This window comes from Ruditapes philippinarum, unplaced genomic scaffold (genome assembly GCF_026571515.1).
Source record: "Ruditapes philippinarum isolate M1 unplaced genomic scaffold, ASM2657151v2 ctg3_1_1_1_1, whole genome shotgun sequence".
Taxonomy (NCBI): domain Eukaryota; kingdom Metazoa; phylum Mollusca; class Bivalvia; order Venerida; family Veneridae; genus Ruditapes; species Ruditapes philippinarum.
This window is the reverse complement of record NW_026858508.1, coordinates 1-51046: the sequence shown is the minus strand read 5'-3', so window position 1 is coordinate 51046 and position 51046 is coordinate 1. Positions and strand designations below refer to the sequence as shown.

General features: G+C 33.1%; 3 protein-coding genes and 2 long non-coding RNA genes across 6 annotated transcripts; 1 reads left to right on the top strand and 4 right to left on the bottom strand.

The window, feature by feature from the left end:
* Positions 1 to 1484: 1484 nt before the first annotated feature.
* Positions 1485 to 3641, bottom strand: LOC132753426 (uncharacterized). Its single transcript, XR_009628952.1, has 3 exons — positions 3515 to 3641; positions 2668 to 2912; positions 1485 to 1788 (listed from the first exon to the last, which is right to left on the bottom strand). It is a non-coding gene; the product is annotated as an uncharacterized LOC132753426 (long non-coding RNA).
* A 20524-nt stretch (positions 3642 to 24165) lies between these two features.
* LOC132753424 (uncharacterized) lies at positions 24166 to 26148 on the top strand. The gene is made up of 3 exons (XM_060743889.1): positions 24166 to 24241; positions 24429 to 24754; positions 25312 to 26148. Exons 1-3 carry the CDS (start codon positions 24166 to 24168, stop codon positions 26146 to 26148), a joined length of 1239 nt encoding a protein of 412 aa, XP_060599872.1.
* A 1573-nt stretch (positions 26149 to 27721) lies between these two features.
* LOC132753425 (hemicentin-1-like) lies at positions 27722 to 35080 on the bottom strand. 2 transcript variants are annotated; one of them, XM_060743890.1, is made up of 8 exons: positions 34807 to 35080; positions 33947 to 34023; positions 32074 to 32290; positions 31342 to 31445; positions 30583 to 30799; positions 29888 to 29931; positions 28801 to 28841; positions 27722 to 28390 (listed from the first exon to the last, which is right to left on the bottom strand). In XM_060743890.1, the coding sequence occupies exons 1-8, from the start codon at positions 34862 to 34864 to the stop codon at positions 28225 to 28227; spliced, it is 924 nt and encodes a 307-aa protein (XP_060599873.1). In that variant the 5' UTR covers positions 34865 to 35080; the 3' UTR covers positions 27722 to 28224. The 2 variants fall into 2 exon arrangements, with proteins under 2 accessions (XP_060599873.1, XP_060599874.1); XM_060743891.1 differs by having other exon boundaries at positions 31342 to 31439.
* Positions 35081 to 37074: 1994 nt separating this feature from the next.
* Positions 37075 to 39898, bottom strand: LOC132753439 (uncharacterized). Its single transcript, XR_009628953.1, has 3 exons — positions 39860 to 39898; positions 38761 to 38946; positions 37075 to 38416 (listed from the first exon to the last, which is right to left on the bottom strand). It is a non-coding gene; the product is annotated as an uncharacterized LOC132753439 (long non-coding RNA).
* Positions 39899 to 40802: 904 nt separating this feature from the next.
* Positions 40803 to 45811, bottom strand: LOC132753438 (uncharacterized; the record flags this gene model as incomplete). Its single annotated transcript, XM_060743914.1, has 5 exons — positions 40803 to 40935; positions 41519 to 41741; positions 42164 to 42246; positions 44589 to 44618; positions 45514 to 45811. Coding segments are annotated over 5 exons (756 nt in total), but the record flags the coding sequence as incomplete, so codon positions are not given.
* Between the last annotated feature and the right edge of the window lie 5235 nt (positions 45812 to 51046).

Below are 51046 nucleotides of genomic sequence, written 5' to 3'. Positions count from 1 at the left end.
ATGGGAAGAGACAAACTTGCATCATTTTCTGAAATGTCTATCAAAAAAAGTGCCACTTTTCGCAAGTATATACGAACCATTCAATTCGGGTCACTGGTGTATCTATCCTTGGGCAGGGATTTTCTATGCCGCAAATCATGGCAGTGTCCGGACAACAGATCAACATCGTCCCTAGCTTTATACCAAAGGGTATCAGATCCAGGGAAACAACAAATGGGAAATGCTATTTCCAACAAAAATCATAGGCCAGGAGAATCTACCAATGCTGCCAAGTACCAGCCATACATTACGGCACACTGCCATCTTGTAGTAGTTCATTAAATCCAGAACAGAATGTATGTAGCCTGGTTGCCATTCAAACGCAACTTACAATCAAATTCAGGTCAGTGCAAATAATCTAGATAAAATTTGTACACAGAATTATGAATACATATACTACATCTAAATATGAAAAAAACCATTCTTTAAAGAAATTGACTTTATCTAATTAGAAACATAATAACAAACCTTTTCCTAAAAATTTTTTTAAAAGAAATTAAAATAGATTTGTTTAGAATTTAGAAATCAATTTTGTGAAGAAGAGTAAAAATAGCAAATGATTTTTATAAAAAAAATGTATATATTCATAGGTTAACTTTTCTATAAATATTATAAAATATATTCTATTACCAAATTTCAGTGTCTGTATTGGATTCAGATAATGGGAGGAATGCATTGTATGCAATGGATTGATTTCAATCCTGAAGATTTCTTCTCAGATTTTTTGATTCACTGCCAGATGTGTTTGCACCAGCCCGAAATTCAAATGATAACAAACCAAAGAGGTCAAGGAATTTTCAACAACTGCCAATAATTATGTCAGGAGTCACAATAAATTTTCAATTTTGTACAAAAATAAACTGACAAACAACTGATGTTAAAAAATAGTTGACAGACACTTAAAATTTCAATATTATTTCATGTTAACAGCAGTTTGTTTTAATATTTACAGTTGTCCTTGTTGACCTATTAATGTTTTCAAGTTTATGTAAACTTTATATGTAAGTTGATTACACAAACCATACTGTAGCTAAAACATAATTTGGAGGGGGGGGGGGGGTGGGGCTTTTTTGTAAAATAAGTGTTACCATTATTTAATATGTTTGGTTTTCACATTTTTGTATTCTTCACCTGTTTATGAGTTTATATTTATAAAGTTATAGCGCAAGTTGACAGGTTTGATCATCATCTGAGTGACTCACTAAGATATAAAACTTCTCCATAAATTCAGAAGATTGAGTCTGTTTCTTTTTCCAGTATCCTGAGCAAACTCATTTGTTAAGGTAACTTGACCAAAACAAAATGGCTGCTGTGTAAAAAAAATTGTTATTCACTTTTTTCTTCCTGGTTTCTTTGAGATAAAAAACTCAACTTTTTTAACCTATTAAATGTAACAAGTACATTGTACAGCATTTGTAAGGAAAAAATAAAATAATAAAAATATAAATGTTTTGAAGTTTTACCTTGTACAAGAAGTGTCTTTTTTATGCCAATTTCCTGAAGTTGTCAATCCAAAAATTAAGATTTAAAAACACTGGTTTTTATCTATAACATCTTCCTTAGATGCTCCACCAAAAAAATATTGTTCAAAGTTGTTTAAAGTATGTAAAAAGTTCACTGTTTTGAAGTCACTGTTTTAAAAATTTCAGTACACTATTACATAATCAGCTGTCAAAATAAAGTAGTCCATGATAAAAGTATGGTGGGTAAATATGAACATCATACTGTTATAATCTGTTATCTGGTTTGCTGAAAATGATAAAGTGAAATTAATAGGGTTTCCTTTTATCAATTCAATATCAATGATTTACTGACAATAGATGATATAAAATTGTATATTATTCAATACATCTTTAATGTTTAGACTATTAAATATGCACTTTTATAAATCATAATGAAAAGTTATAATATGTAATATAAATTTAAGACTGAATAATGTAAAAGAAATGAATAATGTAGTTTATTGTCTGTAACTTTTCATATTATCTATTATTAGAGGGGAGCGGTGGCTTAGTGGTTAAGCCTTAACTTAAGGTGTCTGGCTCTCAACACAGAGATAATGGGTTCGAGCCCTACTCGGTCACAACCATGTTTTTTCATATGACACCAGTATAATGAAATCAACTTATGTTATTATTTAATCTCTTATTTATGTATTGTATTTTATAAATTGTTTTGTACATTATTGAGGCTCATAGGGAACACTGGGCTTGCCCAACTGTTTTGCCTCATTAAATAAAGTCGTTACTTACTTACTTCCAGTACTGGGTGGTTCAAGGAAGCAAACTCGAAAGTGATTAACATAAGTTGCAAGAACTTATTTCGCAATCAAGCTGAAATAAATATGTTTAAACCAACTTGTCATAACTGAAATTATGATATATGTATATGTTTTTACTATAATAGTATTTATTTGACCTAACAATTTTCAACTACAGGCATGAAATAAAACTTTATACACTTTAAATACCGTTAGCAATAGAATAGTCGGACAGGAAATTCAATTTGATTCCTATGTGTTACAAGTTAACTCGTAGAAAGTTATTTGTTTGTCACAGATTATTTTAGGTTTGTATAAAGTGAACAATGTCAAGCAATATCAAGCATGAAATTTTCCAAAGAATATACCTCATAAATCATCAAATCGCAAATTCCCCTCCTCATAATCTTTATACAGTTCTTCTACATCATAAATGTCATTTTCATTTTTATACTGCACTTGGTACACAGCATTTTTATTTCCATCTTTCCCTCTGGAAACACCAATAACAATTCCTGAGTACCACTCTTCTTGACCAACATCAGTTTCCCATTTATGAAGTATTCTTCTACCAACAAATTTCATACAAGTTGAACGCCTTGATCTGCTATATCTGTTAAATTATTGACAGTAAATATAAAAAGTTTAAAAAAAAAATGTTATTTTGATTTACATTTATGCATTGCTACAATGATTTCACAATGGTACATGAACAATATTTATCTTTATTACATACTTATAAACGAGATATTGAGAAATAATGATAGAATAAAATGCGCATTTTCATTTTCCGTATGATAATTTATATCTCACATATTTTCAGTATTTTCACTGGTGTCTTGCCCGACTAATTTTTTGGAAATTCTGCAATTACAATTATTTTCTTGCATAGCAGACTGGCGTTTCCTTGAGTTTAACCTATCCCGGAAATTTCATCTGGCATGGGGGGTGCCATATGAGTCGCGTGCCAAACAACGTCATTTAAGGGCACTTTAAATTGAAAATTATATAAAAAAATATATAATAAAACAAAAATTCATGTCTTTCCTACAAATACAGAACATATTTTCATCTTGTGGTATGAAAAATATCATATTTCACTTGTGTGTACCGTCACTCATGAAATATTTATTATCATACCACTGGATGAAAATAAATCCTATATTTAGAGAAGAAACTGTAATATCTTCTATAAATTATTTATAAATTTAATACCTTTGAGGTGATACAGGTTGATTTTCTTTTGTTTTTGTAGGACTTTTAACATTTGTTACAGATGAAGAACTTGACTTCTTGACCCCTTTTTTGTCATATAAAGCGTCTGTAGATGTTGATGGCTTAGCCCGGGTGTAGATTTTCCGAGGTTTATGAAAAAAACCATGGAAACTGCTTCAAAAACCTTGGAAATAAACCAGTTTTACAAGGTTTTTTCTTAATTCCGAGGTTTTTTTTAAAACCTTGGAAACTTTATCCAAGGTTTTTGTATAAAAATCCTTGGAAATAAAGAAAACCTTGGAAACTATCTCGGAATTAAACACTCTGCCAACAATCAGCTCGGAAAAAGCTTGGAAATAAGAACTTTGTCATTTTTTTGCTCGGAAAAGAACTTAGAAAATTTACGTAAAATTTGTTGGAAACACTTTGCCAATATTTAGCTTGGAAATGACCTCGGATAATTGAACTTAACTAAATTTCATATCGGAAAATGTTAAGACATAATCATGATTTAACTTATAATGGGCATCAAAAGCAATAATCAACAGTTAAAGCAAACTAAGATAACAACCCAACTGTAGATTGCCAATGGATATTTCTTAATCCATGGTCAGAGAAAACAATTGTCCAACAGCATGGAAAGGAGAGATTTGGTCCAGGGAATCAATTTTTAGTAATTCCTTTTCAATAAATTTGTACTTTAATCTTCTGAAGCCATTTTTGTGGGAGGAATCAATTAAAAAAATTTAAGTGTGAAAACATGGAAAAGTTAAATAAAATGTAAATTCCTTGTTGCCATAAAATACCTTTTATTAATGGCTATAAAGGTATTGTAACTAATCATAATAAGATAAAGATTATTCAAAATAACTGATGATCAGAAAGACTTGAAAATTTTATTTTTTTTATTATATCATATTTTTTTTTATATTATTTATAATTATTGTTACTAGATATCTTCTCCATTTTTTAAGAATAGATAAAAGAGCAAAACTTATAATTATACAAAAAGAAACAATCAGTGTTTATGTCTATTAGTTTCTAAATGCATCAGTATTTTTCCTGCAGTTTCTTTCTATATATAGACTTAACTTATGGTTTCTTGACAGCCTGTAAGCAACACTGAAATAAGAATGCTATTAATCTTTAATATATGTTTTTATGCCATATAAAATAGTATATTCTACTAAGCAAGTCTGTGACATACATTCAGATTACAATTTACTCTGCCATTAATTATGTGTACAATAAACATAAATAGTTATTAATTGTCCTTTTAATATATAATTATGTACAATTAATGTGTAAAATATGTAGGCTTGATACTTTCTTATAATTAAGATAAATAAATACTGCATCCACTAAGTTTTCACACACAGAATATAACACACTGATCAGATAAAACTAATGGCACCCCAGGTGGTTCCCTCTTATAATCTATGAATGATCAATCTTCTCATTGAGCATTCTGGGATAGACCAGATTGTTCCATGTGATTATTCAGGGGGAGTCTGGGTTTTTATACAATCCAAACCAGTCTAAATTGACACTGCAACTGTGATTCTCTTATAATTTTCAAGTTTTACTTTTATTTATCATTTGATATATTTGTACCTTCAATAAAATTAATGTAAAAATAAAATGATGATGGCTTTGATATTTTGGGATCACCCCTGTTTCACATTATGATTGCCCCTTCAGTTATACTGTTGAAAAATTTGAATCTCAGACATTAATGGGTCAAGTGGTTATAGTTGGAAGTAGTGCAAACCTGGATTTATTTTAAGCAATTTTGGACATATTTGTTTTAAATGTTACGGAGCATATTTTGGAATTTTCAAAGAAAACATTTATCTAAGTGTGACAAGATTCAGGAAATGTTTGGTTGTTGTAATTGAACCTAAAGATCAATGACCTGGGACAGGAAGATAAACAAAAGAAACATGATAGTAAAAAGGTTCAGGTAAATAATTTTAGATACATTTATGCATAAAATCTGTTGTTGTTTTTTTTTTCAAATAAGTATTAAATACAAACTATTTTTAGATCTATATTTTTTAACCTAAATGTAAGCTAGTTTAAATACAATTGTTAGAGGATATTTTAAGAGTATTAATGTTATTTTTGTCTATGATTGTATTGAACAAGATGAGTGCATGAAACTATGATGACATTATTTATAAACTCAAATTCATCTTTCATCTATTATTTGAATCTACAAATTTTTAATTACAGAGTCAGCTTGAAGCAAGTTTGCAAGACTGTTCCAAACTACAAGAAGATGCAATCCAGCTTTGCTGTGTTTTTAAATATCATAGTATATCATTTGGCATCCAGGCATCGATTAAGCCAACTGTAGACCAGGAAAGGCTGCAGGGAATATACTACAGTATGTTTTGTTTTAAAACTAGGTTTTGAAAGTTTCAATTTGAAATTTGAATGAATGAAGGTTTCTGGAACTGATTTTTTTATTTGATACTTTTGTTGGAAATGCTGTTAATGTTACATGATGACTCTCCAGCTTTATTGATACAGATGTCACTTTGAGCAGACAGATACAATAAGTGTAGGCAATGGGAATCACCTTATGAAAAGCGTTATTTTTTGCAATATTTTTAGAGTGCTTTAGGTTGTAACATCCAGTATGACACTATCTAAAATAATAGTAACAGACATCGTTTCTTTTTCTAAACATCGCAGAATTGTCACACTGCTTACCAAAAGTTTTCTTGAAATCCTGACACTAAGTACTGATGAAGAAAAATAAGAAATCAACATGAAAAAATTAAATTCACTATTTCAAAACAGTAGACCAATATTTAAAAGTAACTACAGAAAAGGTCATTTGAAATATTAAAGCCTTCATTTTAATCAATGGTCTTGAACAACTTGTAATTCAAGTAGTTTTGGATCACTCAAAAGATGTATTTCTTTTCACAAAAGTGCTGATTTTTTAAAACAATATATATCAACAGTGAACTGATATTTTTGTCTATGGAAACGTTTAAGGAATGCATCATTTTTTTTATTGATTAATAAAAAGAAATTAAATGATGTAATTCTGATTGCCTACACATACTGAACTGTCCTGAGTATAACCACAGGTGTTCCTTAATCCTGGGCTGGATAGCTCCCTCAGAGGGAAGAAGCCCATCCTGGCTTCAGGAGTCAAAAATACAATGTTGTAAGGCAAGTAGTTTGAAGTCTTTGATCCTGACCACATGGAGAGGGAAGCGCCCAATGGAGAGGGAAGCGCCCAGTGGTGATTTTATATAATTGTTTTTTCTAACTTCTTTCAATGGCTGTACTTTATTAAATGTTTACTTTATTTATTTCAGGAATTGTATCCTGGAGCATTTTCCACATGTGACCCTGTGATGGTGAGGGAAAAACTAAGGGACATTTAAAAATCATGAAGAGTGAACAGGAATTCAAAAGATAGATATTTGAATACATTAAAATTTAACCGGATACCAAAATATTATAACTGAACATTGAGTGTAATATTTACCATTAAAGACTTCTAACTTAACTTTTCATTTGTAGTGCATTACTATTTACTTCACACTGACATTAAATGTTTCAGTGAGTCATGTGATCATTTTTTGCTCTGTATTATTACAAAGAAGTTTCTTAATTCCTTAAAAGGACAATATCATTGCTCTTTTCAGAATATTTCATTGGATGTTATGTTTTCTGATTTTCCATGGATATTCTAGAAATTTCCAAGGTTTTTGCTCAAATAAACCTTGGAAAATTCTCTTATGCCCTTAAGTAAGAATCCTCGAAAATATAACAGTATTCCAGTTGTGAGAAAACTTTCCGAGGTTTTCATTTAAAAACCTTGGAAAACAAACCACGGAAACACTTTAAAAATCCTTGGAAATCGTTCCAATACTCCGAGGTCACTCATTTTCCAAGGTTTTCTAAACAAAATCCTCGGAAATTATTTTACGAGGTTTTTATTCTGAAATCCTTGGAAATCGTTCCAATACTCCGAGGTCATACTTTTAACGAGGTTTTTTAAAAAAAAAACTCGGAAATTTTTTACAAGGTTTTTCACCCTCTCCCTATTTTTCCAAGGTTTTTTTAATAGCAAAGTTTTGCATTTTCTTGTTCCAATACTCCGAGGTTTTTTTCCAAGGATTTTGAGCCAAAAACCTTGGAAAATCTACACCCGGGAGGTCTGTTGTTTGGAGCTGACGATGATGATGATGATGGCCTAGTATTGCTGTCTGATGGTGAATACTGTAAAAGTAGATAAGAGTAATGATTGATATACTCAAATATGAAATGAATTTATAACAAGAGCAAGTAGATTGCAAATATTTTCTTATTTAGAATGTACAATAAGGATTATTGGCATGATCAAATTTAAAAAAAAAACTTCAGTGGCAAAATGGCAGATTAAACATTTAAATAAAACTTAAATCTGTGTGCCTTGAACAATGAATTCCAATACAAATTAAAAAGGTATTTGGCAGTGTGAATTTCAAACAGGCAAATTATATATGAAGGTAATGAACAAATTTCACATTCACTGTTAAATTAAACTACTATGAGACACATATAACTTAAATTTATACATGTTTCAACTTCTTATAAATAAAAGAAATAATTAACAATAAAATAATAGAAATGCATACCATAAAATTGACAAATGACATAAATAAATTATATTATAATTATGTGAATAAACATTATTTGATTGGGGTCACAATGCGATATAATGGCAGTTGTAAGAAAATACATACAGAAAAAAAGAAGAAGAAATATACAATTATTTTTTTTTTAAATAATGAAATAAATTAATGAATATGTTACACACCCATGGGATTGATGGTTTTCTTATACCAGAAACACTTCTATATCTTGGTACAGCTATTTCTGGAAGTACATGAGTCCAATAAAATGCTTTCAACTTTGGAACCATTTTATTTATCCACAAATCTTGATCTCTGTAAATTCTTTCAATATAAATATCATAAGGGTTGGAACGCCTTATGATAAGGTCACACCAATCTTTTCTCAAAATATTTAATTGTCCTTGTATTTGGTAGAAGAATTTATGGTTAATTTTGAGAGCAAGAGTTCCAGATCTTATTCCTAAACAGAATTTTTTTTCTTTTTTGGCAGCATCTTTAATCATTAAATCTTTGGTTTGCAGGATATTCTTTATTTCAATCAATCCTGTGGAACCATATGTTTCTTTTACAATTCCATCACTAGAAGATGCCAAAAATGGATAGTCTTCACTAATTATTAAACCTGGTACCGTTATGTGACATTTATGTGATGGTGATTGGTCCTTATTTTTCAAATTGATGTATTCCTTTCTGGTATTTTCTTCCTCCATTAACCCTTTTAAGTTTACGTGTGTATGAATTGCCTCCAAAATTGGAATATAGAAGTCTTTTGGTTAGCATTTCAATGTTGTTATTGACATTTCTGCTCATAACTTCTCCAAATACAGAACTTGTCAAACGCTTTTTCCTTTCACTTTTCCATTTCTCATTATTGGACTGACCTCTTGTCTCCAATTCTATTATGTCTATTTCATTTTCTGTTACTTTTACATTGTCAATGAAGTATTCTTCACACAATTTTTCAAGTTCTTCTGAAGGCAAATCTTGAGTATCCAAAAGAACGTTTTTTCCATAAGATTGTTTTGCTTTTTTGCTTTTATTTTGTTTAGAAAAATTCATTTTTCTTTTATAGCGATTTAATTTAGTTTCAGGTTTTCGTTGCCTTTTTACAGTTCTAACATAATGTTTTGCTCTTTGTCTGTAGGTTTCCATGAAAACTTGATCTGGCCTAAGTCCTGTTACTTTAGAGTAAACCATTGGTGACCAAGCTGGTCCTCTTGTTGACCTTAGTCCTCCTCCATAGCATCTGGCATAAAATGAGCCCTGAAGCACCGGTTGGTCATCTTTCCACCATCAAATTTACACCTGATGTTCATCCAGCTTTCGGCTAAATTACTTGTGAAATTGGATATTAGACGATCTGATTTTAAGGCCATCCTACTAAGTATCAGGAATAAATCTTTCAGAAGATCTGGGTTAACCTCATTTTTTGAAAATCCACCTTCTCTTATATCATTTTCTTCCTCTTCTGAAAGATCTTTTACTGTTTCAGACCACATGTCACATGCATCTTTGACAGCATCACCATCATCATTGTAACCATTATCATCGTCATCATCATCAACCAATTTAACATCTTTTTTCGCATGCTCCTTTGATGCTTTTGTAAACTTACAAAAGTCTGTACTGCATTCCTTATGTACACCAAGTACATGCCTAGCACAATTTTTAATATCAGCACAAAGTTTTTTTTTCGCTGAAGCAATATCTGTTTCCTTACTCCTCATGCGTATAGCACATCTCACGCCTTGGACAATCTTTTTCCTGACTTGTGCAGTAAGACCACCTTTTCCTTTATAGTGTGGTTTATCAACAACCAACTGTTCTAAGTGAGTCCTGAGACATTTGCAAGCATGGTTCGCACATTCATTTTTTTGAACATATGGACCCCAGCCAGCAACATTTTGTATTATGCTTGAATACACTGAGCTATCACCGTCTGCAATGACTTTCATGTATCTGACCCCATGTACTTTTTCACAATTCTGAAAACCATCCAATATAATATCACTCTCCATTGACTGTGCAGAATCACTCCAGTTTTTAAAACATGTATGCGCTCGAGGTGACTCATTTTTGTTTTGAGCAGCACTACAAATGTAGCATAATTTATTACGAATGCCAATATGTAATAGTTTTTTGGAGTATAAACCAAAGATCACTGCAACACCTGCCATGGCATTGTATGTGTGTTTATGAGAACGCTTGCACCAACCACCATCACATACAACTGCAATGGATGGTACACCTTGATTAAAACTTCCTTCTTGTATTGCATGTTCTCTTTCTTCATTACCTGCAGCTTTCATATCATCCTGTAAAACTTCCCTCCACCACTCTCCTATCTGCTCTTCAATTTTGGTATATTGATTTGGCTTCAAACCAGGAATTCCCATAGTACCTAAGACTTCATTCAAATCTGAGCATCCACCACCTGTTACCATACTACCCCATACACCTTTGACATTAATATCAGAAACTTCCACACCTTTACATGACATATTTTCACCTTTATTGAAACTAAATTCCATATCACATCCTCTACATGTTGCCTTAAAAATACTTTCCAAACCATTTCTTTTCTCAGAAGACAAAAATATAGGATCAACACCTTTCAATGCACAATCTCTTGCTTTTTCACACAGTGCTGAGTGCATTGTTATCTCACCAACATGACTTTTTAGACCATCTAAATTAATGATGCGATTTCCCGGAAAATCAAATTCAGCAGTAGAAGTAAATGTTAATTTCAAATTATCAGAATTCTTGTTAATAATATACCTTCTTGCTTTCTGGATACTTAGTCGGGATAATGTTAATTTAAGGTCATTCTTTTTTCTTAACACACATAAGCAAAGGTTGTCTGGTTCTTTAAATAGTTTTTATACTTTCCTCTAACTTTTTTCTTAGCAAAACGTTCTTTCCCTCCTTCCCATCAATCCAAATTTTCCCCCTGCTACACCAAATCTACTGTATCTTTTCTTGCTTTTTAATCTCTTATTACCCATTGCAAACACTTCACAATAAATCCAATCTATATATTAATATATGAAAACACTGACTAAAATAATCCAAAACTTATAATAATAAATGTCAAATTTGCACCTTCTTTTACACCATACTTCACTAATTTGCAAAAGTAAGCCATGTGTTTCAAAAACAAAAACAACTATTTAAGTTTTTTTAACTTTTATTTATATACTATTTACAAATCTATATATATTGATTCCCTATGTAATGAAGTTCAAAACATACAATATAATGCTGAAATTAAAGATTTAAAAAAAAAAATGTAAACAAACCTTTCGTCAATTGTTGACAAAAATGTTATCGACTGCTAGAATGCAAATCGGTAAATACACGATTTGCACAGTAATATCTCATAGTGACCCCAATCGTACATGATCATATTATAAATATTCATGTCAGTTATCAAAAAATACTAAAAATGTACGTGATCATGAGTAAATATCCATACCTTTATGTAAAATTCAATACAAAACAAAATTCTCTGCCATCATTCTAGCCGCCATTACTGCTACCGTTTTTATCCTATCTTTATCAAATGGAGAACGGGTACCAATTCTGTACTTGATTTCCGGAAAATAAATAACCTCTATTGCCAGAAAATATAAAAATAAGTTCCTTTCAAAGTAAACCGAAAGGTAAACTTTTTTATTGCAACATGTAGCATTTCAATCAATTAACGTTAATATGTTAAAACTAATATTTAATATTTTAAAAAGTCACGATCTTTTCTGTAAAAACTTTTGTTGCGGATTAATTTGTTCCCGGTAATTTTTGGCCGAATGCATAAAGGGGAACCAACAACGTAAACAAAATAAATGAAGTGATTATTTATGTGCAGTAAAATCACAGAAATGTGCTATAATTCAAAGCAGTTATTAGTCAATACATAGAGGAAGGTAATAATTACAGTTTTGTTGCAAAAGATAAAACGATCCCTGCAAATGACGACATCTATCTTGCGTTTATTTCATAAACAAAACCGGTTTCCATACTGAAAAAATACAAAATGGCGTCCAAAATTTTTCAAGTGGCATAATACTGGAGGATAAAGCATTTATTTAATTGTTAATTTCAATTTGTTAAAAAGTGGAGCACTTAAACAGCATAATTGTTTGACCAATTTTTGTGCTAAACTTATTTTACAAAGTAATATAACTTGAAAAAAAAAAGACATAAAAAACGGGGTGAATATTCGATTTTTATTTCTCATAAACTTCAAAACGTTACTAACTTCTGTCTCTGGAAATGGTTTAACATTGAACTAGTACTGTTTTGCATCAAAATATTTAATAATGAGATTCAAAGATGGCTAATTTCTGATATTTTAATCACAGGCAAAAGTATCGGACCTGGGAAGAAAAAATATGACCAGATTGATAAAAAAAAACCTGTGTTCATCTTAAAAGTGTCAAAAAAAAAACAAAAAAAATGTATATAATGACCCCCTTTAAAAATATACTATAAGTTAAGAGAAGGCCGGAAACTCCAGATTCGAGCCTACGAGCAAGGGATTCATTTCCCCGGCCGTTGTGAAAAACAATTGGCCAGACAATTAAAAAAAAAACTTTTATCACTATTTCACGTTTATATAAAGCTTCAAAATGAGACCAACCCCAAGTCTCTAGCCCTTCCCGTTCATGAAATATCTATCAGGAAACGAGCGACTTCGTGCTAAAAATCCTTGGTAGACATAATTGCGGCACAACAATTCGGTACGTAAACATAGACTAATACATGTATGTCAGCTGACTACGGGTCAAAATTACTTGAATTTACTGAATAATATTACTAAATACATTAAGTTGGACCACTCACAACCGTCAGTAGCATCTGATACACGCAAAATTCGAATTTCAAACCTTTCCACGGTCTTTAGATTACTTTCTACGCCATTGTCAATCAGCTGTTCGATATTTTGTAACGAGTCTTCTGATTGGCCAATAGCAACGAAAACCGGAACGTTTCACACAAGATGCAAAATGGCGTAGAAAGCGACTGAAAGACCGTGTAAATGTTTGAAACTCGAATCTCGTGTGTATTAGATGCTACTGACGGTTGTGAGTGGTCCAACTTAATGTATTCACCGTAATGAATTATATATTTTTTGATCTTGAACAAATGTTGTATAATTATATTAAACAAAGTCTGCTACTTATATAGTATTAAGAACAATCTATTATATGTTATTTTGGTTTTGGAGTCATATATGTGGATATATTACCTGTTAAGATTTTATATCACCCGAGCCGTTAGGCGAGGGTGATATTTTATTTTGTCAGGTAATATATCCACATATATCACTCCAAAACCAAAATAATAATTTTATTACCCTTCCCCTGCCGAGTTTAGACGATTTTTAAAAAAAATCATTGCTGTTTCAAATGAAACGTCGAAAAAGATTCCATTTAGGATACCTCTTCGTCACAACATGACGTCACACAAATACATGACGTATTTTTCCCGTACCTTACGAAAGTAAACAAGAGAAAAGGAGTAGTCTGTTGAACGCACTTTGTTTTGTAATTAATATCAAGCTTTCACAAGGTCATATTTGTTTTCGATACTGATGGTTATATGTATCATTACTCTACTTTGGTAAATATTTATCATTTGACAGTTAAAAAGTGCTTTTAAATCGGAATTTTCACCGCGTAAAATCGAACCGTTCGAGCATCACCTCAGCGCATATTGTTTACAACGTTGGGTACCAAACGGGGAAATTTAGTGTGTATATTACCCGTCTGGCTCGGTTATATCAATTTTTTTCGGGTGATCAATATCCAATCAAAAAGGCGGAAAAAATCAGGAAGGGTAATAAATATATATATCCGAATTTATATTACTTCGGTAAAATGATGTATATATCTACCACTCCAGTGACGGCTGTTAAAATAAAATATCAATTAGTATGTCAAATATCGACTTTACCGAAACAGCTTTATAAATATAGATCTGTATAGATGTGTGCGTACGTTGTGAGGTGTCGGCAACTTAATACAATAAAAATATTACTTTAATGGAAATTTCATCTTTAATATACTAAACTCGTATCCTCTTTGCAAAATAAATTTATAACAACTGTTTAAACTTTCAAAGAACTCTGAAGTTTCTATGCTTAACTTTATGCAACAAATACTCTTTTAGAACAAAAATTATTTCTTAAATCTTTATTAATAATGCTTAAGTATTTAAGAAAGTAAGCTATCAAAATTACCGAAGATGTAACTTGTAAATAATATGTTAATAATATCTGAATGAGCTTCTGCTACGAATGTTTTGATCTGAGCGGAGTGACTTCCGACAGGAAAACTGCGCTTTTATAGTCAAGATTCCTACACTGTCCCACACTGTGGGAAACTTTGAGAAAAGTGTAGGAAAGGCTCCTAAAGGATTTCCTACAGATCCAAGACCTCCCACAACTAACATTAAAGATAGAAATACAACATAGAACAACATATTTGAACACATATTACATTCAGTTAATAATTATTGGAATTAATAAAAACATGAAACAAGTGAAATACCGTTATTATGTGTGGAGATATGAAATTTTAAGATTAATAAATTTAATGTAACCCCACTTTTTACCCCACAGGTAAAGAAAAGTTTTGCACAAGATGATGATGTCATAAATCAACTAATGTGTGACGTCATATTTGTAAGCAAACAAAATGGCGGAATATTAATACAATGGTTACAAGTTAGAATGTTCTTCTTTGAATAGAGAAATAATGAATAAATCTTACGGTAAAATTACTTGTGAATTATAAAGTTAATGTATCTCTTTGACTTTATGATAAACTTTGAATTTAACTAAAAGAATTTTTATTAATAGGCACGCTGTTTATTTAAAACAACAGTTCATAAAATGGGTGGGAAGTGGCACATCACATTACCCCCGCCTCAGAGAGGCAAAGTTCCAACTGCCTCAAGTCAATACATCAGGAATAAAAATAACACGTTTAAGTATCCCCTTGTTCAAAGTTTGTCAATATTTCTTATTTTACGGCATCCAATCTCTGCGCCTATTCCAACCACCGTTTTATCTCGAGTTGTTGTGGTGACCCTTTATGTTAAAGTGTTGGCGGCTACAGACTTCTCTATTCTCCCCTCTGTTTTCCTTTTCCTCGTTTCTCTTATCCTTAATATTACTTGGTTCTTTCGATACTACACCTACCTCTCTCCTGACTCCTTTTATCATTTTTTTTCCGCCATTTCCTTCTTTAGTCTTTTTAAATTCTCTATCACTTTTTTCTCCTACATCACTCTTTACCTCCTTTCCATCTCTACTATCTTTCTCTTTCTTTAGTTCGGCATTTTTTTTTCAAAGTTCATCAACTGTACTTTGTAATTTATTTATCATTTCAGCGTTGTATATAATTTGACTACCAATAATATTCCCTGTTCTCTTTACCATGTCACACTTCACTTGATGATGACTCATCACTAGATGATGAGCTAGATGATGATGAGCTTACCAATCTGTTTTGTTTTAATGAATGTCTGAATCACCAGGTACTACTTTTTTATCAATCATCTCATTTCTATTACTATCATCTGCTGTATTCTCAACTTTTTAAACTACTTCTAAATCTCTCCTTCTAACTATCCTCAGATGTAATGCCTGCTCTTCGCTTGTTCCAACTCCTATGACTGCCTCTACCACCTTATCTTTCTTCTCCTCCATCTTCCTGCTTACCGTTAAATCAAGCGCTCCTGTCTCTATCCACGTATCATTATCATCATTTACCACGGATACTTCTCCCAACAAGCCCTCCACTGCTCTCTCTGTCTCATTCTCGAACATTTGAATTTCTGGTGAAGCGACTATATCTGCCTCTTGCATTGCTATTTATAATATATTAGCTCTATCCCTAGGGAACTCCTTCTTCACCCACCAGTTCATGCTTTCGTCCTTAGACAACATTTCTATGTCTTTCTCCGAGACAATGTAGGAGTTCATAGATGATACAAGGAACGTTCTGGAATGCTTTACGCCCTTCTCTATCATAACATTCCAATGCCTAGCATAATTATCGACGTGTGCCAGCAAACCATCCCGAGTTCGACTTCTGAACAGACAAAGCCTACACCAGTGCGGCGGCTCATCATAAGAGACATCATATTTATAAACATAGTCTTCCAGACGCTGCTTGGTGTTGATCTCTGTCTTTCCTTTCTTCTTGCAATGTCTGCATCTATATGCTCTACCTCTGGGACTTGCTTTCTCCATGATACTGCAAAAATAATGGCAATGATAAGCAAACATTGATAATACGTTGCCATTAAAGTCACCGACACCTCTTTCGCGTGTTATGTTGTTTTCTATCGTATTGCGAATCAATGACAGTATATGAACTTTGCATAATTGACATCTCAAAATGACTTCTAATTCGACATTTGCTTGGGAAGATAGAGGGTTTACGCTTTCTTTAGACGTTGGGCTTTCTTTTGGGATTCTGTGTTTATCTAGTTTACGCGGCGCCTTTATCAAAATCTTTTTACGTAGTAGAAATTAAACGCTTGACCCAAACAACGAAAAGTTGGGAGAATCTTGATAGAAAAACAAGATTGAAGTATCTTTTCTCAGTTTAATCATATGAAGAAACAATAATACATTTATAACAATATGTTCAAGCAATATATCAATCAAACTTTTCTTCTAGGCATTCTGATCATCTGATACCTTTTTTACGAGCTTTAGCTATCCATCTTGGAGCGTTGTTTCCTCCATATGGTTTGAGCTTGTTATGGTGAACCACCTTTTCCTTACCATGTTTATCCATTTGAATAACAAAATTGATATCAGACATTTTCTTCTTCACCATAAAAGGACCATCATACATCGGCTCTAATTTGTGACTTACACCGACTTTTCTGTTTTCCAGTAAACACCATATAAAATTACCTTCAGAGTAAGCATTTACCATCAACTTCGCATAATAGATATCCTTACGTTTATCAGCGGATTTTTTCTATATGTTTCTTCGCAATTTCGTGTGCATATTGCATCTTTTTGCGAAGATTATCTATGTAATCACCATATGAGGTGACCTTTTGTGGTCAAACTCCCATATACCAACTCTGCTGGTAGTATTATTTCTCTTCCCATTGTAAGTAGGTTGGGACTAAGTTTAGTTGTTTCGTTGGGAGTTGCCGTGTATGCACCAGCAATACAACCTAAATTTAAATCCCAATTTTCTTGTTCATTACAGAGGTAAGCTTTAATCATTTTTATTATAGTTGCATTAATTTTTTCACAAACGCCATTGCATTTTGGATTCCTTGCACTTGTACGTGTTTTCTTTATCTCCAGCATTTGACATAGTTCTTTGAAGACCTTACTCTCGTAATTTCTGCCTTGATCGCTATGTATGATGAGAGGACACCCCCATCGCGCAACAAATTCATTTAAAATTTTTGAAGCGCAAACTTCTGCTGACTGATCAGGGACAGCAATTACCCCTACAAACTTAGTAAAATGATCGGTTAACACCAATATATATCTGTTTCCTCTTGGCGAAAGTGGAAGCGGTCCTACATAATATGTCGCCAACACGTCCCAAGGTTCACCATCCTTAAGCGATCCAAGTGGAGCTTTTGGTATTTTAATTGGCCTCTTGTTACTCGCACAAATGTCGCATTGCTTAACATACATTTTTAATTTTTACATCTTCTTTCATATTGAACCAATAAAACCTTTGTGCCAATTTCTCTTTCGTTTTCTTAACTCCCATATGACCAGATAATTGGCAGTCGTGCATCTGATAAAGCACGTCTTTTTTCATACACGTAGGAATAATAAATTGTTTAAATTCCCATATTCCGTCCTTTTTCTTAAAGCTTTTCACGAGAACGCCATTGTGTATTAACAAAGAATCCAATTATGTCTTGATATTGCACTTTTACCAACCATTTGTTTGCTTGATGGCTTTAAATTTTCTTCTTTAGCCTTTAAGATTAGGTTTATATCAACGTCTTGCAATTGTGCTGCTCGCATATGGTCATCATTTCCGATAATGGTTTTATCAACGACAACATCACTGCTTGTTGATGACATCTCCTCATCAGAGACATTGGTCATTTTTACTGGACAACATTCTGGATTAAGAGAATCAGTTCCTTTTGCCTTGTTGTTACACTCGAGACTAGCGGTTAGTGCCCTTTCTTTCTGCTCAGGCCCATTTTCAATTTCCCACCTCAGTTCCATGGACTCGGCTCTTTTCATGCACTTTTTGCATGGTCCGCACTTCAGAGATTCGCATATATCAACAAAAGGGCAGTCGCAATCTTTCGGCTTTTCGCATCTCGAAAGAGCATCGCAATGTCCTTGGTTCGCCCCTGGCCAATATTCAATCGAAAAATCGTATTGCGATAAGATCTCAATCCACCTTGCGATTTTCCCTCGTGGTTCAAGTAACTTAAATAACCAAACCAAGGCTTGATGATCGGTTCTGACTTTAAATCTCCTTCCCGGCAAATACTGCCCGAAGTAGTCAACAAAGTATCTTACTGCCAGCAAATCCTTTTTTGTGATACAATAATTTGATTCAGCTTTGTTTAATGCTCTGCTTGCATATGCAATAACGCGTTCTCTTCCGTGTAGTATTTGTAATAGGACCCTCCTATGCCCGTGTCACATCCATCGACATCTAAAATAAATTCTCCGCCCCCATTCTTCGGATAAGCTTATAAGTGCCTCTTTTATGTCATTAAATGATTTATCGCACGCCTCTGACCACATAAATTCTGATCCTTTTTTTGTCACTTCTACTAAAGGCCTTGTAATTTGAGCATAATTTCTTATAAACCTTCTAAAATAAGAGCCTAATGCTACAAAACTTTTAATTTGTATGGCTATTTTAGGTCTGGGCCATGCTTTATCTTTCGAAATATTGGCAGGATTTGGTCAAACACCCTCATTAGATATTATATGTCCAAGGAAAACAACTTCCTGTTGTAGCATTTCACACTTTTCTTGCTTGAATTTAACTCCTGCAATTTTTATCCTTTCCAAAACTTGTTCTACTCTGTAAATGTGTACTTCAAATGTTGAACCGAATACAATAATGTCATCTATGTATATCAAACAAATTTCCAATTGCAGACCCTGTAACGCCAATTCTATGGTTCGTTGGAACGTGCTTGCTGAATTATTTAACCCGAAGGGCATGCGAGTCATCTCGTAATGCTCATATTTACATGCGAATGCGTTCTTCGGTATATCTTCTTCTTTCAGCGGTATTTGAAAATACCCACTTGTTAATTCGAAAGTTGAGACCAAACAAGCACCGGACACGGAGTCAAGACAATCTTGTATTCGAGGCATTGAAATCCATCCGGTTTAACCAACTCATTAAGGCGTCTATAGTCTAGCTTTCTTGTCTTCTGCAGCATATGCAAGAGGTACTCTTCTTAGAGGTTGTTTTATGGGCAGTGCGTTACCGGTGTTAACAGAATGTTCAGTGAGATTTGTTAAGCCAATATCCCATTCATCTTTGGAAAATGTATCTGCATATTTATTCAAAAGTTTTGCGAGCAGTGCTATCTCAGTGTCAGACCTACCTTTACTAGCTCTTTCGAATAATTCTTTAACATGTTTTGGTATAGCAATGTTTGCTCCGATGTTTGTTTCAAAAATCTGTGAGACATCTTCCTGTATGCTCACTCAATTGTATCTTTCTAATACAACAGTTGTTTTCATCATCAACAACTCCTTCACTTGTAGCTAATACCTTAGCATTATCAACAATCTTTTCGGCTACTCCTATAACTGTGAGCAGTGCTATCTCAGTGTCAGACCTACCTTTACTAGCTCTTTCGAATAATTCTTTAACATGTTTTGGTACATCAATGTTTGCCCCGATATTTGTTTCAAAAATCTGTGAGACATCTTCTTTATGCTCACTCAATTGTATCTTTCTAATACAACAGTTGTTTTCATCATCAACAACTCCTTCACTTGTAGCTAATACCTTAGCAATATTAACAATCTTTTCGGCTGCTCCTATAACTGCATCTTGTTTTATTGTGAACTCTGATGAGAAGGGATTCAGGAGTCTCACCTTCTGCGTAGCTGAAGAATTCAAGTTTACTAATGTTGCTGCCATTTGCAAAGGATAAGTTTCTTTAAAGCATTCAGTAGGCTCTATAATATAATTTGCGTTTTTGTCATCGTCGTCGCTTTCATCTCTTTTGACAAATACATCTATAACGGCTTCTGACATGGCTGGTATTGTAAAATCATCTGCAGCTGTAACCTTCCTTATGCTTTCTGGTAGACCTATTTGAGAGCAGCGTATCTTATGTTTATCGAAAACTATGAGTCCTTTGCTTAACAATAGATCTGCGGGGCCCTTCTCGCTATTCTGTAATATATCGACTCCAACCAGATACTCATCTTCAATATCTGCAAATATCATTTCACCTTTAAGTTCAAGCGTATCTAGCTTAAAGTTAAACTCTGCTTTTCCCAATTCATTAAGTGGTAAGCCTCCTGCTCCTGATAAGCATGCTGATTTCCGCAGTGTTGGTTTTTTATTTTCCTCAAGTTTGTTATAAACTTTTGTTGCTAGTACTGTAGCTGATGCACCTGTGTCTGCTGTAAACGTAACTGGTATATTTTCAACTTCTCCTTTAATATAAATACCTGGACATAACTCACGTTTCCTTGTTATTGGTCTTTGTTTTACTGTAATGCTATTTTCCTTTTGTTCTTCTTGCTCTTCACAGTAATCAGTCTCAGACTGTTTGCCTCTTACTGGGTCTGGGACTGCTCTTTGGCCCCAAGAGCCGGTCCTGTCATGTTTAAAGGATTCGTGCTGACATTTGCCTCACGATAAGTTGCATAATTATACGAATATTTTTGCCGTTGGTTTCCATCTGTTTCAGGTCCACGTCTATTCTTTCTGCACTCCCTAGCTATGTGTCCTTGTTTTTCACAGTTAAAGCATACAATGCTTTTCTTCTCTTTTGTCTTATCTTTATTTGCACTCATATTATTTGTATGATTAAACTTAGTTACTTCTGTTAGAATTTGTTCTAGGACCTTACTCAAATTTCCTTCATTTGTAGTATTTTCATTTGTTTCTGTGCTTGAGCACCGAGTCATATTTTCTGTATTCCTAACCAACATCTTATCATTTCCTCTTTTCAGTTGTCTTATTTCATTTGAGTCATTACCATCATCTTCTCTATCATAGCTTGCTCTTCTTGTTTTCTTGTTTCGTTTGTCACCTTCTTCTTGTCTCCTACAAACTTTTGTTTGAACATAATTTGCAACATGAAATACGGCCTCATCTATATCCTCTGGTTCCTTCTGATACTCTACAGCAAACCTAACTTCTTCATCCTGTAAGCCGTCTAGAAATTTTCTCACGAGATCTTCTTGTCTTGTTCTTCTATCTCTGTATCCATGAGCTTTGTCGTATAACATCTTAAGTTCTGCTGCATACTCTTCTGGAGTTTCGTGTTCTAATTGTTGTCGTTTGCTGAATTTAGCAGCATATGACCTTGAAGTGTGTATGACCCTGAACCTACTATCTAGTTCCCTGATTAACAAGTGGTAATTCTCAATTATATCTTGAGGCAACTGTCCAAAAACAAATTGGCCTGCAGAACCCTGTCAGCGAGGTAGAAGTTGATCTAGCTTTTCTTCGGTATCCCAGTTATATCGTTTTGCAATGGCTTCAAATCGACTGATCCAAATGTCCCACTCATCTTTGCCATCAAAAGGTGTTAAACTCAAGTTAGCTGTTCTTGAATTTCTGTTCAAATTTCCTCTCCAATATCCATCACTGCCTGTATGGTTCTGAAATTCATAGTTTGGGCGCACTCGACTAGGTGGACACCTTGAACGTACATTACTTGTGTACACTTCTGTATTACCTTGCACACCTGTCTGAGATTGACTTCTTGTTGGATTATTACGTGCAACACGACAGTTGTCATTGTAACCATTCACCACCCTATGTTGATTCTCTAACCCTTCATATGTCCGAAAATTATTTCGACTGTGGCCTTCCATAGTTCTTGATACGTGATTATGTGATTCACGGCTATTCAGCTCATTCTGATAATCTCTATTTTGTATTGTATGTGAAATTTGACAGCTATGATCTTCCATAGTTCTGTGACTATCTATATCATGATGTGTATAATGATTATCATGTTCAGAAGACTTGTTTAATGTTTTATTGCCTGCCTTGGACGTACATGTAGCTGTACTTTGATTTGATACTAAATTCATCATCTGTTTAAGTACAGAAGTTATTTCCTTTTGTTGCAGTCTGAGGTCGTTTATACATTCATTTAATGTAAAATTTTCCTGTTGATCTTCCTCACTTTGCATGCTTGAAGTTTCCGACATCCCATCTTCAACTTGTAAATCACGTTGACCAATGCTGTTTCGCTGATAATTACCGTTTATAATAGGGGACGGATTACGGCTGTTATCGTGTCCATCCTCGCTATTTGTTTCGAAATGGGACTCGATTTGTGGGTTTTCATTTACTTTTGGAGAACTCATATTGTGATTGAAAAATATTTCCGTTTCACTGTCTTCAATGTCCGTCATAATTCATACAAATTTATAATTTGTAATGACTAATTTTCTCTATTGTAAAGATGATCGGCGATTGTTCCGCGGTACTATATAATGATTTCTCAGGAAAGTTCGTATCTCTGGATCCGCTATAAAGAAACGGATCCCACCGCTGCCACCACAAATGTTGCGTACCGCTGTCTCTTGTATGTCTTTTATTCTACTAGCATGTATTCGCTAACTCAGAAGAATAGTTCTTCTTGGTATAGAGCTTCTGTATTTCATATATTTATATGACGGACTCGGACGGACACCAAGCGATCACAAAAATTCCTCAGATTGGGCTATCAGAGGATGACTCCGCATCAGTTTATTGTTTTATTTTTGGATGATATATAAAGGGTATTTAATATAAAACTTCTCAAGTAACAACCAAGACAATTTCAAGTTAACGATGTTTATTTACGGACTCACCGTAATGAACTCTATATATATTATTTAATCTTGAACAAATGCTGTATAATTATATTAAATAATTAAAGTCTGCTACTTATATATAGTATTATCACAATCTAAATATAATTATCCGAATTTATATTACTTCGGTAAAATGATGTATAACTCTACTAGTGACGGCTGTTAAAATAGCATCAATTAATATTTCAAATATCGACTTTACCGCGACAACTTTATAAAATAGAATATAGATCTGTGTGCGTACGTTGGGAGGTGTCGGCAACTTAATACAATAAAATTCACAATAAAAAATATTACTTTAATGGAAATTTCAACTTTAATATACTATACTCATGTGCTCTTTGCAAAATAAATTTAAAACAACTGTTTAAACTTTCAAAGAACTCTGAAGTTTCTATGCTTAACTTTATGCAACAAATACTCTTTTAGAACAAAAAATTATTACTTAAATCTTTATTAACAATGCTTAAGTATTTAAGAAAATATGCTATCAAAATTACCAAAGATGTAACTTGTAATTAATTTCTTAATAATATCTGAATGAGCTTCTGCTTCTAATGTTTTGATCTGAGCGGAGTGACTTCCGACAGGAAAACTGCTCTTTTATAGTCAAGATTCCTACACTGTCCCACACTGTGGGAGACTTTAAGAAAAGTGTAGGAAAGGCTCCTAAAGGATTTCCTACAGATCCAACACCTCCCACAACTTACATTAAAGATAAAAATACAACATAAAACAATATATTTAAACACATATTACATTAAGCTATTAATTATTGGAATTAATGAAACATGAAACAAATGAAATATCGTTATTATGTGTAGAGATATGAAATTTTAAGATTAATAAATTAAATGTAACCCCACTTTGTACCCCACAGGTAAAGAAAAGTTTTTCACAAGATGATGATGTCATAAATCAACTAATGTGTGACGTCATATTTGTAAGCAAACAAAATGGCGGAATATCAATACAATGGTTACAAGTTAGAATGTTCTTCTTTGAATAGAGGAATAATTAATAAATCTAACGGTAAAATTACTTGTGAATTATAAAGTTAATGTATCTCTTTGACTTTATGATAAACTTTGAACTTAGTTAAAAGAGTTTTTTATTAATAAGCACACTGTTTATTTAAAACAACAGTTCATAAAAAATGGGTGGGGAGTGGCACATCACAGCTGTTTCAAAACAGATGTGAATTCCTGCCCTAAAATAGCCCCAAATGACCCTGATGTCATAACTAACGCTAATATAGTGAAAGTCTATGGGGAACTTTGCAGACGATATCTATTACCAGTGTTATCATTGCATAAAGGAACATTCACTATCTACAGAAATATTGCATGTTATCTTTGCAATAATAACGAAACTTTACCTGAGGAATGCTATTTATTCTATCCAGATTACACGGAATATTTTTTACAAATACATGTTCTTAATAAAAATCAGCAAACGTATATAGAAGATACACTATCTGTAGTCGATATCTTTCAACAATATGTCGGCAAATGTAACGTAGGTTACATTCGTGACGAAAAATTGGTAAGCAGTTGCACTGTTGTCATTCACTGAACCAAAATGTTTGCAGTTTCATGTTGTTTGTTTTATAGATAGAGATACCAAAACGTATTCTACACCACAATTAACGGTCTCTCTGCGTAGATGCATGAAAAGATTAAATCTTTTTACAGTTTTGTAACTTCGATTTTCACTAGATATTTGTAAAATAGAGAAAATAAGAATCTCTGAAGAAAGCCCAACAAGGCACATTTGAAGATATTGCAGTCAATATAGTAATGTAACGTTTATATAGTTTATGTTTGCGGTTGCTGAAAATATATAATTTTTTTTTATTCTTCCGCATATGAATGAAATTAAATATGCTTTATTATAAATTTGTTAAAATGAGTTGTCAGGTATGGACTTTATTCAGACAAAACATACAAAATTATATTAACTGATAACATACAAAACAGTTCTTATAAGTAGCACAACATTTTGAAACAGAGAAAATGTGTGCTTACATGCAAATAATTATATATGTAAGACTCTGCCGTTTGATCTAATTATTAGATAATTATAAGACCTTTTTATTACAGGAAATCTGTAGGAAGATTCTGTGCCCACGCCATTTTTACATTAACAATGGAAAATGCATACCAGTTTTCTCATACGTAGACGGTGTTTATTTCAATCTCATTATTGAAATTAAACCAAGGAGCCTTATTCCCGAGTCTGGAGCTCTCCTTGATCTATACGAAAGCCAACTTGAGAGAATACTTGCTAAAGAGGTTAATCATAATTTCAGACTAATACAAATAGATATATGGCGGAAAATCTCGAACTCTGTTCTGAAGATGAATGTTGTCTCTGTTAATTTCAAAATCGAGCGAGAAACTTATTCGAGTGTGATTGAAATATCTCGAAAAATGCTTACCAAAATAGGTGATGCAAAAATAGAAGTCAACTCAACTGTTATCAGTTTAGAAGTTGAGTTATCTGACAATGTATATAAAATCGACCGCTTTCATCGGGCGATCGAACGGGAAACAAAGTCGAAACTTCAAATGACGCGTAAATCTACGGAACTAAACGTTGATGAAAAGAGGTTTACGCTTTCAAAAGGACATTTTTGTTATAGAATGGAACTGAACTCAAGTGAATTTGTTATGCTTGGGAAAAACGCTATAAAAATTTTAAACACAGGTGTGCGAGTTGAAGGCGACTACTTTGACGCTACTGAAGAAGGAAATGAAATAGCCTGCATAGAGGACATCATTGAACTAAAGGAAAGGGCTCAAGAAACCAATAGGAAATCAGTTATTACAGAGGATAAAGATATCACTATTATCCTTGTATTTGGAATTGCAACAGCATTGATAATTTTGATAATAACCGGGAGAGTTATTTGTAGCTGCAGAAATAATGCAACTTGAAAAACACGGAGGGGCCTTTGATTAAATAGAGTTCTTGCGTCCATGCGTGAGTTATGCTTTTATTTGATTCTGTCTTATACAAACTTTAAGGTAAACTAAACGAATCGGTTAGGTCAATAAATTTCGAAAATCAAGCTTCAAAATAACAGTTACCCCTTACATTTACGTTATACAATTACAGTATAATCTATACTGGGATGCATTATGTAAAGTAAGTGTTTTTGAAAAACACCCTGATGTTTAAAATTTCAAATGTTTACAAGTTCATGTAAATTGTTGAATTCTGCTTTAGTCGGTGCTAGGGTGTATGAACAGTAGCCTGCAACTACATGTACCACTACCGTTCATTAAACCGACACTGCAACAGTTTCAAATTTGCCCTGTTGGGCTTTCTTTAGGGATTTTGTTTTTCTCTGTTTTTGTAACTACACTTTGTCAGAAGCTGTTTAGTATCGTCTTACCCTATCTAGTGCACCATCATTTAACAACCGCACGTTGTGTCAAAATATATTAAACTAACAATTATTACATTATTTGGTTTGTTTTTTATATTTAATGGTTAAACTACCCAACATATAGAATTCTGAAAGTGTGCGCTTTTCAAAGATTGTTGCCCTGTACAAACAAACTTACCGTTGAATAGAAGAAAACCAGAATCCCTAAAGAACGCTCGGTTTGTTTCAGTATGTTCAAGGACCAATATGGTAATTGCAAGCCAACATTTTCGCCCCATAGCAGCGGCTTAAGACGAATACACAATTAAGATGATTAATTTAAAACCAGAAATTTTGTGTGTAAAAGTATGCTTAAGTAAAATCTAAATTGCATAGTTGTGGAAAATCGACTGGACGCCACATTTTCTCATGTCTCATGTACAGCGGTGTTTCATCCACCGTTCTTCGTTGACGTTTCCCGCGACATTATTATTCATCCTTTACAATTATTATCATGTACATGTAATACAGACATATTGTATTTCACCGTGGCTTTATTTTTGTTGTAAATGTATGCGTTTTGTTTGTGTGCAAATCTGGAAACAAAAAACTTTTGTTTATCTGCTGGAAACTGTTTTTATTGTAGTGCAACCCCGTTTAGTTTCACTGACCTTCTCACAGGGTACACGACTTTAACTACTAAATTTCCTGCAGACTCAACCCAGCCTACTTTCTTGTTCCAATTTTCTACTCAAAACATAGGAGAATAAAACGCCATTTGGAGAATTTTTTCTGTACCATTTATCAAGACAGAGTAGTTCACAACACCATTATTAAGATGTTTGTGCTCCCTTTTCTCAAAACAAAAAGTTATCAACCCCATTTCGACCTCGGCTTCATATTATATCTATACAAATTAAAAAAAAGATAAATAAAAAACAAGAATAAAACAACATCAATTTCTTTTTGTTTTATTATAGAAACAGTTATAAAATTTATCAAAAATTCAATAACACAGTGTACTAGTATTGTGATATTTTCTGTAAGTGAATAAAAGAAATCATGGTTCTAAATAAAAGAACAACCGGCTCTTTTTAAAATGTATTTAAAAGCATGCAGTGTACAGGATTTGAAATACAATATAAAGACATGTTTCCATGATATAACATTTGTTTGAAATGATAAATAAATAAATACATGTGTATGACTCCTTGTGAAGAAATTTTATTAACAACATTCTCAATAGTTCGTGTTTGTTATAAACCACACCAACCAACATAATGTTAAAGAAGAACTTTACATCTTACACTGACACACCAGATAGTTAATCCACGTTTGTATTCATTTTAGCTTCTACTTAAATTGATTCCTACAATTATTTTAACATATACAATGCCTCACAAACTTAAGACAAAAATAGTCTCACCGACTTTAAAGATTTGAGAGTATTCACGTACCAAGAAATATGTATGATTTGCCTTCAACTGTGTTCTGCTGATTTTGTACAAATGTAAAAGTTCTTTAGCTTCCCTGACAACTGTTTGTTTTCTATTATGCACATTTCTTATTTAATCATGTCATTTGTAAGCTTGCTTGTGCTACATACACGTAGAACAATTAAAATATAAACAACATATGCAGGCTATTCTGTACCACCTTCTTCTACTTTGCTTTCAAAATACCTTTTGGCAACTTCAAAGAAATCTTTTTCTATGTCCATTATTTCCCGCTTCTTCTGATCTGTCAATATTTCTTCTCGGTAGAACTGAAGTTGAGTCGCTTTCAGCAATTTGTCATTCACCTCATCACTGTAAAATTTAGTTAGAATCGAGTATTCAGTTAAGACATAATTTCATTGAATTGTCACGTGACGTGACAATGAAGAACCATCCATGCAAGGTACACTTGATAAGTCAATATTTTTAAGAAAGCATATTGTTAAAAATAAAAATAACGGAATCAAAATTCATTAGAAGGGTTAAAAATGTCATGGATTATCTTTTTTAAATTGAAAATTCGATTTTATATAAATTGCTTGAATAAAATTATAAGTGAAACAAATTAATTATTCATAAAGTAAAGTTTAAAAAATATATGACACATTAATGAAAATTAATTGACTAAAACGTGATGTTTTTATCTTTAGTTATTAAAACTATTAAAATAGTATTGTTAATGACAATTGAAAGCACTTCAGTATACAGTTGGTATGGTATACCTAGATGGCGCTTCATTCTCGCTTCCACTATCGGAATCATCCTGAAAGAAAGGTGTATTATTCATTATCAACATGTTTTTAATTCATTGTTACATTTTATAATTAAACGTAGAATAAAATAGTTTTGTGTGCGGGTGTCTATTGCAGCACACACCTACATTACGGAATTCTTTACATTCTGTCGAAATTTAGTGTATTACTAGTACTTATAGAGTTAAAGGGTATAAAGTTATATCTGATGAAATATTTTTTTCAAATTCATCATGGTAAAATTATTTCGTTTTCATTCTCTTTAGATCATTGTTCAAAATAGTTGTACTATTATTTTACACACCACACACATGGAAACTGTACGTAAACAAAATTACACAATTAGCAATTATTTTATGTCTTCGCCATACTCATACAACAATATTAGAATAAGCACGTCCGGTAAGCTAAATAGGTATAGAGCGTAAGCCGGGCCATTAAGTGTTCTATTCTTGGACGATGCAGGTCACTTTTGTTGTGATTGATCATGAAAACCATTCTACGGTCACTGTACATCTGCTCCGGCATGTACAGAAGTTATCAGTTCCTTGCGAAAGTGAAGGGATTTAGTAATGTAAAACTGCTTGACAGCCTGCCAAGGAACGGTGCGGTGCTAAACTGTGCTCAAAATTCAAACAAATTATTTGTTAACCCTTTCCCTCATGAGCATATTGTGAAAATGGCCGTTTTCATTGAAAAGCCTACTGTTACAACTGCTATGAAACTATGAAAAATGCTTCAATACTAATCAAACTTGGCACAAATGTTGACTTTTTTCAAACGAAGACATGTCTTTGGGGACAAATAGGACATTTTTTCACTATTTGAGGCCTGAAAGAGGGGGGTCGAAAGTGCGTTGTTTCGCGTTAACAAAAAATGATGAAAACCCTTGGAAGTACCCAAAATCTAGTTTTTTCCATGTTAACATGTGGCCTTTCACATAATTTTGGTGAAAAATTGTTGTTTTGTGACATTTTTAATTTTTTTAGTTAATACCCGGCAGCAGAGATATAACTTTATATACTTGATCAAGCAGTAGTATAATATTGATATTTACTCGTGACGGAGAAGTGCTTGGTATTGCTGGGGTCGTCACATCGTCTGCAAGAATAAATAATGGTAATTGTGACTTTCTTTTTTCAGGATGTCTTTGTTGTTCTCGTTTTTAATTAATTAAAGGCACAGTATGCCTCATAAATCAATATGATTCTAGTCTTTAAAACGGCCAAATATCCCTTATATGTTTATCAAAAGAATAAAGATATTTGAAACTTTTTAAAAGTGTCTTATTATTACATTTGTTAACACATAAATTGCACCGAACAAGCTTCTTTTCACCGCTTTTTAGTATAACAAAAGTCAAGGACAGAAACGAAGCTGGTAGACATTTTCAAGGCCTAACGAAATGAAAAGTTTCAGTAAGATGAAAGGCTTTGAATGCTAATTTTACGTTACTTTATTTTTCCCAAACAAAAACCTTTTTGAGGCGCGCAATGATAAAACCAACACAGTGCGTCTGCGACCAGCATGGATCCAGACCAGCCTGCGCATCCGGGCAGACTGATCAGAATCCATGATGTTCGCTTACAAACCCTATTACAAGTAGAGAAACTGATAGCGAACATCATGGATTCTGATCAGACAGTGCGAATGCGCAGGCTGGTCTGGATCCATACTGGTCGCAAAACCATAACAATTAGTTTTGTCATTGCGCGGCTCATTTCTTTATGTCTATGTTTAGTTATGTTGTACCTTCTCCTGGTATAACTTCAAGATTGAAAACTTTTGTCACAGAACGTTTGTCGTCGGTTGCTAGGCATATATAGGTTCCATCATCGCTTGGTCTTGCATTTTTAATCATTAAATCCCAGTTTGGAATATCAACGTGTAAACTGAATCTGTCGTCTCTTATGAAAACATGATATCCCACAGATATAACCGTACTGGTGCTTGCTTTTTTCCATATAATCTGGATGGAAAAAAATAAATGGCGAAAAAAAATCTTATGGTTTTTTACTGCGTTGAAAAAAGTTAAGATGGTAACAAAAATGAGAGCTGTCTCTGAATCTAAAGATGGCATTTCTCAGTTGTCAGGAAAGGAGTGACAAATCTATAAATAGTTTGAAAACTGATACTTTTAAGTTTCAGTAGACTTAAAATGTTAATTTATACTTCCTTTAAGTTTAAAAACAGCTGGCCAACACACTCATATACAAAACAAACTTGATGCTTCACTCATTTCTTGAATGGAATTATATCTTACGCATTTTATTAATGGTGTGCTTTACGCATTTTTAACAGAATGCTTAACGCAATTCTTAAACAGAATGCTTCGTGGAATGCTAAACGCATTTATTAACGAAATGCTTAACTCATTTCTAGAATGAAATGCTTTACGCATTTTTGAAAAGGAATGTTTTACGCATTCTTTCTTTGAATTTATTATGTCATCACTGTTCTGTGAGCAAAGAATAAGAATTAAAAGTCACAAAAATTATCCCAAATACATACGTGGTAAAGACTGGAATCTTTAATAGAACATGACAGTAAAGCAGTTTCTCCACCCTGTATAGTGACATTTGACTGTACATTTTCTGTTTTCTCTGTCCCTATAATTAAACGAAAAGTAAATATATCAATCAGTCAAATGTTTAATGGAAAGAAAGCTGTTCAATTTATAATCATTGATATGATAGGATAAAATAAATCGGTCCCGTTTGTTTTCCGTGAACATTTGTATGAGCAGTTACGGTACGGGGAGTTATTATTTATAATACTAATGTAAATTATGACAAGGTTTGGAATGTCGACCACGAAAATGTTGTTTTAATATTTAATATAGATGTTAACTATATTAAAAAAATAAAACATATAGATGTAAGATATGGAATATCACTTCTAAAATTATTATGAATGTAACTTAAAATATTTTTACATATCTTTTGCACTGGTGAAAATTCTAAAGGCCACTTAATATGCTGTTTACAAAAAAACACCTGTCCAATTTTTATTCCATGTACCATCTATTATCAATTTTTGGGACATCAAGATGAAAATTTATAGTTAATCAGCAAACAGGGATGAACATGCTCGCAAAGCTCTATACTGGTGGCAAAAGCTCTTTACTTCCGCTTCAAGCAGAGTACTGTTGACTTGTTCATCAGTACCATTTCTTAGTGGTCAACATTTGACCGCTTGATTTTTACAGTCCTGATCTTTTTTAAATGTACAAATAATTTATACCTGGCACTGACTGAACATCAAGAAAATATGACTTCTTTACAGCAACACCATCCATAGTTGCCCTACATTCATATTCTCCGCCGTCACTCATCACAGAGTTTTGTATTATAAGTGTCCATTCGTTCCCCTTTCTTACTATTGCTACACGTTTGTCTCTTGTAAAAACGTTCTCGCCAACAGTTAACGGCATTGGTGAATCTGCTTTTTTCCATATAACCTTAATTGATACGATTTAAAATTATAATCAAATGTAAATTACTAATGTTTATATACTGAAAGGGAAGTGTAGGTTATCTTATTCTTTGCTGGTTTCCTAGCAGTTTTGCGGCTGTTGATTATTCTCGTCCAGTATTGTCTATTTTTTAACAGTTAAGCATCTATATTACGTCATAAAATCAGAGACACATTTTATTAGGCAACGAAGCAAATAAATAAATACAGCGATTGATTTATATATTTTGAACAGTTGCCAGTTTTACTCTTTGTAACCAGTTATTTACAAAAAATAAGCAACACCGCAATAATTGGCTTAAATATATTTATTAAAGCTCGATTGCGAAACAAGTTCTTGCAACTTATATGAATCACTTTCAAGTCCGCTTACTGGAACCAACCAGCACTAGTGTCATATGAAGAAACATGGTCGTGACCCATGATCCCTGGGTTTAGAGGCAGACACCTTAACCAGTAGGTCACCCGCAATAATTGAAGCTCCGTGTAAGATAAATTAATTCTTTTGAATATGAACTGTATAATCAGATGGTACATGATAGTTCAATGAAACAGTCTTTATAAATTAACCTGGCTTACTGATGAAAAGGTCTATAAAACTGCTATGAAATTTTAAACAAGAAAAAGAAATGCTGTCAGTTATCTGGTCCATATTTCATTTAAAAGAAAAGTTGAAGAGCAACATCGAACATAACGTAATGCTTGATAGTAACATAAATATATGTGTTCTGTCAAAGTTATGTATTCGTTCGTTAACGGATTTATATTTCATTTATTAAAAAGATACGGTGTATAGCTAGAAACTGCTAGACAGCAAACATCAAATTATTAAAAGCATGATGATCATTTTAAAATAGTCATCAAGACCTTGACTTAATTGATGAAAATAATTGTTATGATTTGCAGCAAGAAATGAACAAATTCAGAACAATGTCAGACAATTAACGATCCTTCAACGGCATTGAAAATAAATAAAGCACTGAAAAATAAAAACGACTCATTGTAAAAGTATAAGGTTAAGAAGTACATTTTGTTGTCATAATCCATTCTAGAGGTGACCGGTAGCGTCCATTTTAAAGTCGCGAGAAATTTTAAATCCATGAGATTTTATGTCGAAATTGAATAAAATGTCGCGACTTAAAGAAACTCTCGAATTTTCCGTCGTAAAAAGTTGAGTTTTACGAAGAAAACCGTAACACTTTCTGTCTACATAGACTAAGCCCCGCTATGCTTTCTATTATAATCCGCGATATTTTGTTTGATGCATATCTTGTAAAAAGTCAAGTTTGAGCATTAAACCTCGACTTCTTATGCCGGGAAATGTCTCTGGCTGAAAATTGCTTTTACTTGCAGCGATATTTTAAATGTAGAGTCAAACCTTGGACGCTACTGGCCTCTTGAGTGCCGTTTCGAACAACTGTTATAAAATATCGAGGTTTATACGTTCCCTGCGACAATTGTACGATTTCGGCAGAAAATATCGCGGGTTTGAAATGACCGCAATCGGCCATCATAGAGTTGGTTTACTTCTTGGATCATATTATATGTCGCAAATGAGATAAGTAAAGGGATAGATTAGCATAACTGTTCGAGGTATATTTATTCTATAGAAAAAAGAAGGATGAAAGAAAAGTGCGCTTACCACTTTGAAATTGCCTGACAAAGAACACTTTAAAATGGCATGCTCCCCTTCCTTTACAGTGACACGGCCTTCATCAGCTGTAACATATCATAGTAACTTATCATACATTTTTTTAAACAAATAACGATTAATCAAGCAGAAGCTGCTTTGATCTTTAAATAATTCCCTCGCGCTTTAAGTACATTGCTAGTGGTCAAAGAAGTTCGAAAGTGCTACAGGAAGATGCTAGTTTGATTTTTTGACAAGGCATATGTTTCTATGTATTTTTTGTCAGTAGACATGTTTGTCTTTCTTTTATTTTGATTGAAATAATTTGAGAAAGGAACTGTTACTATCTATTCAGATTTATTGAGATGTTATATATTAAAAATACTTACACGTTGAAATACTCCAACATTTTAATATACATTTTGTGCATCCAAACGAAATTTGTAATTAATATGAACCATTAGATATTTAAGTGATTTTATATCTTTTGAAATCACTTGTTGAAAGATACATTTTTGGAATCCATGCTTTTTTATGTATTTAAAGAAAAAAATGGTGTAACCGCGTCCCAACGTCCCGTGTCTTTTTTTTTGCTACAACTATGACAAATAATACACATCCAGCACTGCTTTCTACATGACTGTGATAAACATTTAACATGCTCTAAAATCATTATTTAAATGTTATAAAACTCATAATTGCCTAATTACAAAAGAAGGAAAACTTCGTTTCTAAGCATAATGCGCCTTTAATGATGATTATTATATACCTGCTTAATTTGACCAGAATAGTATGCTAAACCATTAACTTATCTTTATTTTCTTTTTGATAATATATTTAGACTATAACTTTCCAATAAATTATACACATACCAGATCCGAAATGCACAGTTGTCATGAGAGATACAAAAAGACAAAGTTTCATATCCATGTTTGAAGAAAATTCTTTTTTTTTTATCCTCGTTAATTCCACCCTACGTGTCGATTTCCTCCTGCTTTCTTTCCACCACAACGAAGTTCAGTACATTTGAGCAAAATTATTCAACAATGTTGCATATAATCTTGACAAGAGATCTTATTTTCGTAGGCGTGGTGAACTAACGAAATGTTCGTGTGTTTATAAAAACAACAAAAAACATGTGTTTTCAGAGTAGATTATCTAACAGCAAATGTCAGAAAAAAAAGTCTGTTGAAATAATATTGACGTTAACAAAATGTTGATGCAATAACATTTACTGTGGATTAAAGATAAAAATATACACCAAAGTTGTACTGACAAACCTTAGTACGTGAAAAAAACAACATTTCGGTTCAAACGTATACGCAAAACAAAGACTAAATATATTGTCAATAAAAAAATACAAAAATTTACGCGTTTTAGGATTGTGCGCTAGGAAACTGTTTATTTGAGATAAGTAGGTATTAAGGTATTACGGTTTTAGATTTGTCTAGATCTTAACAACAAATGTTTAAGTTAAATAATGTGAATGTACGCTATGACGTATTTGAACTTTTTCGGTCGAGGACCGTCTAAATCAGTTTGACTTCCTGTAACATTTACAGGGACGAACTAAATATAAGAAGAATTATCATTGGTCGTTTATAATTACAAACTGAAATCGGGAAATCTCATTGTTCATCATAAAATAAAATGTAATGGATAGGTTTTGCCATTCTAAAATAAAATTTTACAGATAGTTTTAAAATACAATCTTAAGGATAGTTATTGCCATATATCCATGCTTAATATATCGAAAACTTAGAAATAACAAATGCAAGTAAAACCGAGTATCATTTTGAAAGATATTTCTTGTTAAGTATAATGTTGGAAATTTTGGCATTTAGACTAACTATAACTTTATCACTTAAGGAAATATTATTATTCTATTTCTTCATTTGTTTTCAAGAATTATGTGCTATTGATTTTTAAAATGCGCATGTGTTATTGATAATGTTAATTGTGCTTTTCTTGTTTGTACATTATTTTTATAATAAAACATGTATACAGACTATTCATATTTCATAGAATATCCCAGTCTATGGCAAGGCTAATCTACAATTGATTAAGGTCAGTGAACTATTATATTCACCTACATATACATACTGTTAGTCTGTATGTCCGTCCGCGTGTACGACATGATATTTGAGTGGTTAGTCTGTTTTACATTTAAAGGTTAATTTTGGAATTTCAAAATATGAGGTTGGTGGGTAGAAAATGAATTAAGGGATTGAAACAAATCAAAGGAATGTCAAAAGATCAACTCCGTAGTTCATCTCTTTCTCTAGAACTTCTGTTTATCAGATTTATTCCACAACATGACACAAAGATATAAGTGGTATTAAAATGATATGTTATCGGTTAAATGATCTTATCAAGGAAGTGATGCGTTAAAAACAGTACATGTAGGTACTTTTTACATTATAGAGGTATATATAAGTTGTAACCGTGTTCATAGCTTTGATAAGAGATATTAGCACGGAACTTAAAACGCAGATAGACCTATATAAGGACAAGTTAAGTGCTTAAGAAATGTAACTTAATTTGAAAAGTAATTTGGAATGTTTGCCCTTTGTATTTTCTTCTTCTTTTTCTTTACATGTATAATGTTAGACCGGATTACAAATTTTAGGATATATCTTCAACAGAAACGTAAAATTGCCCCGATTTAGTGCGATCATGAAGTGAAAGATTACTGATTTATGCTCGATTTGATAAGATGTTTTAACACAAATCAATTTATTTTATTCACAGAAAATAGACCATTTTTGTCATTCTTAGTAACTTTTCTCAAAATGCTTTAATTTGTTTTTGTTTTTTTTTGTCAAAAAGACAAATGTTTTACAAAAGACGAATAGATACCTTTCCGCTTAGACAAAATCTTAAAAGATAATGTTTGTTTTGTGATTGATATTGTTACTGTGTGTATACTTTGTTGTTGTAGTTAATGCTTAATGAAGGTCCATCCGCCCTTTCGGGCACAAAATGCAGCTTTCGCTGTCGAGTACGGACCCGGACATATCACCAGTCATGCCCTTAAAGAGTTAATTTTGAAGCATAAAGCGGTGATAATTTTACCTCCATGCAATTTCAACGGAGTATTAGCCAAAGATATGAATTTGAGCCAAAAGTAGGTCACTGTACGGCAGTCAATGAGATTTTGACAATAGGTAAGGTTAGCCCTGAAAAGGGTTGTTGGTGCCAGCAAAAGGCCTGTCTGTATACCACACTTACAAAAAATTATATATGAAAATAATAATGCAAATAAAACAATTTTCAAACATCGAAGAATATGTAAAATGTGTACTGCAAATATTTTAATCAATAAATTACTTGCATTCATTTCTTATTGGAAAATTTGACTTAGAATTTATAGAAAATAAATTTCTAATTACCTCCCTTTATTTACATGAAATGTTAAATTGGGTAATATCTTTATAGATAATGCTCATTGGAACTTACAATACGGACAAATCTTAATTTGAGCATCATATTTATGAAATAAAACCATGAAAAAATTGTGTTACGGAATCTTTAAGCATATCGAGAAAAGGTTCGGCGAAATTAACGGGTTTTTTTTAATCTTTGTGAATAAAGTAAATTGATTTGTGTTAAAACAGTCAGTCGAGTTGCGCTTACTTATTGGACGCCTTTTAACGTATCCATACTCTCCCGTTTAACTTCATGAGGGAAAAGTGCTATAATAATAATTTGATAACTTTTAAGCATTATTTTTTTGAAAGTGTTGCTCTTTGTAATTTTACATTTTCAATTACTTTAGGAGATATCTACAAGAAATTGCGCGTCAGAATATATCTAAATAGAGTTGAAAAGCCCATCGCGAAAACGGAAAATATATTCGGCGATGGCAACTTGAATGTTCTTACGTAGAAATATGTCATTAAAAAGTGTAGGGCCCAATAACCATTACCTTCCTTGTATACTGTTTTTGATATTCACTTTTACTTTCCGATCACTGCATGAGAACTATCTGAAAGCACGGACTATATATTTTGTATCGAAACATTTGATGAAAAATACGCGCCCGCCCCCTGTCGTTTTCATGAAATTGGGTAAATGCCAGTTCTCATTTATAATTGTTTTAAAAGTTTATATGCCAACTCTGATAATCCACATTCCGATAAACTAAAAAATGAAACATCTTTTCCCTAGCTGACGTGTTTCCGTTACATATAGCATTGCCATTAAAGCGTTGAATATTTTCCCTTAAAAGAAAGAACAGATTTCAATTCCATGCACTGTCTTTATTACAAATCAGGTTTAAGCAATATATTGAACATAAATATAATCATGATGAGAAGAAGAAGTTTAGCTATAACCGGAAGGCCGTGTCTAAAAAAGAAATTAAGTATTCGAAATGTAAGCATCAATCAGCAAGTTCCAAACCATCACGTTCACAATCATTTGACAGTCTGTTTGCTTTGATTTCAGTTAATGATCAGTCAAATGGTCCAATAAGCTGTTCTGTATAAATATATATGAAAACTTAATTTAGATGCTGCTACATGTAAACAAAATATAGCAAGGTATTAAATTAATATATTGTTCTAATGATATGTAAGTGCTGAACTCGGGGAACGAAAGTTGAAATAATTTACAATAAAATATCGGTCTTTTTTGTTCTTTCATGGCTCTATAACCAAATAAGTCGTAATCAATCTTCAATACTAGTGTAATGGAATAAAACAGCAAATAAACCAGGACATTTTGATCTCTTTGAAACTGTAGATGAGATAAGCATCACAAAAATCTTCATTTGAATATGTTTGCAACCTTTTCTGTGTTGTATCTTTCTTTTTCTTACTTACCTATCTAATCAACCCTTTTCTCATTCAATATCATCGTCACGTTCGTTCCTTTGGAAAAAATTCTCAGCATTTTTAAAGAACTTTTTCTCAATATCCATTAACTGTCGCCTCTTCTCAGCTGTCATTATTTCTTCTCGATAGAATTGAAGCTGTGTAGCTCTGAGCAACTTATCACTTACATCTTCACTGTAAAAATTGATTCATACTTTATCATTGTAATCGTTCTCACGTTCAAAAATTATGTTAACTGCTTCCTTAAATAAAATAAGTTCTTATAATTTTATTTCCTCGAAACTTTTTTTTTTAATCGTTATAGACTATAGAGTTTATATCGCAATAAGTCTTATAATATGTTGGAAACAGCTGGATATGGCATATTTTTAACAATGACGGTACTTAAGCTAGACCTATCACTGAATGTGATTAATACTCCCACCAGCGACCTTGACCTTTGTAAAAATAAAAGGTCTGAAGAAACATTTGAACTCATCCTAAAAGTAAATGATTAATCAACTGTACAAATAATTATTTCAATTAATTGCAATCCCAATCGGGGTCTTCATATTAGCTTTCTATACACCAAGTTTGATTCCAAAATCTCATTCCTAATTGTAGTTATTGTCCGAAAACCACTTTTCGTTTTTTTGTAATGATGACATTGACCTTGACCCCAGGGGGTTCAAATGCAATACCAACAGGGGTCCCCACATAATGTTGCTATATAACAAGTTTGATTACAATACCTCATTCCAAACTCTTGTCCGAAAACCATGATGTGGACAGACCGTAGGACTGACCGACTGACCAACCGACCGACAAGCTGACTCCTATATACCCCATCTAAACTTCGTTTGTGGAGGTATAATTAATTTGTAAGCATATTTTCAGACCTTACTCAAAAGAAGGAATTAATGACATGAAAAGGTTAAACTAAGAAAAGGGAACATGACATTGTTTATTTTCTAGCAAATCGATTTTTCAATGAGTGTCATAAATACGAAATTCCTGTGAGGCTTGTATATTCTGGAATCAACAGGCACCTTTCAACAAACTAAACATGTCTAAATTGTGCTATCAAATTACTAGTATTAAAGCATACCTTGCCGGTATTGTGCCGACGTCACTCTCAGAGTCAACCTGAAAATCAAAAAGTGTTTTGATTATATACAGTATCATACGATGCCAAATCGTTCCTTCTTGATATTAGATTTCAATGTATATTGAATTCAAATTATCCCATGAAATTGTTGGTTTTGTTTGTTTGACTGTTTGTTTGTTGTTTGTTTGTTTAGGGTTTTTTATGGGGGGACTGTTTTTTTCTTTTCAAATCACTTAAATTAATACATAAATACTTGATAATCAATAGTAATATTTGCGTTAAAATAACGACATAACGCTTTTGTGCACTTACGAAACCTAAAGACTATGCAACTCGAAACAATTTTGGTTTATCATAAATATATTCTTTCCTAGCATAACAGTTTTGTTTAATCCTACAATATTCTTTTCTAGCATAACAGTTTTAGTTTAATCCTAATATATTCTTTTCTAGCATAACCGTTTTGGTTTTATTCTAAAATATTCTCCTTTTTTAGCATGCCAGTTTCGGTTAAATCCAAAAATATTCGTTTCTAGCATAACGGTTTTAGTTTTTAATATCTGGATAAAGGGTAAACCCTCTGAAGCATTAATCGCAACAAAATTTCATGAAATTGCAGACTCTGTTTGATTGAGTTTGTGTATTCTAAAATATTCATTTCTAGCATAACAGAGGCTTTATCCTAAAATATTCTTTACTATTATTAAGACGGTTTATTTTTTTGAGAAACTATTTTAAAAAATCTTACAGGAAATATTATAAATCAAATATTCAATCCTTATTGTTACAGCCGAAGTGTACAATAAAAAAGAGAAAAAGAACCTCTATAAACGCCCAAAACTACAAAATTGAAAATGTTGCAGACTTGGTTTTATTGAGTCTGTTGATGGGCGGTACTGGAAAATGCACGTTACCGTCCCCACCCTCTAGCACCGGCTTAAGCAAATTCAAGATTTAAACATGAAAATGGAGAAATTTTGAATTTAGAAACATCCGCATACAATAATAATTTCTTTTTATATATATTCTTACGGGGATCTGTTGAGCGGATATTGGGGTTGTGACAGTTACATCCTCTGTAAATAATAATACATGAGTAAATAAGAGACAGTGCTTTCTTAATAAACAACAAACATATAGAAACAGTTTTAGCGCAAATCTGCGTGTACGGCATAGATATTCAAATGGATTAGTCTACAATTGGTACAATTTCACTGTTAATAAAGTAATTATTTTCGCTACTATACCTTCCTTACGAACTATGTCACTTTAAGGGTGTTTCGCATTTGGCACGCTCGAACCCAAAACGGGCACTGTTAACATACTTATATCGACAATATTATATTTGAAATTCAATGGAGTCACGGTCTTGCTCCATGCATTTGTTAATGATTACAATTGATTTATGTTATTTCAGATCCATTTAATATATATTAAGTTATATATACTGGCATGCCCGGATACATTCCGTGATTCAATGAATTTAAAGTTATTCGTTTCATTTAACTTTAACGTGCATGCTACGGAAACACAAACATACACACACACACACACACACACAAACACACACAATATGCCACCGCATCGCAGATGCTGCGGTGGCATAAAACACGACTTATTATGTTGAATTAAAGGGGTGAATAAATACACAAATGTTACCGGGCGCAGGTTTCACTTCTAATGTGAAATTGTTCCGCATTTGTCTCCCTTGTTCCGTATCTGATGCAGTACATTGGTACACTCCTCCATCACTTTGAACAGTGTTTCGTATGACAAGAGACCACTTTCGTGTAGTCTTTTGTATGTGAATTCTGCTGTCGTTAGTATAAACCTCTTCGCCTATTGTTAATGGGTAAGGAGAACCAGCCTTCCTCCATATAACCTAGGTTGAAAGATGCATAAATCTAAATATTTTAAGTTATAGTGTTAGAGAATAAAACTGAAGAATCGTTATATACATATTCAAACATAAAACTGTATTACATATATTATAAATGTCCAAAAAAAAAAAAAATAGCCCAACACTACTGAATTAAAAAAATTGCATATTCGGTTTCATTTAGCCACTTTATGGATGCCAATGGTAAGGACAAGCTTCTGTCCAAGCTAACTGGCGCCGGCGTAAAGATAACTGGCGCTGTCGTAAAGATGACTGGCACCGGCGTAAAGATGACTGGTACTTGCGTAAAAATAACTGGCGCCGGCGTAAAGATAACTGCCGCCTGCGTTAAGATAACTGTCGCCGGCGTAAGCAGAATATGATGAGAACAAATGTTACACGTATTACACATTCTAATATATTACCTGCTGAAAATGAGATAAAGCGGGATCTGTGAGTGAACATGTCAAAACAGCAGTCTCTTTCTCGAACACAGAAATTGTTGAGTCTTGAAATACAATAAAATGTTATTTACTGCAGTTAGTTGCTGTCAGTTAATTGGAAACATGTAAAATATAAAAAGCGTCCCTATATTTTTAACATATTATACAGTTCAATCGCTAAAGATTGGACTCTTTATTACACCCCCCAAAAAATAGATATATAAAAGATTTTATAACGGGGACCATTGATTGCTTTAAAACTCGAGTTATTTTTAGCACCTATATACGGGGCTGGGCGGCGTGGTAACGATACTTTCCGGAAAAGAATGTAGAAGACGGTAACATGTAAATTTTAGAGTTATTTCTATTCTAATTAAGCTAGCTTTAATCATAAATAACCACGCCGCAAACAGATTGATGTCATTTGCTGCCAAAATCTACTTTTTCAGGTAATTACTATGTAGACGTTTTTCGTCATGACTAGAAACTGAATTTTTGTCTGTGACTTATAATGATAGGAAGCATTCACATAGTAAGCAAACTAAAGACAAAGATACTGTAGACATCGGCGCTGACTTTGAAATAACATGTAGTGAGGTTCAAATTCATTATTGTGAAACATAAATTTGTAATAGGGACTTTATCTGTTATCGGTTTTTAAGCAATCATGATTGTACATTTCCCTTAATTAACAGTATTAGATTATAAAATTGCAAAGCCAACTTTTATCAAACAAGCAGTTCCGATTATCATTAAAATATATTCAAATTGCAGCATAAACTTTCATAGTAAATAGAGTAACCAACGGCATATGTCCTAGTTTTTGTAGACAGTCGTAAGGCAATGATGGCCATTTATACAGAAATTATGATAAGCAGATTGAGCCACAATTTAATAGGAACATAGTGGCTAAATCTCGCCTAATGATCTCCAATTCAGCAGCATTTGGACCTGACATTCAAAGGTCAACTTCATATGTCAGCTTTAGATAAACATTTGATATGCACAATAAAATTATATGTTTCTGGGTTTTTGTTGTTGTTCTTGTTATTTTTTTAATGTTACTCTCATTGAAATACATTTACAAAAATGAAATTTATATTGATTTAAATGTCGTATTTTATATAAAAAAATGAAAATCGTTTAAAAAAAAATATATCAAGTCAAAAAGATGAATTCTTGTACTATGTTAAAATCCTTCGTTTTTTTGAAACTATGAGGAAAAAATATACAATCCTTATTAAGAAGGTAACACGATAACATTTATTTATATGAATATCACATTTTACTGCGGTGATAACCTGAGAAAAGTAATGTGAACTGACTAGCTTTTTCTTAAGCAGAAGCACTAAGATTGTATATTATACATTTTTCATTATCATTTTGGTCGGCAAGCACTGTTTTGTTTGTCACTAACCGTCTGATTTTTAAAACTGTTCAGATTTAAATTACAACTCCGAAACATCTAGGTCGATGTATCATCAACTCACTGGTGTAAGAACGTTCTTGGGGGAAATTGGTGTTTCACTAATTCTATTCGTCCATTCATTCCAGTGTACGCATGCAGTACTATTTGTGTTTTCCGTTTAGAAAAGCATTCAACATCTTCTTCTATTATTTGTTGATTATCCAAACATATTTATATTTACATTCATACAACTGATGCATGCACAGAGCTCTGATCAAACTTTTCCTGGGCCAATGCTAAGAGCCTTGTACCGGTGAAAAGGGAAGTTTTACTTTAATTCAAAAGAAAGGTTCAACTTCATTTCCAGTTTTGTGAAAACATACTTATTCTGAATGTATATGGCGTTTTACTCCTTTTTATCAATAATAAATTATCAAAAAAGGTTATATTTACACTTTTTTATTGCACATTTTGATTTCATCTTCTTTGAAAGCATTCAAAATTTATACGCAAAAATTTTGTTTGTTTGTTTGTTTTTTTGTTTGTTTGTTTCTTGTGTTGGCCTTTAGTCACGCCGATATTGTAAAGATCATACGGCGATCATCCAGCTCTACAGGTGGAGGAAGACCTCATGTGTCCCTTCGTGCATTATTGTGGGCAAGAACGGGCACCTAACAAGAACCACTGATCATCTTAATGATCTTTAGGTCATTATCGTATGGTGAGGGACAACCAAGTATTAACCTCTAAATACAGAACAGAACAAAACAGAACAAAATCTTTTTGTTTTAAATACAATATAGGTTATGTTAAGCTTTAGTTCATCGTGAGTTATTTCTTAATGATGGCCAGGTGAATGAGCACATGTGCTAGGTTATGCAAACAGCTCAAGCTAAACATATTATTTAAAGATGGCTTCTGGTGAATAGACTCTAGAGGAACCGGTACAAATAATCTTTTTTTTTTCTTTTTTTTAATATAAAAATGTAGCTTACTTACCGCGTGTTTTTGTGCCTGCATCATTACCTGCTGAAAAATAAGTATCAAAAGTTGTTTTGCCGCTTTCTAGATTCATATTCATTCTAACAATTAAATACACGAGTGTTAATTACTTTTATATTCATGTCGTGTATGAAAAAAATATCAAGCTAAAAAAGGGAAAAAGGCGTGATCTAATGTTGCTCAACCCATTTGCATTTGTTATGAATACTTATGGTTTGTATTTTATTTTACATGTATTTGCTGCAATAACAAACTAAACAAAAGTAAATTCCTGTAGTACGTTAAATGTTTTGTTTTTGAGACTATGTGCATAAATATAATCAACGTATATAGAAGAAAGCATTATACAATTTGCATTTTTTTGTTTTTACTGGAATTGTTATCAATACACTTTAATACGACATTTCCAATCATTATCTCAAGCTTAGCTTTGAGTTTTTAAAAAGGTAATATGGAGAAAAATATAGACTTAAGACGTATTTAGAAACATAAAATTGTTTTTCTAGTTTTCGTTTTTACAGAACCATTTAAGGGGCTCCACTGAGTTTCTTTTTGCGACGGGATTGGAAATTATTTTTTTTATTGATGTATGTCTACATCAGTAACTGTTGTGCATATCTTCAGATAATTCGCTTACTCAGTTTGGTTTTCAGAATTATAATTTCACTTGTGAAAAATGACCGAAAATAGAAAAGTTTTAAAGCTTTACATTTAAATCGGGCTAAACAAAATACGATTGTTAATATATATCTGCGTCTATTTCTATATATTTTGCATCTCTACCTGTTTAAGTGCCCTAGTTGGTCTATGTAAGAATTTTAGATTTTATGGTACTTTTTTTTCTTTGCTTTTTAAACTCAGTGTTCATATGTCTATAGTTCTCATTAATATTTTGGTGGGCAAACATTGTAATTCCACTTACCATTAAAGACATGAACTTTCATACTCCCAATATTTAAATCAGAACTCCGACACACATAGGTTCCTTGATCCCCAACTGTACTACGATGTATTGTTAATTCACTAACATAAAAACGTTCTTTGGGGAACGAGCGTTCTACTATCTGCACTCGAGTTTTCCATTGCAGACTTGAAATACTGATTCTTTCGCCTTTGAAAAACCAGTCAACAGTTTCTGGTGCTCTGTCTATACCATTTGCTTTACACACTAAATGTATGTCATCAGTCCGGTTTACATACTGAGAACCCGTTATTGTTACACATCAATAATAAAAGAGGAAGAATAAGATCATTATCAGATTATTTGAATACATGATAAGCTAAATATACCCATAACAAAAAATACATTTATAAAACTGATTTTCGTGATTTTTTTTTTTCGTTTTTTTTTTTTTTTTTTTTTTTTTTATCAGAATTTCAGCTTATTAGAATTGAAATCCATATATATATAAGCTAAGCGAAAAGTCGAGAATTAAAAAGTAAAAATGGCGGGGACGCGGGGCGAAGTCAAACAAATAAAACTTCGCCCAGCGCGGTTGCGGAGCGAGGTTTAAAAATAATAGAATCTATTATTGGATAAGATAGAGGATAGGGAAATCCTAACCCGAGGGTGATCGGTTCGATCAGGAACGAGCCTTGGCGAGGGTTGGGATTTCCTTATAATCTATCTAACCCAATGGTTGAGTGTTTTTTCACTCACCTGGCCACACAAGAAACAAAATACATGTATAAATATTAGTGAAACTACTTGGTACGCGCATTATGTCAAAGTACCTAGTTTTGAAAAGCGGGGCGGGGCTTAGGCGCCTGACTTTCTATGCATTATGTACGTCCGCAAAAAGTTCTATGTGTGAAAAATTCAATGAAAATAAATTCATAAGAGATCCCTCATCAAAAAGCAAGGTTATCATGATGAAACACATCAATATTTAAGTCGGTAACTGTCATAATATAAGTGTTTATAAGGAATTCAGTCCATACTTTAATGGTTGACAAAAAGCGTTTACCGTTTGCAAAGATTTTTTTACTTATTCGGTTATTTTGGCCGAATATTCAATTAAAATATATCAAAATGAGATTCGTCATATTGAAAAGGGCAGACCTAGGTAGAGTAGGACTCATTGCAGAGTGAAAGTTAATATCAATCTATTTTGATTACGTGGAAAAATTAATAGATTAGCTCACATATTTTTAATACATTTTGACCTTTTGACGTTTCATTTTTGTTAAAATATGAGTGAATCGCGAATGTGTAGGAATACGTTTTAAGGTTTCAAGGTTTATTTGAATAGTCAGGGCCCATATGGGCATGTGACAACATAAAACATTACATACATACAAAATAATACAAAATGGCAAATAATAAATGGTCATACAACTCCATGATGTAATAAAATTACAGTAATAATTGACTGATAATGGAGGATGAGAGAGAAAAATCAAAAATCATTGCGAGAAAAAACAAAGAGAAAAGACATAAATCTAATAAGCTAACATTATTTAAATAATAACATAATATTTTTGCAAAATATGGCAAGTTTCAAAAGGATATCTTTATTACTATGGTTCATTATTTTTTCAAATTTTAAAGCACTTGGACGTTCATAGAAATATTTATCAAGATACAGCTTTCTTGTATTAACTTAATGTGAACATTCAAAAAGATAATGGAATTCGTCGCCTAAAGAGTTACTAGTACATAGGTTACAAGTTCTAAGCTCTCTTGGAATATCATCAAACCTTCCTTTTTCAATAGGAAGTTTGTGATTCATACTTCTAAATTGAAAGAGAATTAAAGCTAAATTCATAGGTAACTTGCTGAGGTATGGATCAAAACAAAAATCCTGTTTATAAATCCTGTAATTTAAGAAGTGCTGCACGTTGAGTGTGAGATAAGCCCATGTGAGATAAGATTTTCCAACACTGCTATTTTTAGTAACATTTACTGATTTTTCTATCTGGTAAGTGAGAAATAAAACGACGGGGGCGCGGAGTGAAAACAGGCCAATTAGCACCCGCTAATCGTGTTAACATCTCACTCCGCGCCCCGTGGGACGAAGTTTCATTTATCAAAACTTCATTCTGTGCCCTCGCTAATAAGTATGTTTTTGCTTTGGGCCCCGCCATTTTAACTCGTAAATTCTCGACTTTTCGCTTGTCGGGGTCGCGGGGCTAAAACACGGATGGCACAAATCAGCCATCATACAAACTTGATTAATGTATGATTAAGTTCTCGGATGAAAATGTATCTATTATCATGGCGACTATCAAACTTATATGGTGGTGGTGGGGGAGGGAGACAGGCACCTGCTTAGAACCACCGACATACATCAGTGGTGGAGGCCGAGTGATTTAAATCGGCGACCTTAACTGCCTGGATCTTGACCCGCTAATTTATGATACAAGTGTCTTTAGAGTAGCACATAAATCGCATTATGTTCCACTGAAAACTTTAAAGGAATAAATGTACGATGTTGGTGCTATGAAGTTTAGTCGGTGAATATATTATTATTATTTGTTATCTTATTGAAGTGTTTGTACGGTGGCATAGAGGTGACATGTGAATGTTTTTATTCATCTTGTACATACGTAATCACGAGATACTTTGTCGTGCGTGCGGGTTTGTATGCCATGCGCTAGAGTTACTTTGTCGTGCATACAAGATAATTTAGTCGGGTTAGGGTTAGCAGCAATGTAATACCTAATCCTTTAATACTTGTGCGCACGACTTTTAAATCGTGCACATGACATAACTATATTTTATGAACGACATGCTCATTATAAGTAGCTCATGTGCATGAATACGTATCCTGTGCGAACAACTTAGCTTTCGTGCGCATTAGACATATAAAACCTTGAACATGTCACCTCAGTGCTACAATTATTTAAACAAACACATTGCTAGATTTTCAGGGAATTCTTTCAAACAAATTCTGAACCTTGCAATACATCTGAAAATTGCAAAATTGTTTAACATACATAAATAAAATTCATGCTGAGAAGATTACTTTTGCAGACTTAGGCACAAACTGTTGTTATTCGCTGTCAACTGAATTAAAATGAATGAATTTAAACATCATTTTTCAAAAAATGTATTTATTTGAGCCGCGTCACGACAAAACCAACGTTATGCATTTGCGACCAGCATAGATCCAGACCAGCCTGCGCTTCGGCGCAGTCTGATCAGGATCCATGTTGTTCGCTATCAGTTTCTCTGTTTGTTATAGATTTTGTAAGCGAACAGCATGGATCCTGATCAGACTGCGCGGACGCGCAGGCTGGTCTGGATCCATGCTGATCGCAAACGCATTATGTTGATTTTGCCGTGACGCTGCTCATTTGTTTTTTAAACCGATCTTAATACTTTTTTGGCCAAATATCGACTTGTCGATCCACCTAGTCGGCTTTCCTGGATAACAAACCAGTGATGATTCATTTCTCCGCTAGTGTCCGACTAATAATATCTGTCATATGTTGCGGTTCGGATCGGAATATCCGTCCCGAGGTGACCCGCCCATTGGGCGGTAACGAGGCTTGCCGAGTTACCGCCCATGGGTGGGTTACCGAGGGACGGATATTCCGACCCGACCCGCAAACATGTCAAATATTTTTTCTTGCATATTTTACGATATTACATTATATTTTAAATTCTTTATCTTAATTTTCTATGGGAATTTATGTCATTACAACAGTAACTATTTTCGTACAAAAGCGTATAAAATAACTTTATTCATAACGGTAAAATTACAGCATCCAAAGCGTGCCACTGTACAGCACGCGACTCATCTGGCACCCCCTATGCCAGATGAAATTTCCGGCATGGGTAAAACTAACGGAAACGCCAGTCTGATATGCAAGAATACCAATTCCTCGTGATTTCTAAATCAGATGGTGACAGCACGTACGGATTCTCTTTATTAAATAAATCATTGCGTTATTGTTATACATTGTAATAAAAGCTATTTGAGCCGTGTCATGATAAAACCAACGTCATGCATTTGCGACCAGCATGGATCCTGACCAGCCTGCGCATCCGCGCAGTCTGGTCAGAATCCATGCTGTGCGCTATCAGTTTCTCCACTTGTAATAGTGTTTGTAAGCGAACAGCATGGATCCCGATCAGACTGCGAGGATGCGCAGGCTGGTCTTGATCCACGCTGGTCGCAAGTCCATTATGTAGGTTTTGTCATGGCACGGCTCATTTAACTCTTAAATTCATGGTCAATATTCAGATAAGCTACTGTAATGGTATCTCAACTAAATATTTTGTTTGAAATCAATTAGCTACATCTTATCAAATTTTTTACTATTAAAATCTGCACGGAATAAAGTTATACATGTATATGCATTTTACTATTGAATAACATTTCTTTTTAATTTAAGAAATCAAAAATTAGATACGGGGACATGCTATATTTAATGTACACTTCCATTTTATATAATATAAAGAAATATCATTTACATAATAAGTATATACTCTGGACAGACAATGAGCAATCAAATTTGTTATTTTACTCACCACACGATCCTAAATCAATGAAACTGACCATGAATAAAATTACGTAGACATTTACATCCATTTTTTGTTCTATGAATTGTATTTCTCTTCACTATAAAGGACAAATCAAATATACGAGATTTTCAAGTTATCTAGTGTTATCAACTATTTTTCTCCACATTTATAAACGTTCATGAAAATGGCAGCAAAAATTCACGTGCTTGTGCTACAGTTAATGATTGTAATTCCATAGAAATTTACAATAAATGACACATATGTCATAGGAATCGTGTGAACCTCAGCAAATAATAATGAGCCGCGTCACGACAAAACAAACATAGTGCGTTTGTGACCAGCATGGATCCAGACCAGCCTGCGCATCCGCGCAGTCTGATCAGGATCCATGCTGTTCGCTTACAAACCCTATAACAAGTAGATAAACTAATAGCGAACAGCATGGATCCTGATCAGGCTGTGAGGATGCGCAGGCTGGTCTGGATCCACGCTGGTCGCAAATCCATTATGTAGGTTTTGTCATGGCACGGCTCATTTAACTCCATGCTGATCGCAAACGCATTATGTTGATTTTGCCGTGACGTTGCTCATTTGTTTTTTAAGCCGATCTTAATACTTTTTTGGCCAAATCTCGACTTGTCGATCCACCTAGCCGGCTTTCCTGGATAACAAACCAGTGATGATTTATTTCTCCGTTAGTGTCCGACTACCAATTCCTCGTGATTTCTAAATCAGCGGTGACAGCACATACGGATTCTCTTTATTAAATAAATCATTGCGTTTTTGTTATACATTGTAAATTAAAAGCTTTTTGAGCCGTGTCATGACAAAACCAACGTCATGCATTTGCGACCAGCATGGATCCAGACCAGCCTGCGCATCCGCGCAGTCTGGTCAGGATCCATGCTGTGCGCTATCAGTTTCTCCACTTGTAATAGTGTTTGTAAGCGAACAGCATGGATCCTGATCAGACTGCGCGGTC

Bases quoted from the DNA above. Each gene is read 5' to 3' on its own strand.
- LOC132753425 (XM_060743890.1), bottom strand. From the start codon at position 34,864: ATGGATATGAAACTTTGTCTTTTTGTATCTCTCATGACAACTGTGCAT. The intron at 34,024-34,806 runs GTATGTGTATAA...GATATGTTACAG, and splicing joins AACTGTGCATTTCGGATCTG to CTGATGAAGGCCGTGTCACT. The intron at 31,446-32,073 runs GTATAAATTATT...CTTTTCGTTTAA, and splicing joins TGATGTTCAGTCAGTGCCAG to TTATAGGGACAGAGAAAACA.
- LOC132753424 (XM_060743889.1), top strand. From the start codon at position 24,166: ATGGCGGAATATCAATACAATGGTTACAAGTTAGAATGTTCTTCTTTG. The intron at 24,242-24,428 runs GTAAAATTACTT...GCCCTAAAATAG, and splicing joins AATAATTAATAAATCTAACG to CCCCAAATGACCCTGATGTC. The intron at 24,755-25,311 runs GTAAGCAGTTGC...TTTTTATTACAG, and splicing joins ACATTCGTGACGAAAAATTG to GAAATCTGTAGGAAGATTCT.